Source organism: Merops nubicus, unplaced genomic scaffold (genome assembly GCF_000691845.1).
Source record: "Merops nubicus isolate BGI_N331 unplaced genomic scaffold, ASM69184v1 scaffold18271, whole genome shotgun sequence".
In the NCBI taxonomy this organism is placed as follows: Eukaryota; Metazoa; Chordata; class Aves; order Coraciiformes; family Meropidae; genus Merops; species Merops nubicus.
The window spans coordinates 1-63919 of NW_008590456.1; the positions used below are offsets into that span (position 1 = coordinate 1).

General features: G+C 38.9%; 1 protein-coding gene across 1 annotated transcript; it reads left to right on the forward strand.

The window, feature by feature from the left end:
- Positions 1-12233: 12233 nt before the first annotated feature.
- On the forward strand, positions 12234-48869 carry LOC103782203 (SH3 and multiple ankyrin repeat domains protein 3-like; the record flags this gene model as incomplete). Its single annotated transcript, XM_008949956.1, has 9 exons — positions 12234-12437; positions 18875-19078; positions 20782-20853; positions 21455-21563; positions 21832-21983; positions 22760-22927; positions 24463-24579; positions 28321-28398; positions 48803-48869. Coding segments are annotated over exons 1-9 (1171 nt in total), but the record flags the coding sequence as incomplete, so codon positions are not given.
- Positions 48870-63919: the final 15050 nt, after the last annotated feature.

The window sequence follows — 63919 nt, forward strand, 5'->3', positions numbered from 1 at the left end:
ATTCAGTCTGCATATCTTGATTAGACTGTGATCATTTCCATGGCTGGAATCTCCAAAGTATACTGTCATAAAATTATAAATGGTAATGAACTCACTTAATCAGGTCTTCCAGGAGTACAATCAACATGAAATCCAGTCAATTAGAAAGAAATCCGTTTAAAGTATTTCTGGCTCTCCAACAGCCTTATTTTAGGACTTACATTACCTGTGACTGAATCAGAGACCTACAAAACCAAGTAGAACTTGTACTTTGCAAAAAAATTACTGAGAGGGACCATGGTTATAGGTTAATCTTTTTGGTTTTATCTTAACCTTTATAGCTCTTTTTTAAGATGAAATACAGATCCAAGTGCTACGTTTTGCTGTTGGCCTCAGTAGGACCAAGCTGTCCACACATCAGTGCTGTTTCTGAACTTGGTCCTCACCTTGTCCTTCTTTGTAGGGTTAACTTTTGCAAATGGTTTGGTCGTGGCTTTGTTACCTGCACCAGTGTGAGGGCAAAATGACCTTAGTTCTTATCTGTGACCCAGAGGAGGTGATGGAGCGTGCTTTTGTCAGCTTTCCAGATGGCACCCAACTGGGGGCATAGGGCTGCTGTCCCTAGGGAACCAGGCAGGGTGCAGAACTGGGCTGGCAGGAGCTGTGTGAAGTTCAGTGAGGACACATGCACAGTCCTGCACGTGTGGAGGCAGAGCCCTGCAGCAGTGCAGGTGGGACTGGCTGGCAGGGGAGCTGCTCTGGGGTGGCCAGGTGGGCAGTGGGCTGGGCATGGGCCGGCGTTGTGTTTGGCAGCAACAGCAGCTAACCAACTTGCACAGCCACCAGATCTAGAAGAGAGGTTTTAACACTTGGCTTGGCACTTGGTGGACTGCACCTTGAGTACTGTGCTCAGGTTTGGACCTCATGCCAATAGAGGAAAGTCATGGATGAGCTGGAGGGTGGAGGCTGGAGTCCTCGTCCCTGCTGAGGGACAGGGGCTTGCTCAGCCTGGAGAAGAGATGGCTTCAGGGAGCATCAGCTGGCCCCAACCTCTGGCAGGACACTGAGGTGATGAGCCAGCCTCTGTGTGGCAGAAGAAAGAGAGACAACAGTCATAGACTGAAACAAGAGAAGTTCAGACTGGGTATGAGGAAAATCTTTTTCCCTGTGAGGACAGTCAGGTAGAGGTTGCTTACAGAGGTTGTGTGCTCGCTGCCCTTAGAACTTTCTCAAGGCAGACCCAGAAAAAGGCAGGAGCAGGCCAAGCAGATGTGATTGCTGGACCTGCTTTGAGCAGAAGGCTGAACTAAAGACCTCCAGAGACCCTTCTGACCCAGAGGACTGGAGAGTTCTCTGACTCTAAGGGACATCAAAGAATCTGTGTTATTGTATTTGTGGAAGCTGATATTTGTCTTGGTTCTGCACTGAGAGAGGGATGCTTCAGAAGAACAGTGCTGTTGGTACTCTAAACTCTGTCTCTAAATTAAAAGTACTATAAGCAGTTATCCCAGGGTGATTTACCATGCTATTTATTTTTAATATTACATTCCAAGCTACACCTGGCATTTAAGTGATGAAAGCTCACAGAATTTGTTATTAATCTTCCTGTGTTTTCAAACACCAGTGTTCTTCATATTTTTTGTTTCTCTGCATCTGCATAATAGTCATAAATATGTGTCTCATTCCATTTTCTTCTTGCCTAAGAAGTGATCTTTTGTTTCTTGAGCTGTTTACTGAAGGTAATAATTAAATATTGGCATTCAGTGAGGGCATTGGTTCTTTTCATCAGTCTTATTGTGTCCTGATTGCCCAAATTTTGGCTAGATACAATTTCATAAGAAGCTCATTTTTATCTACACAATGAGTTGAATCAGAACCTCGAAAGGCAAGAGAATTATTTATTTCTCAGTTCTTCTCCAGAATCACTGTGCTGCCTGGGTCATCACTTAACCTTTCTGAGCCTGCAGATATCTTCCTCCAGCCTGCCATGCCATCATCATTCACAGACACAGACCTAAAGAAGGTCTTTGACTGTGCCATGAGCACAGGCTTGCTTGCACAGGCTGCAGCATAAGTTCAAGCCCAAGGTATGCTTCTCCTGGGTGGGAAAACAAGCAGGCAAGATCAGCAGAGTTCCTTTTTCAAAATTTCCTCTGAAAAATATTGGGTAAGTTTTTTCTGCAGTTAGGATAAGAGAAGCCCAGAGACCATCTGTCACTGGGAAACAGGGATATTTGCTGCAGACACACACAGATGGGCACAGAGGCAGTGAGGACACAGCACGTGGCTTTGCTTACACTAGAGGTTGGCTGAACCAAGAGCTGGTCATCTGCCCCAGTTCTTCTGCAGTGTGCTCATCCTTTCTGGGTCACCATTGGTTTGTTGCTTCCCTCTTAATTAAGAAAAGAAAAGAAGTATATGAACGTCAGGTAGTTCCTTCTGCCTTTCTTCCCCCCTCTTTACCTCAGCTGGTTTAGTGGTCCTAACTGAGGCCAGGGCTTGTTCCTGCTCAGCTACTCAGAAATTAAGGCAGCAACCAAACTATACATTTATTCACCTTCTATATTGCCTCATGTATTGCCAAGACACTTAGCAATGTGAAAAATAATGGGCACAACTTGACCTGTGCTTGTACAACAAACCTCCTGATCTGAGGTTTCTGGACGCTCATATTAGTAATTCAAACAAAACCTAACTACAAATGAAACTAGTCTCTGTATTTGACAGCTTGCAAACTGCTGGAGTTAAGCAGATCTATAAAGAGAAAAAAAAAAATCTATTTTGTGGAGGATTCCTGTATTTCAAAAGTTGATTTCTTTCTGCTTTGCAACAAAACTCTCATATTTTGGTGTTTTCCCTAGAGCACTGGAGTGATGTAATTTGGCAATCTCCAACTACAGGGTACTTTGGCAAGGTACTGCCCCAGATTTGCAGACCTGGACAGTCTGAGATTTGTGCCCCCAAATCCCTGGAGAGTCTGAGTTCTGTGCCTCCAATTCCCACCCTTCAGGCTGCTGAAAGTATTGGGCACCTGCTGTCCTCTACCAAATTTAAGGGGTATTTCTCACTGAGTTGGAATAACAGTGAATTTGTTGAAACTAACCAAGAAGAAAACCTCAAGGTATACAACAAGAAGGGGTAACTGGATTTTTTTTCAGATAGCTCCTGGACAAAGATAACTCATGGTTTTATAAGAAAAACAGAGCATCTATTTGAAGCTTTGCTTGTTTAACTGGTGTGCTGTTTCTTTGATTAAAATGATGAAGACAAAGAGATTGGTTTTGGCAACCCAGCAATCAAATAAAAGCAACATAGTAGCCCACATCAGGAAGAAAATTCAGCTTAAACTTTGTAGCCACCTCTAAATGCTAACCCATATGTAAGGAGAAGGGGGAATCTGCTTTATCTACTCTCAGGACCTGACCTGATCTAATCTACATAACAAGACAGCAACAATGCTTCTCTGTTAACATTTAATTATGTTTGTATTTGAATTATCACAAAAATGTTTTCTTTATGGATAAAGAGGTTGATAAGCATAAAATGCAAATTAACAAGCAACTAAGCTGCCTTGCCTGCCAGGGAGAAGAACCTGAAGTAAATATGCTCAACAAGCTTTGATTTATTTTTTTTTTTCCAATTCCCGTTTTAAATCTTTTTAAAATCTCTTATGTCCTTTCCTTACCAACATTTTATAATCTTTTTGATATTTACATAGTCAAGTGCAAGCAGAGGGTGGAAACAGGCTAGAAAATAAAATTACTGGCCCCATATGCTTCAGTTCTGTAAGGAAAATTCCTGGGGGAAACCAAAATGACCCTTATATCCATCTTTTACAAATAGATAATGACTTTTTAAAACTGAAGTGGTGTATAACTTCCACCTTATATAGTAAACAATTCATATTTTCCTGATTTGATAGTTGAAAAGATGTCATATTGTGAAGAAACACCTTATTGGATCCAGAACTTGATAAACTTTTCGGTGTTTCTTGTTGGCTTCTCACAGTTTACCCTGGCTGTTGTTCTGCTCATGAATACAACATGCAGGGGTCAAGTTGTGTTCAAGCTCTTCCTAAAGTAATTCTGTTGACTGCAGTGGGATTACACACTTGATTGATTCCCTATGCAAGATATGAAGTTGCTTAAAAAGGGTCTCAGAAGGTTGCTCTGTGTATTCTTGCTCTTAGCAAGATCAACAATACAAAGATGATATGACAGATCCAACACTACTTGCTTAGAAAGGGGTTTTTAATTTGAATTTGACTCCAAGAAAACACATCTTGGATTTGGGATGCTGGTGAACTTTGGTATCTGGGACAATAGATTCAGTGCATTTTCTTTAAAAGCTTTGTTGTTTTCCTCATATTTGAATTAGCTGTTTATTTGCTACTTATTTAGCAAGTTTTGCATAACACCTGTTTAAGTGTCTTAGACCTCAGGATTAATACATCCTGAACAGATGAATTTCCAAGCTGAAAGTGGTTTTTACAGGCATGTGCTGTGGGATCCAGCCTCTTATTTAATACTTCAAAGTGCATTGTGATTTTTGTCCTAGTAAACTACAGTATCTACTGCAAGCAGTATATAAAGAAAGACTTTTGAGTACTGTTTGTTAGTCTGTCTATTGGAAAATGGAGGTTCTACTAAATATACCAAACCAGAAGCCATATCAAAACCAGCTGTAGAAATGAACAGAGCCTAGAATCTACCTGCCTTGGGGCTCAGGGGGTTGGCCATAATTCCTTGTCTGGAAGAATGACCTTTAAATAAAGGCCAGGCAGAATTGCCGTGGAAAACCTTGCAGGTGCTTAAGAGAAGGGACTTCAAATATTCTATTACCAGTGGGAATTGGCCTGTACTGTAAACTTCACTGTGGTTAACATTTATAAATACTTGCTGCTTCCCAGAGTAATATGTTTACATATTTTTTTTTTTCCCCCAAGATTTTAAAACATTTTAACCCATCTAATCTTTATACCTGATTCTTCCTCCTTCTATCAAATTCTGTTTTTTTTATGTCAAATTCCTACTTCAAACATTTTTAAACTTTTTCTGCATCTACTTCTCTGCCTGTTTTCAAGCATTGCTCATTTAGTCCACTAAGTTTCCTGTCTCCTGTGTTCTTTGTATCTATCCTGCCCCAAAATCTCTCTTTGCATCTACCTGATTGAACTTCAGCCTTTCTGTGAAGATACCATGACTGGCTGAACAGTTTAGAAGGAAAATAAATACTGAGTAGAAGAGACAGAGGACAAAAGAGAATTTTAGCATCCAAAGCTAAAGCTGAAGAAACTTTTAGGAAACTGCCCTGTATTTTCAGAAACAGACTTCATGCATAGATCTTGTAAATTCACAGGAGTGCTAATGAAGTACATCTGCCTAAAAAAATAAGTAATTAAAAAAAATTACATTCTTGCAGTCTGATCTTAAGACCCACTTTAATCACATGATGTTGGTATTTAAGATTCTAAATACCAGAAGTTAATGGGGCTTAACCTCTTCTTGGCAGGTCTGTGCTGTGCAAATATACATGAACAAGGGATAACAAGCTGCCTTAGAAACAAGGAGCAGGTTCAACAATTACTTCACTCACTTGTCTTTTTTTTTTTCTTAAAAAAATAAAAATAAAATAAAAAAAAAGTGAAGTGGTGTCACTCTTGAGCCCTTTAGCAAAATAATTTGTCACTTGTGCAGATCACCTAGGAAAGAAATCAAGGAATGCATAAATCTGTCCCTAAACAGGGCAATAAGAAGAATCTTCTGGTGGTGCTGGTGAGAACAAAGAGACATGACCTTTGATTGTCAATAGTGATTTCAAATTGATGGGTAAATTTGGAATTAAGAGATGCCACATGGAGAAAAACCAACTTCAGAGCAAAGTAAAGGAGGAATTTTGCTTGGCATTCTGGTATGTTATTACTTATGCCTCAGCACACATCTGAAATATTTATTTGGGTGTTTCAGTTATTTAACAGAGAGATCAAAAATGCATTATCAGACAGGGTACCCAAAGTGAATTTAAGTGAAGGACTGGTGTATAGGGAATAAAACCATAATTATGGGGGCTGTGAACAGCAAAAGAGTGTTTGATTAAATTTGTGTAGTTAATTACCATGGAGAGGGATTTTTTCAAATAACATGCAAGTGATTTGGTTTTCTAGAATTTTCTTCTACAGATGGAAGTACTTTAGAGAAGACTCAAGACTCAGTTGCCCCATTTTACAGAGGGAGATAAAGAGAACTGCAGAATAACAGATTAACTTTCTTAGAACCTTTATACATGTCATACTTCATACATTTTTTTAATTTTCAGTCTCCAAAACTTCACCTATGCATCTCAATACAATCAGCCCAGGAGGTTTTTCCTGGCTCTGAGGCCACTTGCCATGATGTGAAACTTCCTGAACTTTGGATATCTTCTGAGATCCTGAGCCCCAAGAAAGTATTTTTTGTGATTTAGCCTTTTTAAGTCCATGCCTACAATAGCACACGGGCTGCACTGCAGCAGGGAGATGTTTTATGAACACCTGCAGAGATTGGAAAGTGCTGCTGAACCTGGTAGCACCTCAGCTAAGTGTCCTGTGTGCCAGGGGCATTGACTAAGAGAATAGACTTGAGGCATATGTGTTTTTTTAGATTTTGCACTTGTCTTGGTGAACTTTGTATCAGTATGCTGTCCTGTTTGGAGTTAGGCTATCTCAGTCCTAGGCATCCACAGGTTTCCATTGGGGTTAATTGGATGGTTGTATTGATGTGGGTTTCTTTCCTGTCACTTGGGTGGTGGTACCTCAGCTTCACTTTACCCTGGCAAGCATTAATACTGCTTTTGGAATAGGTGGATCTGCCCTTTTCGTGCCCTGGCTGGTTTCTTCTGGCCCTCTGCCATCTTCCTCCTGCTGCTTATGCAAATGTTTGCCTAGAGATCCAGTTCAGAGACGTGGGGAATGCTGCAACTCACCTCCCCAAACAAAAAAACTGGCTTTTAACCTGGGCTGATGCTTCCTTCTGCTTCACTGTGCGTGTCAGTGCAGAGATTGAAGCAGTCTGGGGCCAAGAGTGGGGTGCTCTGGGGTGCAAGGGGGAGTGGGGCCGCTTCTTTGGGAGGCAATCCCAGTTATTGCCAGTTTTTAAAGTTCAAAGTGGGGACTGAATGAATCAAATTGCCCATTTCATCAGCCTTCAATTCAGATTTTCTTCTATGCTACCTTTTCTGCAGACCTGTGGGAAGGGGTGGAATGCATGGCCTGTTGGGACTCTACCCCCCATCTTCAGTTCTGTTTGAAATGCATTTTGGGTTTAATATTAACATAATCAGAAAAGGCAGTGCTTAATCTTCTCCAGCATTTTCATTTAGTAATTTGGTGAGCTGGTTCTTGATTTGATACCTATAATCCCCAATAAAGCCAAGGAATCCAAGTGTTAGGAGCTCTGGCAGGTTTTACAGATGGAAATCCTTTCCTGAATAGTTTTTTTCTTCAGAGTTAATTATTAAATGCCTCTTTCTAGCAGTTGCTGTTATTCTAACAGGAAACTTTTCTCACAGTCTGGTTAATGGCATTACTCAAGCCATAACAATGCTGACTCTGTATCTGAAAGATTCCCACAGGTACATTTTTAACTCATCTGACAATGGCACTCTAGAGGACTTCTCCCTGCAGGCAACAGGACTATTATTGTGCAAATGAATGTTTATATAAAAATAGATTGTTCTTATCATGACTAGGAGCCAGTGACCCTTGGATTTGAAACTCTTGCTCTGAGATCTAACCTGGTTGGCCTCAGACAAGACATTTGATGCATGTGACTCAGCTGTATTTTAGAGAGAGGGCAACTAATACCTAGTGTGATTAGTCCAAAGAGGCCACTGGTGGGAGACCCTAGCCTGCTTTCACATGGTAACAAACCCAAAATCTCACAGGTGGGAGAAGGAAGAGTTGCATCCTTTAATATCCTTGGTTGTGATTTCCTTCCCAAAAGTTAGGCTTGGTGTTAGGGATGTGTTTCCTTCTGTCTCTCCATATATAAATCTTGCCCACTGTAGGAACCCCAGGGGAGTTTTACAGCTGCAGCACTTCTGCTCCCACCACTGGAGTGGTGACAGTGCTGTAGAGGAGAGGGGTCTCTGTGCATGTAGCTGGTTTTGGTGGTTGCCAGGTATGTGCTGACTGTTGGCTTTGCTCCAGGCAAACTGGACAAACACACCTGTACTCACCGTGTTTGCTGGTGTAGGGTACAGTAAGGAGGGGACTTGCTATGGGACAGGTCTTTTAAAATAGGGTTGTGAGTATATATGTATAAAAAAATGTTCATACAAAACTATTCAGATATTTATATTCTATATTTACCAGTAGGAAACTAAATAGCATTTGTTACTTTGCAGGATAAACAAAACTGCATCTAGCCATAAATAAGCTGAAGATTTTAAAACATGATTTTTTTGTACTGAACAAGTGTATTGTGTGCTTCTAATAGATCTATGTTTAATGAAGATACCCTGTCCATTGCCTGCCTGTATCAATGACAATTTAATCCCTTTAGTAAATGCCACATATCTAATATTTAAGATAAATAAAACAAACGCAAGCATATATATATATTTAATAAATGATTTTTGTATGCTTATCAGCCACAGGGCTCTCAAGAATGGCTCAGTCTGTTGTTGCTGTTGCTTTTTTTCCCATGCTGTGTCAGTTTGCACTCACTGCAGCACACTGTTCAGATGGGGAGTGAGCGAGCCCTGGGAGTTGAATTTCGTGTCTTTTGATAATCTGTGCACTGGTTTTAATTCCAGTCTTTTATGATGTGGTCTCAGTTTTTTCTTTCTTTCTTTTTCATTTTTTTTTAACAGAAAAAGGCAGTTGGGTGGTCACACCACTTGCCCATGTCTTTTGTTAATTTATTCATGGGCTGGTTTCAGCTCCCCTTAATGGTGGGGTGGTAACAAATAGCAGGATAAGAGATTCCTGCAGATTTAGTGAAAATTGCTGGCTGGATAGAGGAAAAAAATAATCTAAAACTACAATCTGTGAGGGGAAAGCAGTAACCTGAGCTCAGTTTATTTCATCTGACCTGTTGGCCTGAGACACACAACCTGGCAATAGCCATAGAGGCAGAGTAAACGTCCCAGTGCTCCTGCAGAGCACATGACCAGCCCTGGATCCTTTCATCTTCCAGCCGTTTTACAGCTTTCCTGTGTCCTAGGTGGTGTTCAACCAGCCACAGCACTTGCTTTGTTCAGCTTTGTTCAGGGCCAGGGCTGGCTCATGTGGGGAACTCAAGGTACAGGAGCTGAAAATGCAGTCAGAGGATGTGAGGTGGAGCAAAGACTTTGGTGGTGATAGTTTCCATTGTGAGTTTGCCTCCAAGGTCTTTGGAAACCTGTTTATTCAGAGAAACTACATTACAGAGAAGTTTTTCTCCACTCAGCACTTCTCTGTACTGAAAGCAGCCACTGGTGTATCATATTGCTATAAAATATGAGCAGTTTAGCTAGAGGAAGCAAAGATCTGCTGTGTTTTTAAGAAAATGAAAGAAGACATCCCAGACAACCATATCAGCATAATCTTGTCTATACTTCATCTGTAGAACATTCTTTTGAACCAATGAATTACCAGTGAATTAGGAACCTGGGATGCTTTCTTCTGCTGTAGAAGCCTAGATAAGCAGACAACCTGCCTTACTTTCCCTCAGGTAATAGTTTGGGTGTGGAAAATTCTTTGGAATATCACTGGGACAAAAATGAAACAGTTCCTAAAAGATAACTTCTTTCTGTTTCCTCACAGCTAAGAGCCAAACAATGAAATGGTCCCAGGGCCAGGAGACTTGGGGAGGTGTCTGTAGATTTAGGGTGATGCCCTTGACTTCTGCTCCCTGGCAGGATTTGCCCTACACTGGGATCTCTACTGATGCCATTTCTCCAGTGGTTAGATTGTCTTGTTTAAGAAAAGGTGTTTAAATGATCTGCTTCTCCATAGCACTAGTGGGGCATAGGTTCTCTTGGTTTTGCCACTGGAGAGACAGTATTTTATTCTCCTTTCCATGCTTACTGGTGCATTTCTTTTTTTTTAACCTGTATTCCAGAAAATTACTTGACTTGTTCCTTGTCAATGAGTATCCAAGGAGTTTTTTCATCCCACTATTTAAGTGTTTTGTACCTGGGAATTGATTCTTCAGCTGGTGATTTCCCTTTGCTTTTCTATAACTAGATATTTCTGGGTAGTTTTTGCATGAAAATCCACTCACCGTAACCCTAGGAAGATTTTTTTTCCTAATTCAACTCTTTTTTTGGTGTGCTGTATAATTGCAGTTTACTGCTCTCTGTCAGAGGAGTTGAATCCATTGCCCTGGAATATATTGTGCTCTCAAATGGCTTTAGGGAGAGACAAACCCTGTGATGGTCTTAATGACTTTTTCCTTGCACTCGCTGGCCTATGCTTCTTATGGTCTTAAATACCGTGTATCAACTTACTATATTTTGGCTTCATGTGATTTAGCATTAGTAAATAAATAAGGAAGCCATTGAAATGTTCATGTTTTTTATTGACTTAAGGTACTTTGGAGAGCAACATTCATTTACAGTTCAGTGAAGCAGTAAGAAAATGAAATACTCCCTCAAGAGTTTTCTTTTGTAAATAGAGCCTTGCATTAAGCTGCTGTGAACTGGCATGATTTCAGATTTTTGAATGCACTGGTTTTGCCTTCATTAGTAATTATAGCTGAGGGTAATAACACTGGAATTGTCCTTCATCAGAAACAACAATAAGACTTGATGATGTGGGTATGTGATGTGCTTTGGAAACGCCCTTGACCTCAAGCTTTAGACTTGAACACTGGCTCAAACGTATGTTCACCCAAAATGCTAAAGGACAGCAGTAGCCCTTTATGTCTGCTTTGTAGCCATTGCAGTATGAATGACCAGACAATGAAGAGGGATGTGCAATCTGCTCAGGATATTTAGTTGACTCAAATTAGATTGTGAAAAACGGTGGTAAAAAATGTTTTCTTAGGCCCTGCTGTTGTTTGACTCTACTTTGTGGGGATCTGACTGTGAGACCACTGTAGAAAACATGAATTTGGTTATCTCAGTGCAGTCCCATGGTGCATGAGTGACTCTGGTGAAGTCAATTCACCCTTCTGTGCTTTAGTCTTGCTGTCTTGCTTTAAGGTCTCTTTTTAACATGGGCTGACAGTGGAATTGGTTGGGATTTTTTTTTTTTTTTTTTTAGCTAAGGATATTTTAATTAAAAAGTTGAGAAGCTCTCCTTGGAGGTTTCTCATGTAAAATATATAAAAAAAATGTGATTTTTCTGGCCTCTTAAAACTGAAAAAGTACATGGTTACCAAGTACTGCAAAGTTTATGATGGTCTTTTCAATTTTTTTTCCAGTATAAATGTTTTTCCCATTTTTCCATTGAATAATAATCTTAATTTTCTGGAGAAGCTTTTGCTTTGTAGGACAAAAAACAGTCTTGTGTTTTTCTGCTGCTGTAAAAGGAAAACGTTCTGCTGTTCTTACTGTGAGACCTCTGAATACAAATGTCCTTATCTTGGAATAAACATTAGTTTCATTTTAGCCTAGTCTATACCAGAGATCAAAAATGTTTCTAGAATCTGTGTTTGAGTATGTGTAAGAGACAGAGTTTGGTAGTGTTGATATTAAAGGATGTTGTATGAGCCACAAAGCTCAAAGCAGCACCTGCATCTCTCTGGCTCCTTGCAGGGTTTCAGTGTTTGGTTGATTCTGCCATTTGAAATGATTGTGCTTTATTGAAGCCTTACCTGCAGAGTTTCTTGATGTACATGATAATGTTAGTTTAGCACCTGTATGAATTCCCTGAAATGTCTTTTTGAGCTAGGAGAAGTAGGCTTCAAAGCCAGATCTAGTTCTAAGCACAGTTTACAACAGTGCTATTTAGCAGAGAGCCTGGTAATTATGCTGGATTTTTCCAAATCCTTTGGGAGGTTGAGTGTACCTGAAAAGAAGGGTCATCTTCCCTTTTATTACACTTTTATTCCTTCTCCTGTCCTCCTTCCTCTTCTGTAGTAAGTTGGTAGCCAGATTTATTTCCATTACACTCTGCCTACCCACATAAATTACAGAAGGAAATGAAAGGAGGATAAAACATAAAACTTTCTTGTTAAATGCATGTTACTTCCAAGGAAATAGAACTTGTAGATGATTCATCTTTAAGACTTTAACTTCTCTTTTTTTCTTTCTCCTTTGTATTGGCAGGATAAAAAAAAAACTTGAACATGCCTCGTAGCCCAACATCAAGTGAAGATGAAATGGCACAAAGCTTTTCCGACTATTCTGTTGAATCTGAATCAGACAGCTCCAAAGAAGAAACTATTTATGACACAATTAGAGCAACTGCAGAGAAGCCAAGCAGCAGAATGGAAGACAGTCAGAGCAACACATTAGTGATCCGGATTATAATCCCTGATCTGCAGCAAACGGTGAGGCATATCGCATCACAAAACTATCCCACAAAAAAAAGGGTAAAATTAAATTATTAGCTTCGCTGGCTTCAATCTGTGGTAGATCTGTTCTGTTTTCTTACCATTTTTTTTTTTTAAATGTATTACAGGCAAAATTTATGGCATTTTTTTCTTCTAATGCCTATATTTTATATCTCAGTAGTGTACTGACTGGGTGCCTGAAGGCACCATCCTATCCAAGAGAATGTATTTAGTATGTTAACTTGATGAAAGCTGTAATCATAAAGCAAAATACCTGTCTGATCTGCATTCAGAGGCATTTGGGTAGAAGAAGGAGAATTAGGAATCTCAAATCTCATCAGAAGATGAAGATTGAACCCCAAGATCATGTTACTTGTGTGAAATCTCATACGTATATAACCCCACTGTCATCTCTAGTTGCTCTTTTCATGAGATAAAGACAGTAGGCTGGGATCTAGCAGGAGGTCATCAAATTCTCTCTCTTCCCCATATTTGTTGCCTTTCTTTACTATCCTCTCACAAAAAGATACCTTTGTTAGATAGCTGGTGGCATTTAGAGCATAAAGATGAGGAAACAGAAGCATAAATAGATATTTCCTTCCTCTTTTGCTGCTATGCCTTTACTACACAGTGTTGTTTCTCAGCCTTCCACCCAGAAAATCAAGACGCTCGGTTTGGAGGAGGAATAAAGTGTGGCATCAAAGTGTTCCACCCTTTTTACAATGACATGAAATCACTATTTTTATTCCCTCTCACCTCCTCACCATTCATACTGGAAACATATCGGAGAGGATAAAATGAACCTTTTCTGATTTTCCTGGAGGAGTCGTTTGCAAGCTAACTTGTGGATCTATAGCTATAGCTCACATCCCTGGGACTGTTGGATAGTAATAGGGACTTTTCAACCAAAGATTGAATCTCTCACATCTTACAGAAAGAAATGAACAGGCATTTTGATTGTTAAAACATGCCTGATTAATTGACCAAATGAGAATAACAGTGATTTTCTTATTTAAAAATAAAAATCTTGGTTGTCCCTTAGATATCAGAAATCCACAGTCCCGATTCCTCACTCCTTCTCAGAAGCAACTATAAAGTTGTGTTTCTTTTATGGCTGAATGTGTCAAATTCAAGGTCTGGAACGTTAAAGTTGGAAAAGTTTGCTGTTGTAACTTTGTGAGTAAATGAATCATTGTCCTCCACAAATGCAATGATAGGAATAACAATCTCACCCCGGAGAGGGTCTTGGGAGTTCCTTACCGATGCTATCTAGAACCACAACTTGTCCAAGTTTGTCCTCAATTATCTAAATTACTCTGGGCCTCTGTGAATGCTTTTGTCAGGCCTTTCAATTGGTGGAAGGCATCTGACTTTCTTCATTTCAAAGATGATTATAAAAAACACATTCTTTTTATGGATGTGTGCTCCATACATCGCTCGGTGCTGACATTTAAGATCTACATCATACTGTGCTGCCGTGGAAGATCAATCTCAGATGAAATGATTCCTTTCTTCTTAATTAAGTTCATTTTTAGAATGATAGAGATGGCCTGTCTGCAGTCTACAAGTTGACAAGGAAGAACTGTTTTGACAGCATGGCCTCAGGTGGGGTTGTGGAGCTCTTTTTTAAAGCCCCATCTCCACAGTGCTGCAGAAACTCAGTGGTGTCTGTGTCAGAGTTGGGAGCATTACCTCTTAAATTCCTGTGCTTAAAAAACTTCTTTTAGAAGAGGATTGCTGCTGGAATTACAGTACCACTCCACTAGTTTATCTGGTGTGAGATGAAGCTCTGTGAAGAGGCAGTGGTGTGGGACCTGAGCTTCAGAGGGCAGAGCAGGACTGAGCCTGCTGGGAGCCACACGTGGGGTTTTTGTTAAATCTGGGCTGAAGCAGTGAGCACCTTGGGTCTTTCCTTTTGGTATTGATTGAAGTACTGAAACTCACTGTTGTGTGTCTTAAATTTAAAAGGATTTTGCCTGCAGTGAAGTCCTCTCTCAGGCTCTGACTGGACATGGTTAGGATTTCATTGATGAGCCTGCCAGCTTGCTGGATCTTTGACTATGTTCAGGGCTCAAGGACTAGACCCAGAAAAAAGGAGAGATGAGCTTCGCTTGCTGGGTTTACTCTGCTGTTAAAACCAAAGAGATGTGAGCTTCCTGAAGCCCTCTTATTTCATGACTCTAATATTTACACCAATAATAAGTTGTTATTATTGACACTACTGAAACAATTATTTTTTAAAAATTCATTTTGTGCAGGAAATGAAATAAACCACTAACTGTTTCGGGGTTTGTGTTTCATTGGTTCATTTTTATTGCTTTATTTTTGGCTTTTTTTTTTTTAACTTTTCAATAAACACTTAATGAAAAGTAACTCAATTGTTTTAAACACTTCCATAGCAGATGATCCATTTCTGATTTCATTTATCAGCCCACAAGCTCTTCTAGAAAAAAATGAAACCTTTGCAAAGAGGAAGGCTGATATCTTGATTGTTGTGTAGCCAAGTTTGGAGAAGATCACAGTTCATGAGCTGTGTTACAGCTACAAGTCAAATCCAACATACACTCTGTTTGCTGTGTAATTAAAAATAATTTAACATAGGAGGTGTTTAAAATCAGTCTGTTTAAGCAAAGGATAATGAAGTGACATAATTTAGTTTTATGTTCTTATTCTTTATTGGTTTTTAGAAAGCATGATTAAGAATATATTTGTTTAAAAGAGGATGAGTTTAGATAAAACTCAAGCTACTGGGAAGCTTTAAACCTCTGGCTAAACTCACTGCTCATCTGCAGTGGTTTTGGTGCAAATTGCCTTTATATCATTGCCCACATGAGATAAACATCAAGCATCATAAGTAGGACATGCTGCTATAGAAAACTTTATGAATTATCACCCATTGTAGGAAAACTGCCTTGTTGACCTTTTCTCATCTGAAACTTTTAAGGTAATGTAAACCTTGACAAATTCATACAAAGCTCTTATGAAGAGTTACTTTTCTGTTCTTATATCAGTTCTTTTTTTGTCTGCTTCTCAGTTCAGATGATAATCCGTGGTATTGAAACAATACTTGGTAGAAAGAGTAATTTCTTATTGCCTTTGTGCATCACTGGTGTTCAAGGATGTGTCATGCCTAGCACAGGAAGGTGGAGAACATTTAAATGAGTGCCAAAGATTTCCTGAACTCAGTAAAATTGCTGAGGGAACGGAGAGCATAAAACCCCCTCCATATTCACAGACATGTGGATAGGAGAGTGGGTAAAAAAGCTGTATTATCTGGCATTTAATTTCCTGACTTAATAAGCCAGGAGAATGAGCTTTAATAGATCCTTTCTGGAGGCAGGACACCGGTGTCATCTCTTTTGACCAGAAGCTTATTTGCAGTTCATCCAGCCCAGAGGGCTCCAGCTTGACCATGACTCCTACTACTTGTTCTTGAGGTGGAAATGACAGTAAGTGGCTGGCTCCTCCTCTCCTTGCAATAGTGGTGCAGGGTTTCTTGGCAGCTTAGGCATTATTCAATTGTTTGTCCTTCACTTGAGGATGCTCCATCTCCAGGGCAGTGTCAGCAGCACTGATTTGGGACAGATCTGCATCTTTCCTCCTTGGTAAGCAAAGTTGTCAGTCAACAGCCCCCAGCAGTTTGGTGCCTGAGGCAACTGCCTACCTTGTGCCTACAGGCAACCATGTCTGTGAGTGGCATTGGCTGCCTTTGGAACATGGAAAACTGGGTGAGCTAACAGGTCTGTGCTTTCTTCTGCAATGCCTGGCTTATCTGACCTCTCTTTTGGTCTGAATTCAGGGTAAGTCTTGGATCCATTATCAACCCATGTAGGAACATATCACAAGTGATTCTGTGTATAACTGGTTTTTCTCCAGTAGCTGTTGTCAAGAAAATGTCCTTTGTGTGGTATTCTGACAGTGATGTCCAATGTTTTGTGCTTAGAATTGCTCTTTCCCCCTCAGACTTCAAGGAAGAGCTGTCAGCCAATTGTTTCAGGGAATTTTTTCATTATTGTATCATCAACACATGATGGTTGTTCTCTTTTGTTTTATCCTGTCCCCCTGGAATATATCTAAAATCAAAATGCTCAGATTTATATCTTTTATTAAGTTCTGATGCTGGGATGGGATTGGGTCTGCTGAAGGCTTCTTTGAAATGCTTTATGCCCATCTGTTTTGCTGCTCCACTTCAGCAAGGAACATTTACTGACTCCCCTCTCCCCTCTTTTTATTGGACTTTCCATGCAAAATGCTGTTTGGTAAGTGGCAGCTGGGTAAAGCAACATCTTGAGTTGTAGCTGCTTTTAGGTTTTCTGCTTCTGCATTGCTTTTTATACTTTTGTATCCTTCCTTTACGTTTTCCAGTATTCATTGGCCCTTGCTGTTAAGACTCTTTTCCTTTAGTGCTTTTCTTTCTTAGATAAAACACTTGTTTAGTTTCTGCAGTTTTTACCTTATGAAGGTGGGAATCCAGTTGTCACAACTGCAGCTTGATTCACGTTTTTACTCAAGCTGTCCCCATTTTAATTTTGCTGCCATCCACTACCTCAGATCTACTCCATGTTTTCCTTTGCAGCTTTTCACAACCATTCTGTATCCCATTTTGTGACTGATTGTTCATTGCTGCTTTCTATTTATACTTGATCTGCCTTCTTTTTATCTTCAGTTTGACAATGGGAACATTGTGGGTGCTGCTGATCTCTGTTGTTATGCCCTTGATCTGGACAGGTGATCTGACTTGTCAGCTGCTGTTGATGTGGCCAAACAGGTTTTTTTTTGACCTTTCATCTAATGAATTCTGTTTTCTGAATGCAATTAGGTGAAGGAAAGCAATGCCTCCAAGAATTAAGCTGAACACCGAGCACAAATCACAATGAGTGACTTGCACTGTTTTTTCTCATCATACCCAACTCTCATTTGCATTTACCACTTTTTGGTTGTCACATCTATAATATCAACGTCTCCTCATGAAAGGAATCACTTGTATTTTGATATTCTGGCAATCACATTTGGAGGCAGCCGTACAAGCCGTTTGTCATGGTTCCTCTGTCACAGCGTGGCTCTGTCTGATTGACAGCTTCCTGAGTCTGATCAAAAACATGTATACATTCAAAATCCATCACCCAACACATGTTATTCCTCAGAGATTCTGCATCGTGAACATTATTCCCATTGAATTAATATCTTCCCTTTAGCTGGAGCAGGTGAGCTGTATTATTTTCTCTTGCTTCCAGTCCTGTTGTTCTTGTTGATTTACTCTCACCAAGATTATAATTGACCATGTTTCTTTTGATCCAAAGAGCTTTAAAATCAAAATCGCAGGAGTCACATTCCAGCAGCTGATGTTGATGTCATTTTGAGTGACCTAATGTGATTATGACAGTATTTTTGAGCCACTTGGGGCTTCTTTTTTAGTTCTTGTTTGAAAGAACTGTTGCCGTTTTCATGTTGTATGTAGTGAGCCTTCAAGATAAACCATCACATTTTGTCTTGAGATGTAGCAAAAAGGGTGGAAAGAGTAGATCTGTCAATGCAAAATATCTTCATGTTTCATATATGTTTCTGTAGTCCACTAAACTATCCCTGTTTTTTGATTGTTTTTTTATAAGTCATTGAAGATTAGAAAAAGTTGCCCAGCTGATTTGACTCAGCTACTGTCCCATTCCTTGTGATCATCACATCATGTGCACCTAACAAAGAGATGTAGTAAAAAGGGTGGAAAGAGTAGATATCACATCTGTCAATGCAAAATATCTTCATGTTTCATATATGTTTCTGTAGTCCACTAAACTATCCCTGTTTTTTGATTGTTTTTTTATAATAAGTCATTGAAGATTAGAAAAAGTTGCCCAGCTGATTTGACTCAGCTACTGTCCCATTCCTTGTGATCATCACATCATGTGCACCTAACAAATTCTTATTTCATAACTAAAGCAATCTGTGGATAGATTTAGCTGTGATTCAGCTGATGTTTCCTCAGGGTAGAAAGTGTGGCAGGAGGTAAGGACTCATCTACATGACAGAGATGATGATTGTGGTAGTCTCTATCCCAAGAGAGGTGCCAGATGGGCAGAGAGGCAGCACACAGGAGGTGTTCCAGGGGCAGACTGATCTAAAATAGACCTTATGCAGCCTTTGAGTGGTCCTTCTTATCCTCTTGTTCAGCAGCTGCCTCTGAGAGAGTGTTAACAGCCTCCATCTCCTGCCTGGCTTCATGGGAAGTGTAGATAATCACTTTTCTCACTCATTTCACTTCTCTGGATCTGAGAAATTGTAGTAGTGAACAGTTTGGTTATTGATCTGCTTTATATATAATTGATAGGTAATTAACTTATATAATTAATTCATTAAAAATTACTAATGGGATCAACACTTATTAAAATAAGTGCATTTTAATTTCATTAGTTCCATTTAAAAATATCTCCTCTTTGCAGAAATGCATTAGATTTAATCCAGAAGCTTCAGTGTGGGTTGCAAAGCAACGGATTTTGTGCACTTTGAATCAGAGTTTGAAAGATGTCCTGAATTATGGCCTGTTCCAGCCTGCCAGCAACGGCAGAGATGGGAAGTTTTTGGATGAGGAACGACTTCTCAGGGAATACCCACAACCAGTGAATAAAGGAGTCCCTTCACTTGAGGTATTTTTGGATCTAACACCTGAAACATTTTTATTGTGATGTAAGCTATACACTAAGCTGTATTTGAGGTTTCTACGTGCACCTGAATTGCATTTGGAAACTAGTGACCAGCAAGTGGGAACTTGGATAGAAATTCACTCACAGAAATGCTGCTGTTCACTGTTCTCTCTGTTATCCCCAAAAGGCTGCAAAAAATCAGCCCCTCGGGGAGATTTGATTTTGGAGTTTTCCTCTGCTGAGGACACAGGGGGTGTATCTTACTCTGTGGTTTAATGAAGAAGTGTAAGGCTCTAGATGAAGCTTGTGGGTCCCTGGTTAGGTTTGCAGTAGTAAGGCAGCAGTTGTGGAATCACCAGCCTTTGCTTTCTCCCAAAGAAAGGCTCTTTCTGTCTCAGTGAAGCCTTTTCATTTTTGGTTTTCTCCCTCTGTGCTCTCCTTCAGAGCACACAGATTTCCTCTGTCTGCCTCCAGGGAAAGTGGGAGGGGAGGAAGGGTGTGCATGTGAGATGCTGGAATTCCCCCCTCCCTGTTGCTCATGCAGAGGCTGTGCAGCTGGGGGGGTAAACTGGGCAGAACTGGGCCAGTACTATGACATTGGGTGAACATGGAGCAGAGCCAGATCACCCTGAAACACAGTATAGCAGGAAACTGGGGCATGAAACTTGCATTTAATTAATTTTGCTATTGCTTGTATGGTGGTACATCAACCACTAATAATCTGCAGTTAATAGACTTACTCCTCTCTAACACAAATCCAAGAAAAAAAGAACCAGGGTCCAGAGAAGGTTTCAAGTCTAGATTTTCTAGGTGTTTATCTCTGAGATTCAATCCTTATAACCATAAGCAAATTAAATAACCACTTTATTTTTTTCCTGTCCCGTTGTTCCATGAGCGTTCACTGTTAAAGGGTTGGAGTTCAGGGGTTAAAAGCAGTCTTGTGAAAAGCTGGTATTAAAGCTTCATCCAATACAGTCAACTTGGCCAGCAGACATGCTGCATTCTTTGAATTCTGCATAGTACAGTTAGATAACAGTATCTTATAGCTGTGTAAATCCCATGATTTTTGCCATAGATCTTGCTACTCTCGCCGTAGGGTAGCAAACTATTCAGGGTAAAATGGGAGTGAGTTTCAGCCAAAAATAGAGACCATCCTCTGAACCTCATTCACAGGACCAGTCTTGTTAACATCAGAACAACTGTTCTCATGTGTCAGTTCTGATGATGTTCATCAAGGGTTTTTTTCAGGAATCCCTTTTTTTTTAAGTTTTAACTTTCAGAAATGCTAAGCTGATAGGTTGCAATATGTATTTTTTTATTTAACATGCCTTCCCAGTTCTGCTTTCTGCCTGAGACTATCCATGAAAGTGTGCAGATACCCTTAGGGAAAAGCTCTTTTCACTGTAATTTTTACTTCTTTATGTAGATTCTAGAGGCTGATCTCATTTCCCAGACACCTCCACTGATTTCAGTTTGTTTAGACAAGATATGAATTTTGCTTACATGAACTGTAAAACTGTGATGCCACTACATGAAGCAGAGTGCTCATTATTGGTCAATATGCAAAATTAACGAAATAGCCTTTTTTAAAAGCCTGCCTAAATCTACATCATTGTGGATGATACTATTTGGTAAGCTCATAAAATTACATTGAGTTTTCAAGCAAAATGAGACATTTTATATGTATTCTTTTTTTCCTTCCTCAGTTTCGATACAAGAAAAGAGTGTACAGACAGTTAAATCTTGATGAAAAGCAGTTGGCCAAGCTTCATACCAAGGTATGTCCAATTTCCTGGAGAAGTTAGTGATTGTCTACTCAGCAGAAGACGTGTTTGAGACACTGGAAATAAGTAGGAGTTCATTAGCACCTGGACCAGTTGCTGAATAACAAACAGTACGTGCTGCCAGCACCAACAGGGATGTGTGAATTATGATCTGGGAATTTCTCTCATAGAAGAATTCCCATGTTTGCCTCTTCCATATGTCTACTAGTAATTTTAAATTAAACTTACTTCATAAATACAACGTGCTTCCAGCATGCTGCAGAAATGCAGGTCTATGCCTTCAACTTGTTTGCAGGTCATAATAATGATAATGATCACCATTCATTATCCAAATTTCTTACTGAATGAATATTTCACTCATTTTTTTCTTAAAACTATAAAGAGCAAACTCTTTACAATTTGATTTGTGACTATTATAAACCATAGGTTTTAGGTTTTATACTCTCAGTATATAGTCAGGTTTTCCAGGAATGTGAATTAGCTACTATTCAATGGTATCAATGGATATTGACATCAATGGACAGAATATTCCACTTTTAGTCACAATTTTATTTTTAAAATTGAGGGATGATTCATTTGTCACTCTTTGTTTCAGGCTAATTTGAGAAAATTCATGGATCATGTCCACCATCTCTCAGTGGAGAAAATCACAAAGATGTTGGACCGAGGACTGGACCCAAACTACCATGACCTAGAAAGTGGAGGTCAGAGCAGTAAAACGAGCAGCACAAAGTAGTACCTTGGGTTTGTTCAACCTAAACTGATTAACAGGCTGAATCTCACTCATTCCTTCTGTTGCCATCCTAAATCTAGGCTAATGGAATCTCTGTGATTTTGCTGTCCAGAGGAAAAAAATGATAATTTATGATTTTCTTTAAGCAGCATTTTTAACTTCACATTTTTAAAGGAGATGCTCTTTATTTTATTAATTAGCTCATCTTTTTTCAGCTACATTATACTTTTTTTCTTTAGAAACACCCCTGACTTTGGCAGTTCAGCTCGACAATACAGTAGAAGTGATAAAAGCTCTAAAAAATGGAGGAGCACATTTAGACTTCAGAGCCAAAGATGGAATGACAGCTCTGCACAAAGCAGCCAGAGCCAAGAACCAAGTAACCCTCAAGGTAAATGCTTTCAGTAGAAAATTATACATTATTTTATAGAAAAAAAATATAAAGAAAAATGTTTTCATTAAATTACTGTATTGTCCTCAGTGAATCCTTTAATATGTGCTTGTTCTAGTGCTTGTGGCTGTCAAACCTTAGGATTTACTTTCAATAAAGGGATTTTTTTTTTTTTTGGAAGGAAAAGTGGTGAAATTTAACCTTATTCATTGATACATTGGGAAAGATCTGTCTGAGGAAACAGGAATAGCATTATTGTTGCGTATCTCTTTGAAAGCAAATGCCAGTGGCATGGCATATACATTATATCTTAACACAGTCTTTTCTGTTTTCTTTTGTATTTTAACAGGTATTCTAAAATCACCTTGCTATTTTAGACTAAGTCTTTTGGCTTTTCCTTATTTCCTCTTGACAGACAGTCAAATTGCATGACATTTTTGATAAAGCATTTCATAACTGAGGAGGTGACTGTGTTGCAGAGTCTGTGTGACATTTCCAGAACTGAGATTTCTGAATTCACTGAGAGGATGGAAATTGGTCATTGCCACTCATCCTTTCCTCACTATCCCTGTAGATTTCTTTAGGTCCTCATTCTTCTGAGGTCATTCATGCTTGGCTTTGTACCACAGCCCATCCTGTCAGCTTATAAAGAAATGAGCAAAAAATATACATTATGGCAAATATCAACCTTGTAAATACATTTCCAGGGATAAATGTCCCTTTATAGTTTAAAGACCCTTCAAAATATATTTTTCACAGTTTGTGGTTGCTTTCAGACACTTTTAGAGCTTGGAGCATCTCCGAACTACAAAGACAGCTGTGGCCTGACCCCACTGTACCACACAGCAGTTGTGGGAGGGGATCCCTACTGCTGTGAGCTGTTGCTTCATGAACATGCTACTGTTGGTTGCAAAGATGAGAATGGATGGCAAGAAATTCATCAGGTAGGAAAGACTTCAGCAAGGCTTTGGACACTGTCTTCTATATCCTGGAAGCTGGGCAGAGGGGAACCTAGTGAAGTTCAAGAAGGGCAAGTGTGGGATCCTACACCTGGGGAGGAATAACCCCCTGCAGCAGTACAGGTTGGGGGTTGACCTGCTGGAAAGCAGCTCTGTGGAGAAGGGCCTGGGAATGCTGGTGGACAATGGGGTAACCATGAGCCAGCAATGTAGCCAAGAAGGCCAGTGGTATCCTGGGATGTATTAAGAAGGTTGTTACCAGCAGGTTGAGGGAGGTTCTCCTGCCCCTCTACTCTGCCCTGGTGAGGCCACCTCTGGAGTACTGTGTCCAGTTCTGGGTTCCCCAGTTCAAGAGAGACAGGGAACTACTGGAGAGAGTCCAATGGAGGGCTGTGAAGATGAGGAAGGGACTGGAACATCTTTCTGATGAGGAAGGGCCTGACAAAGCCTGGAGAAGGCTGAGCGGGGATCTTATCAGTGTTCATCAATACCTAAAGGGCAGGGGGTGAGAGGATGGGGACAGTCTCTTGTCATTGGTACCCAGCAACAGGACAAGGGGCAAAAGGCACAAACTGGAACCCAGGAGGTTCTGCCTAAATGTCAGGAAAAACTTCATTGCCTTGAAAATGCCTGAGCCTGGAGCAGCTGCCCAGAGAGGCTGTGGAGTCTCCTGCTCTGGAGAGATCCCAAACATGTCTGGACACCATCCTGGGCACCCTGCTGTGGGTGACCTGGTGGAGCCAGGGGAGCTGGACAAAATGATCTCCAGAGGTCCCTTCCAACCCCCACTGTGCTGGGATTCTCTAAAAACTTTACAAATTAGGAGGTGATCAGTTGGTGCACTATGGAGAAGGTAGTCAGGTAAAGGAGGCTGATGAATGGAAATACTGTGATTTTTCTAAGCTTACTTGCTAATCAGGAAAGTGTCTAATTTCACTTGGGTCTCATTCATAGAGGTTTATTTCTGATTATTCAGGGTCTAACACTTTGTGTGACTGATAAAGTAACTCTTGAACATTTTCCCTCTTTCTGGATCAGTGCCCTTTGTGTAGTGTGTATCTACTTGACGTCACAGAATCAAGAAAATTATTACTTGAATTTTGGCTGGATTTTCCCCAATACTTTTCATTCCATAAAAGCAAGTTTTGGAAATCTGATCATCTTCAGTGCCATCTAGTGGGCAACACTCCGAAGAGTAGGAGCAGGAAAAACCCTTGTGTCCTGTCAGTCTACTTGTCATGTTTGACAGTTATGAATATTAGTGGAAAAAAAAAAGGTCAGGCTTTGTGTTTTCTTGGTACCTTAAACTGCTGTCCCTCAAATAAGCTTAGCTGCTTAAACTTCTGCAAGGACTTGGTGTCCCTGAAGGGCACAGCTGGGTGTTGGTCCTCTTGTGCACACCAGGGGTGATTCTAAGCGTTAGACGGTGAGTGAAATAGCATCTTCTCTGCTACAGAGCTTCACCTGGCACCCTTGCCTAGGTTGTGTAGTGACCAAACTGAGAGTGGCTCTCTTGGCAGGCTTGCCGTTACGGCCACGTCCAGCACCTGGAGCACCTCCTCTTCTACGGGGCCGACATGTGCGCCCAGAACGCCTCGGGGAACACCGCGCTCCACATCTGTGCCCTCTACAACCAGGTGAGCAGACCCAGTGCCACACGGTCACCCTGTCCTCCCTCGGTGATGGCAGGTCCCTGGCAGGAGCTGAGGGGTCCTCACTGGGTGGCTAAGCGGGTAGGGATGCCTTAGAATCATTAAGGTTGGAAAAGACTCTAAGATGATCAAATCCAGCCATCACCCAACACTACCGTGACCATTAAACCAAGTCCCCAAGTGGCACATCTACATGTTTTTTGAATGCCTCTAGGGATGGTGACTCCACCACCTCCCTGGGCAGCTTGGTCCAATGCCTCACTACTCTCTCAGTAAAGAAACTCTTCCTAACATCCAACCTCAACCTCCTCTGGTGTAACTTGAGCTCATTGAGTCTTGCTTCCAGGAAAGTGGGTCCAGGGAGTCCAGTCCTGTGGAGACTGGAAACCAGTGCTGTAAGACTGACAAGTAGCCAGGAAAAAAAAAGGCACAATTGAGGTACAAATGCTAAATCTTTCTTGTTGAGATTTCTGTTGAAGAAGTTTACTGGTTTGGTGTGAGGTTTTCCTGAGATGCAGTTTCCTTCCTTTCAGTAAATGCCTTTCAAACTTCCCATTATTATTGATCTATAGAGGCAAGTTACACTGAAGATGAACATAGCTCATTATTTTTTCATTTGATTTATTTTCTGTGCAATGAAGTGTTACAGATTTTAAACAGTGGTCTTAGAAACTAGAAAGAACATAATTAAAACCAATTTTATTAGTGCTTTATTCACTGATTACAAATAACTGCTCATTGTAGATAGCAAGAGTATATGTATTAATTAGAAAATAAGCCAAAATCCTGTTCTATCAGCTTTTTTTAAATTATTATTATTCATAAATACTTGTTTCCTATTCAGGATTTATTGCTGTTTTGCTAGAATTTAATTTTGAATAAGAAATACTTGGAAAATACTGTGGAAATGACTCTGCAGAGATTATAAGCAGTGGAGAATCTGGGATCTGCTGTATAACTTGAGTAGTAATTTACAAATAATTAAAGCATTGCATTTGATAGCACTTTATACTTTCTTTGCATGGATGGGCTGGGGAGGGAAGGGGTTTTACAACTATGTTAAAACACAGCACATATAATGTTACATTGCATTGGGAAAACACAAGTCATCAGATGTGACTGTAACTAGTGAAACATCTGTTAAAGCATCTGCTTCTTAATTAATTACATCTTTTCATAAGTCTTGTCAAGACAGATTCCTTAATTAGGCCTAAAATACCCTTAACTTTTAAAAGGAATAGAATTTTGGGGATAATTTGACATTTTTCAAGACTGGTGACTTGATGTGTGTGCCGTGATTGGCATCATTTCATAAAGAGTCCAGCCATACAAATCTTCCCCCTGGATTCTGGTTACCTGAAGTGTGCAGCACACCAGTGGGAGCAGTACCTCTATGGGCTGCTGCTTGCTCACTGGCTACCAGCCACCTTCAAGAGGCTGTTAAGTACCCAGAGCAACTCATTTAAGGTTAGCAATGGTTTCTTTGCTCAGCTTGGAGGTTCCTGTGACTGTAGGCATACAAGCACGTGTGAAAATGCCTAGAAAATTTTGCAGAGAAATTAAATTCACCTTTATCTCAACAAAACTTTTGAATTTAGGCTTCACATCAAGGGCTTAAAGTGAAACTATAAGCACTTGAAAAAAAGATATTCACTTTAATCTCATTTACTTCCCTTTTCCTGAGTAAGAATTTTGAAGCCTGGACCATAATACACATATAAACTTAAAAATCTCAGGTTTTCTTTGAAACCATTTTATTGCAGAGCTTTCATGGCTGTAGCTGTTTAGAGGATCATCCACTTTTAGCAAAGGTTATGCAGTATGATGTTGAAATTGGAGTAACTCTTCAGAATGACAGTATTTTTCATGTAGAGATGTGTTTTCCTCCTGACCTCAGTGGAAAAAATTATTCTGTAGAAGGCTTAGAGGCTCTAATTGAAATTACATCTACAAATTGGCCAATATTTTCACAGTCATTATGCCAGGCTTTGTGAAGGGAAGTTTAACATCTTGTGGCTACTCTGCCATGCTCCTGTTTGCCTTAACCAAATGTATGTGAAAATGAAAAGTTCTGCCCAGGGTGCTGTGAAGTGCCACCTCTGCTGAGCTTTTTTTAGTGTTGAAAAGTTATTAGCTAACGTGGAAGAAGCAATGTTGGACTTCTCTGGATAGAGAGGAGGGGAAGGAGAGTGGCTCTCTTCTTTACCTCTTGATTCCTGTAGATGGAGGCATTACCCATTTGATTTTCCCTTCCAGTCTTCCCTGGAGAATTTTCCTGAGCTGCTTTCTGAAGTTGGTAGTGCTGTTTTCCTGAGTGCCAGCTAAGTGCTGATCTGTACAAATGATGTTTTTAAGAGTTGTTTCATGGCCTTCCAGCACGTCAAGGCAATCTAGACAGATGTTATGCCTCTGTAGTTTGCAAATAACAAAGCTGGGGTGAAACGTTTCTTCTTTCAGGCAGTGGGTTGGATTCTGTGTGAAAACAGTTGTAGTATTAAATTGGGTAATTAGCTCTCAGACAACAAATTGAATCTAATCTGCTGACAAGCCCACGCTTCTCTGTGAAATTCTTTTTAATCTTGTGTACTCTAAAAAGCGACTGCATATTCAGTTTATGTGTGATGTAATGAATGAACAATACTAAGCTCTCAATATCTGAAGTTATTAGGTTGTTAGAGTGAAAATATGTGCACACAGGGATTATGCCATTTGTAGGCAGCACCTTAAAAACAGAGGGCTCTAAAATGTGGAATTTCCATTGAATTAGAAAAGAGAAAGTAATCCAAATAATTTCTCGTGGTGGCTTTTTTGCTTATTCTCCCTGTTTATTCACCTTAATACTAGAAGGATGGGGAGAAGACAAAAGGGAGAGAGGCTGAAGATAAGAATGCTTCAGTTTGTTTTAAAAGGATGAACAAATGAATAAAAAGATGCAGTACTTCATCCACAGAAGTTTTCTTGAAAGTTCTTATGTTGAACAACTCTGACTGCTTTTGTCAGAACTTCTTGTATCAAAACCATTTAAGAAATAAGTCATCCTGTATGTTTTTTTCTTACATTGCAGACAGTTCAATTTGCAGAGAGTTTTAAAATGTGTTATTTTTCTGGGTTTGTAGTGTTGATTTATTTGTTCTGATAACAAAATGAATATATAACAAATAAATACAGTGCCTTTCTTAATCTCATTATTTAAATCCTCAAGTTCTTGATCCAAATTGGGCATTTTAATGCTGAAGGGCTCTACTAGCATTTCCAGTGTGTTTACTAAGCAGTACCTGCTAGAGTAGTGGAATAGTTGTTACTGTGGGAATATAAAATGCTGTGCAAACCTGGAATCATTTGGGAGTCAGTCAAAAGGGAATGCTTGGAAAAGTCACCCTGAAACCCATCAAATTTCACTTTGAACTGGCATCTTTTCTGCACAATCTGCTCTGTCAGGTGTGTAATTTCCACAGTACAGTTTCTTAAAAATCCAGTAAGATATTTACTCCTCATTCTTCAACTTTTGTTTTTTTACATTTGCAGATTGTTTCTACTCTAACACACTTCAAAGCACCTAAATCCTTGTCATATTTAAAGTGCTCTTTTAATGACTTAATTTCTCAGATATTTTGTTTTCTCCTCATTGAAGAAAATATATATCAAACAGCGAGACATCTCATAGCCACAATATCTATTTAGTAACTAAAGACCTTTATTACAACCTTACTCTTGTGCCATTTCCAGGAGAGCTGTGCAAGAGTGCTGCTCTTCCGGGGAGCCAACAAGGAGATGAAGAATTACAACAGCCAGTCTCCATTTCAGGTAAGGACAGAAATACCCATTCCTCCTGCCCCCCAGAAATATTTGCAAGAAAATCTCAGTGAACTTGGTTTTGTGGAGAAGTTCTGAGGAGAAGTTACACTGCTCAAGGTTGAAACCAGCTGTTGAGTAAGATAACTATCATTTTGGAAACTGTGGCTTTTGTGTAATGTAATAAATGAAGAATAATCAGGAAAGAGAGAAAACCAGGCTCCCTTTTAGCTGTTCTGGTGACACTGGCAATCAGTTTGGGAATTATAAGAGCAGTTGATTGTAAAACATGAAATCCTTGATGTCCTGTGGTTGAATGTGCCTTGCTTTGTGATCTCTCTAGTCCCATGTAAGAGACATCCAAGGAGTGAATGGGCAGCCAAGCTTTGCTCTTCCATCCTTGCATGTCAAGCCAAGAGCTGGGCTAAGTTTCAGAGATGGGATTGATTTTAATGCACTCTCAGAGGTAAAAGTTGAAGGTGTCATCTGTGTAGTCAAAAAAAAAATAAATTGAAGTCTTTCTCTGGATTAGTCAAAACTGACTAAATGTTTTCCTCTGTTTTCTTATATTGAAGTAGTTTCAGAAAGCTTAATTAAGAAATCCAAATAGCATGAGGTTGTTTGTCCAAAGAGTTGTCAGGTGTGGTTGACAACCTTAAGTCCTTATTTCTGAAGCAGTCTTAATTAGCCTGGGTTTCAGAGAAACACTCATAATGCAAACTGACATGTGAGAAATAGGGATGAATGCTGTCATCTTTTAAGAAAAAGGAGCAGAATGAATTTTTGGGAAGTTACAGAAACTAGTGCTTCTGGAGGAATGATGGCACAGTACCACTGAAAGGAACTGGCCTGTTGTGAGATGTGAGGTAGCTGTTTCCCCAAACCAAGTAGTATTTCAACCAAAAAAGATCCCAATTTACCCTTGCTTGTTGTGTCTTTCCCATTACAGCTTCACCCCACTTTGGGTAATGCTGGCATAGAATTCAAGGATATCTGCCTTTCCTCATTAGCTTTGCAATAGTTGGAATATCAGCTATGCCCACATGGGTCTCTGTGTTGGCTTCTCAAAGTTTCATGCAGATAACACCTGGGTTTCAGGCTTCTTAAAAAAACTCAACTTTCATATCAGTTTAATTATCTCCATATTTTGAGGGTTTTCTGGACATAAGTTGAGTATCTCGAGAATGTAAGAGTTCTGCTTGCAAATCTCAGGCAGATCACTGCTTACTTTTGGGATAATTTTCCCAAAATTGGGGAAACACTGCATTAATAATTTAATTTTAGGGACCATTTTCAAATTGCTGATAGTTTGCTCTCTAAATAGTGAATTTGTGCTTAGCATATAAATACTAGATAATACTTTTCACTGCACTATAAAATTATATAGTGATTAAAAAAAATAAGAGGAAACTCTAATTATTGGAGAGATGAGTTCCAGTGTCATCTTTTTGAAAGATTAGATTATTACTTTATGTGTTTGAGATTAACTTTTTGTTTTAGGATTTTATGTGGGGAGGGTACATGGCAAGTAGAACAGATTCCGTTTGTCTTCCCTTCTCTGCTGACTGCTGCAATGTTCTTGTTTTTCCTCTTAGAACAGAAAAATACAGAGAAAAAAGGCAGAAAAGAAAATATTTGTAGAAGCTAGTGCTGGTGTTTGTAGGGCTTCAAGAAGTGAAGGGTGTCACTAGACAAAACTAAATAAAATCAAGTGAGCACAGGAGACAGAAGAAATAATGTTAAGGGAAGGGTATGGCTGTAGAAGTGCTCTTACTGTCCAGTGAACTGTCTCCTGTCCCTGTGGAATAAAATCCTATTTCTTAGCATTTACTATGTGTTACCCTTCTTCTGCTTAGGCTTTTGACTGCTCTCTCTTCCCCTAGCATGGACAGACAGGCTGACAGTTAGCTTGGCTTTGTTTTAACCTTTCTTGATCCACATACTTAAAAAAAAAGAAATCACTTTCCATCTTTTTACTCTCTGGTGTCTTTGAGGTGTAGGGCACGTAGGAAAAGTTCTACCCTTTCCAAATGGAGGGAGCAGAGAAAAACCTGACGCCAGCACTGCAATAAAGCAGCATTAGAATTAATTCTTTGCCATCTGTCTGTTGCTGACCCAGTCGATCAAACACCACAAGTGGAGCTGTTATAAAATTATGCAGAATCCCCTGGAGTTAATAGCATTTTGCATACTAAAAATGTTTACTCATGTAATCAGCAGCAAGGAACATCCAAGCATCTCATATGTACATAATGAGGGTGGCTTTAGCTGCAGCATCTATTCCTTTGAGTAACCTCCATTATGTTCTTTTCTCAGGAATCTAAAAGGATGTTTCTTTTGAATTGCTGCTTAGAAAACTGATGGTATGAAAACTGTGCTATTCTGTAAAACAAAAGTACTCAGACACGGAGAAATTTGTGTGTTGCTTTCAAGCCCTGCCAAAGCTTTATTTATTTGGATGAAAATGAGCAGCAGAGTTTGCATCTAGCAGTAGCATTCAATGAATGTGGTGTAATTTTACCAATAAAAACCAGAAAAGATGTGCATGTGTTCCCTTCTTGCCAAATCACAGTGCTTGAGACAAGGATGGGGGTATGGGACTAGAAATCTAACCTGGGCTGAACTCTGTGCTGTGCTCCGTTCGGGTATCCCACACTGCACACATCTTGCCTGGGGTCTGGCAGAGATCTGTCCCTTCTGCCTTCTTGGTGCCTAGCAGTGTTAGTGCTGGAAGGACACTGCTGGGTCTTGAGGCCATGAAAAATCTGGTCTGTATTTCCCAGGCAAGCACCTAAGCTTTTATTAGCTACCTTTGAAGGCATGTGCTACATCCTGAGTGATTACTGGGGTCTGTTAAGTTAGTGTTGAGTGGAGTTGGTGTCACCCACAGCTGAAAGTCTGTCTGTGGCTGTCAACTGCAATGGAATGTGCTGATGCTCTGCAAGAACAGGTTATGGGGTAATATGGTTTTATTTTTGTGGATTCCTCCCCACTAATAAGTGTTAACACTTATATAGATGTGGAGTGAGTCGTGGAAAGGTTTGGGGTTGGAAGGGGCCTTAAAGATGACCTAGTTCCAACCCCCCTGCCATGGGCAGGGACACCTCCCACTAGACCAGGTTGTGCAAAGTCCCCTTCAACCTCATCTTGAACAGTTCCAGTGATGGAGCATCCACAGCTTCTCCAGGCAACCTGTGCCAGTGTCTCACCACTGTCAGAGTGAAGAACTTCTTCCAAATTCCTAATCTAAATCTGCCCTCTTCCAGCCTGAAGCCGTTACCCCTCATCCTCCCTCTGTCTCCCCTGTGTATGTTCCAGGTAGATGAGGGCAATTCCTGCATCACTGACCTCTCAGCCTCAGTGTGAGGCTTTTGTGTCCTGTGCATTTCAGATAAAGGCTGATCAGCAGTTAGAGGGAAGGTGAAACCTGTGCCACAGCATTACACTGTATTTGCCAGCTCTGTTTATTAATCACTGACTTATCCATCCTGTCTTGGCTGTGTGATGTGAGTACCTTATACACTAATTATTCTGTGCTAAAGGATGAAATAAAAATATTGGCATTGCAGAGCTGGAAGTGCCAGCTATAGGTTGGTTTTAAGTTTCCACTGATTTTAGGTTTTCTTTTGCCATTAGAGTTTCTATTTTATTAGTAAACCCTCCCCAATCAATGTCCATACCTGCCTTAGTTTTCCATACCTCGTATGTGGTTCTAGATTAATGTAAAATAATTTATTACCCACCTGGCAAATATTATTCCAGTAACTCAGAAATCTCACAGTCTTGCAGTGTTTACAAGCTGTTGAAATTCTGTCGTGTGAGTTAAAATGAACATGCACCTTGTTGATCATGTTTTTCCTTTTTATTTTAAAGAGCAGAATCTCTACATGAATAATTAATGTTTGCATATGGGCTATGAAGCACTCCCAATCTTACAGCCAATAGTACTAATAATAACTAGGTGTTTTTAAAATGTGTTCAAATACACAGAAGAACTATTCTGAGATGACATTTAGCGACACCTTTTAATGGCAGAGTTGTACCTGAGAATGATTTCTCCCTCAGATGTACCTTTTATTGACCCATCAGGATGGGTTATTAATGTGCTTAAGCTACACAGATGGCAGGAGGAGCAGCAATCCTCCACGTCCACTGCAGGTAGAATTGTTCCTTTCAGTCTGTTGGCTGTACATCTATTTTTAATTGCTCATATTTTTTTTTTTGCCAGATTTGAATTATTGGAAGTGAAATTTCCACGCCTGCTATCTCAGGCAGCATTGTTTGGAAAAACAAAATGATTCAGCTCTTTTGGGGTATGGGTGAGGGAAAACATGTGTTGTTGTGCTCCTACTGAAAAGCCCTCTTGACCCACCTCTCCTTGTCCCATCTCCCCTGTTGTGTTGAGATGTTTTGTTTGGTTTTGTTGCCTTTGCTTTATTTGCCCTGCATGCTGTCGATGATCTCCACGTTAATCACGTGGCAGTGTAAAACTGGTTTGCAGCCTGACTCACATACAGGAGCTCCAAAACTAGACTGCATATTTGGAAGCTAAGCTGGCTGGGGGGAGTAGAGACAGACACAACAGGGCAGGGGTAAGTAATCCTTGAGCTTGGAGATGGGGGAGAAGGTACAAGAGGGGCTGGGAGCCTGAGCCCAAAAGAGTAGAGTGAATGGAGCAAGACCAAGGTTGATGAGGGTCTTGTGGAGATTTTTAGTTATCAAGGCTAGAAGAGAAGAAGAATCAGATTAGAGGGGAAACTGAGAGTGGTTGTAGACAAAGGGAGTCTTGCTTGGGTGGTGATGCTGGGGAGGAAGCCTTGGACTTTGGGGACTGAGCTGGGGGGCCGGGGAGGATGGGGCTGTCACAAGATGCATGTAATGCTCCACCCCTGCTAGTAGCTTATAAAAAATCAGTCTTGTTCATTTTCCAGCATATCACTGACATGGCTTCCCAAAACCTATTTTGATTTAGGTTATTATTGGTTTTAATTTCCATTTTTTGATGAAATTTTCAGGGAAAGGACATAAAGTTATTCTCAGGTATTTTTTGTCTCTGACTTATTTTTGAAAGGGCAGAAGTCTGAGAAAGCTAATTTTAAAATGGAAAATCTCTGTCTGGTGCCTCAAGAAGGCATCTTTACACTTATGCAGTAAAGTTTTCTCTCCTGATGTTAAAATAAGTAACTTTTATGTTAATGGAGCATATGAATTACACAAGGACTTTGTTTTTGCCAAGTATTTTCATCCTAATTCATTTCCTGAAGCACCGGTGTGAAGAATGCATCATTGGGTATTGGCAAAAAATATAGTTCTCTTCTCATGATGCATTCTACCATTAGTCAGACTTCCAGCTTTTGTCCTGATTGGTGTCAAATAATTGAATTTATTCATCCTTGCTTTGGTTGTTTTATTATTTTGAATGTTAGGTCACTGCTTGTGTGGATCAGTTACATTGTGTTTTGCAGTACCGAAATAACAGGTAAAGAACAATCTGTCATGGAAGAGTGTACAGTCCAACTTGCACTTAGTCATTATTTGTCATATTTGGGTACTGATAGGAAAAGATTTAAGGTTTTAATCATGTAAAAAACTCCAAAGTACTTGAATAAATGTAATAAAAGAATTCTGCAGAATGATGTTTAAAGATTTGGACACAGAGGTAAGTCTTTAGCATCTTTAAATCTACACAAGTGGCCATACCAGAATAAACTATGACTTTTTCCTTTAAAAATGAAAAAGTGTGTGACTATGAATATATATATATAGGCATATTCAACAGAATTTCTTAAAAAGACATGCTCAAAATTAAAAAAAATAAAGAGGAGTGAGTCTCATGGTGATATATCCAGATACAAACAATGATTAGTTATGATATGTTTTCTCATCACTTACCTTGAAATGCTATTTATACAGAGGAACACATGTTCTCATTTGAGGAATAGGCATTTTGGGAGTTTTACACATTGCCTTGGGCATATTTCTGCCTCTGTGGTGCTACTCTGGTATCTGTTAGGGGAAATGCTGGCAAATGAAAATATTTCTGTTCCAAGTAACATTTCCATAGGAAAATGCTTGATGGCAAGTTGGAGGTGACCTCAAGTGTCAGCAGATCTGCTATTGTCAGTTTTGGAATCTTGACAGACAGTTAGGCAGATATTTTTCCTTACTGCCACATGAAGTATAATGACCAAAGGTCAATATTTGGTTCCTTATACAGCTGGTGACCACGAGGTAACAAAGTCAAGGGTAATACTCATGCTGAAAACATGAGACAGCAAAGTTGCTTCTCCCTCAGCTACTTCTGAAGATAATTGCAGCTACTTTTGAAAAGTCAGAGCTCACCCTGAGAGGCTTTCATTAATACTCTCACTTGGCTTGATAAGGGCTGGAGGAGAAGAAAGAGACATTGGAGTGGAAGAATATGTATGGCTACAGAATGGGTTAAACTCCATCTACCCACCCAGTGATGTTTGGCATAGTGCTGGCTGATCCCTCCTGACCTTTGTCCTTTTTCAAAAAAGGAGACAAATGGAATTATTACAGTAAACCACAAAGAAAAGATAATCAGATGATCTAATTTATTGAGAAAGGAAAAATATTGCCACAGTGAGAGATGCTAAAAATACTGCACAATGTCTTTTTTTTTTTTAAGAAAAAAATGTTGCTGCTGCACAGTTTTGTGGCTGTAAACTTCTAGAGGAGTGTCCAGGAGACCATCTTTTGTATTGTGCTTTGTGTAAATGATCTGAGACCCTTTTTTCTTCCCCTCCCTGCTCAGACAGGGGTGTCCAGCTGAGGTGCCTCAGGTGTTCTCACATTGCTGCAGGATCTCCCTGGGAAATTCGTGTCCCTGACGTAGCTAGGAGCCAATCTGCTTATTTTTCCACCAAATGGGTAAACTTCCAAAATCTCAGAAGCAACCAAAACTAGGTTATAAAAGGAAACAAATGAAGCAGAGTAAATTGTAAGGTTCATTACCAGTTCTTGCCTCAAAGTGAAAGGCTTGTGTGTGATTCAGACACAATTAGCTGTCATGGGTGAATGAAAGAGGCAATGGAGATTTGTATAATCATTACTTAATTATAGGGATTCGATAAGAAGGTTGAAGGTTTACTCCTGTGATTTTATTTGTGCTATATCCTGGAAAAGAAGGCAGCAAGGGTAAGTAAGTTCTCAAATAGCCTGATCATAGCTGAGCAGTCATACGTAGCATGTCTTAGCCTTGCAAAAAGGTCAGCTCTGACAACTGTGTGTGGTTTTTTCTGCAACCATCAACAGCACAGTAAATCTTGTAATGAGAAATACTTCATTGTGTTTGTCAGAAGAAATGTGTTTTTATTGGTTTAGAGCAAATTTGCGATGGGTAAGTGTTGTGTCTAAGACGTCAAAGAAAGTCATTAGTCCTAAGATGGGAGGTGTATGAACAAGATTAGTATAAAATGTCTGTTGATTTGTATTGCATTGTTCCCAGGGTTTTGCAGGTATTGAAATGGAAATGATAGGTGTCAGATAAACATCCAGAAAGTGATAGATACCCTGTATTTATTTTCTGCAAGTGTTCTTGCAGAGAAGTTTATTATATCAGTCTCTGCTCCAGATTTAACTGCGGGAGAGCTGAGAGATGTTATTCTTTTATGAATTCTTGTTTCCTGTACCTGTATGGGTGTATAAGAAGGTTAAACCTTATGGGGAATTTGCTTCACAAACCATAGATAAGCATGCTTGCAGTAATCTGCTCCATTTAATTTTTTCTTACTGTTACACCACATTATTTTGAGATATCAAGACTATTCAGCTTCTCTATAAAATGCATGTAATACCCTATTACATTTTGTACACTCCTGTGTATATAATAGCTTTAGTGGCACTGGTTGAATTACTCAGGATTAATGAATCAGAAATACTGCAGAAACTGAAATCCACCTTTTGTGCCGAGGCTGCTTCTGCCATGATGACCAGAATGCCCAACAGTGTCCTGCTGGTCCCAGTATTCCTCTGTCTGCTTGTATCCAAAAGGATTGTCCCAACTTCAGATTAGATGTAAGGAAGACATTTATTTTTTTCTGGGGATGGCTGAACACTGGCCCAGGTTGCCCAGAGAGGTGGTCGCTGCCCCATCCCTGGCACTATTCCAGGGGAGGTTGGGTGGATGGGGCTCTGAGCACCCTGCTCTAGCTGGGGATGTCCCTGCCCCCTGCAGGGGGGTTGGACAGGATGACCTTGAAAGGTCTATCCCAAGCCAAAGCATTTTATGAACTTACACTTGCATTTCTGGGCAACCAGGGAATTTTTACCTTGTGTCCACACAGTGCTGAGAACAACCTGTGAATGTGACTCGTGGGCACTTCAGGCCACCAAGTGTGGAGTAATGATCATAGTTACGATGGTCGGGTGACGTGGTGGCATCACCTCTTGCTTTTGCATGACCACACAGGCTATTCAGTGTTAATTTTCTGGCAATAGCTAGAGTGAGTTCTTATTACTTATAAAACTGGAGGATCTATGCCTGCAGGACAAACTTAGCATCTTCTTGAGTTGCCATTTGGAGAAAGCTTTCGTGACAAAAGGTTGGCATATGCTGCCATCCCATGTCCCTCTTCATTAGAGTGTGTTGTTGGCATTGACTTTCTCTAGACTCCTGTTTCCAAAGGTTTTGTTCTAGTTAACCCACAGTGTTTGGAATGAATCCACTACATCTAGCAGATAAAATAATCATGGTAATTTATTTTATTATTTTATCCTAAGGGCTTTCACAAAGCTTTCTCAGCCACTCAAGTCAGCAGTTTAAGCGACACCGTATTAAGTGTCTGCAGAACTGAACACCACAAACAGTTTTGCCTGTGAAACAGTGGGCAGCATCTACTGCCTGCAGTGAGTAGGAAGACATTTTACTGAAAGTGTTTGGGGAAGAAGCTGCCAATGTAACAGAGTTTGGCTTTTCCACAAGGTAGGACTGCCCTCAGAGGTGAAAGTTTCTACCCTAGAGGACCACAGACTTGTGCACACTTGAGCTGGATTTTCTCTATAACTAGACATTTACTGTAATTTCAAAGAAAGCAGAGTCTAGCAACTAGGACACTTTGTCAGTGTTGTTCTAAAAAAGTTGAGCTGAAGAAGATTGCATTTCATGGCTTTTTGATTTAGCATATTATTGGGAGGGAGGAAGAAAATTAAGTCAATTTTATTACTGACTGTGTCTTATCTGATTCATCTGATGCTGCAACCTGGCTTTATCTGCTTTTAGTAAATACTCCTTTGAAATTGCTGCTCACCCATGTGGCAGTAATAGGGATTATGTAATAACTGGCTTTTGATGGCTCTTTCCAGCTTGAACTCAATTTTCCCGTGGAATGAGTCTGTAATTGTAAATGTGTGTATCACACTGTTAGCTTTTTCTTTTCCATATTAATTATTAAAATGCAAGTGTAGAAAAATGCATCTTAATTGAGAATGATTTGCTAGGTGGCATTTTAGCAGGGAAGCAGGAAGAAGATATGTTTTTTTTTTTCTCTACTTTAAAAATAAATAATAAACGTCAAATTTCCAAATACATGCAGTGTCAACAGAGAAGGCTTAATACAATCTGTACAAAGTAGGGTAACCTAAAAATCTTAGTTATTTCTCATCTAAAGAGGCAAAAGGAAATAAAAGAATGCTGTGGAGCAGTGAGGTTGTGCCTGGGATGAGTTTGCCAGCTTGGTCCTTTTCTGCTTTCTGACATGTTCCGTGGCAACTTTAATCAACTTGCCGGAGTATTCAGCTCAACACCTTCTGGCCAGCTGGTTCTTGCATAACAACATATCCTTTTGTCACAGGAGTTAAGTTTGCATTTCAAAGCCAAGAGAGTGAGATGACTTAGAAGTGATTTGCTCACATGTTGTGAGGAAAGGGCTTAGACCTTTTATCTCAGTGTCCATGCAGACTGAGGTTAATCTGGAGGTATTCAGTCATGGCTTATTCATGAATAAGAGGAGTTAAGTTTTAAGAACAGGGTTGTCTGTGTGCATCAAATGTATAAAATAAAATACAGGTTCTACTTTTTAAATCATAATAAGGTTACTGGAAAAGGAACGAGGTTGCCTATAGGCATTTTGAGTGTCGGTCCAGTCTAGAGTCCTGCTAAGACTGCACTGCAGGACATAGAGACTAAAAGGAGGTCATGCAGTGTGACAGCCTTCTCTTCCTTTTGACTTGAATTCACCAAGCTAGTCAGCTCTGGCACTGTTTCATGGCTACTGAGTGTATTTCAGGAGACCCATAGGGGCTGTAAAATCTCTTGCAAGCAAAACCAGCATTTTAGTGATGAAAATGTGCCAGCACTGTTATACTTCCAGGCTATTTTTTTAATAATACTCAGCTAAACACATATTGTGCATTTGGATGCACATTGTTGTGTGTTTGTTTATTTTTTAAATATTAATTGCTAAACAATATTTAGGGTAAAATCCTGTTGGCAAAATTGGGTTTGATTTCACTGGGGTGGAAGTGTGTTCCTCGTGCTTAAGACTGTTTCAAAGCCATGCTGCTGAATCTTTCTATATAATGTACTCTACTGACCATGATTGTTTTTAATGAACACTTCCTGATTTTAGAACTGTGCTATTCTTTTAAGTTGTACCAAATTACACACTGCATTGCAACAAACAACTTGCCTTATGCAAAACGTATAACTGCTAATAGATAATTTACTGTAGCTGAAAACGAGGTGCTTTCTCCTCTGGATGAAGACTTCTTAAGAGTTAGGAGAGGCAAAAACAGTGCTTGGGAGGCTACAGTTGTCATTTTTTTTTTTTCATTACCCCAGAGTATGGGGCCTTGTTGCATTCCCTACAGCAGCTGCTGTTGAAGAAGTCTTTTAATCATTGCCCAGATGAAGTGTTGACTTTGTCCTGCCCGTTGTAGGGTACTTTCCATGAGGCTTAGGCTCCAGGGGTGTGAGAAATGCTTAGATCTTAGTGCTACATGTAGCTGAACTTGAAGTGTAAAAATCTAATCTTTGATTACTATTTAAAAAGAGCCTGGGTACCAGCAGGAGGTGGTCCTCACCAGGAAAGCCACCGAGATTGCTTGCAGGGCTTACATAAGGGACTGACCCAGCACGGTGAAGCTGCCTCCTGCTGTGCTCTGGAAAGCATCAGTGCTGTGACCTTAACACTAAGGTGAAGTGGTGGTGGCAAGGCATTGCTTAAACAGTGCTAAAATGATCAAGGGAATGCTGAAGAGCCTCAAAGAAATATTGGCCCTTTCCCATAATTTATATTTTCAGATGCTAAAACTAGTTGTTGAGCAAATGTAAGGTGTCTATTTTAAGATACTGCATGTCAATATCTGACTACAGATGGCTCCATGAATCATAGTTGGAAGAAGGGAAATGTTAGACACTAAGATATTGTTGCTAAGAGATTTTTGTACACAGTATGCTAACATGTGCTGGCAAATTTGGGAACAGTAGCAGCAGCATGCTTGTGGAGAAAAAAATTTCAGTGGTGAAGAAACTGTCTTTGAAGGACTATTTAAAGGATAGTAACATTATTGTGCTTTGTTGTATCAAGAACTGATGAAGATGAAATTGTCTTTCAAGCAGATAACATAAAGAAAACATCCAAAAGGTAAAGCTAAGCCTGCTATCAAATGAAATAGAAAGTGAAGACTAGGAAGGAAAAGAAAAAAAATACTTTGGTATTTAAATTAAGCAATTTCAAGAAGATTAAAGGTGATGGCTGCTGATATTTTGCCATCTACTGGACATCAGATAGTGATATACAAAGCAGTTTCCTTTCAAAATGCATAATATTAAGCTTGTATTCCATGATAGAATGAAAATTCTTAAGAATTATTTTCTGACCAGGAAAGAAGCGTGTATGAAAATGCTGAGTATGACTTTTTACTTATGTTCTTCCATAACATTATTCTGAAGTAATTTAGGAAAATTACCAGTATTTTATTGTCCTGGTAGAGAATGTGGATTATTTCTGCACTTAATATAAATCTTTACTGATCAGTATTTAAAGAAAAGAAGCTAATTTTTTGCTGCATTTCTTTATTCTATGTATATCTTATTGATCTTATTTCAGTGAGTTTTCCTGAAACTTAAAAACCTTATGCCTGAAATGAATCTTCAAATTGATAAAATTAATGATAAAATTAATTTTATCAGTTTTGTCAAATAAAACCTTTCAGTTCTGCTATAATTTCAACAAAAGCATTATTAGCCTATTATATTACCAAATATTAAACGTCGATAAACTTCTCAAAATAGAGATTTGCTTCTGACATATTGGCAATTAGATATATTACATCTGAGGTTCAAAACTGATTACATTTTAAGAAAGTTTTAGAGTGTGAGTGTAAATATGTCTCTCCATAAAGCAAACATATGTATCTTCTGAGGTCGTGTTTCATGTCATCCATTTTATATGTATTCAGCAGCGCTGTTAGAAAATGAGAGTGAATTAGTGATATTAATGAATATTATTAATATAGTTATATATCAATATATGAAATCTATAGAAATTCTATAATAAAGAAAATTATTTTTATAATTTTATATTAATAAATTATTATTTAACATATTTCTATATATTGATATGGAATTATGGATATATTAATCAAACGTTTGGCTTTATTTTATAATGAGATAAACTAAGAAGCATCCTCTAGATTTATTTTATCGTAGTGTAGCCTCAAAGTTGAAAGCCAAATCAGCACAACTACAAAATGTGGGATGATATTTTGCCTTTGGCAAAAGTAAAACACAGAATTTATGGTTATTCAGCATTTCTCTTTTAGTTTATATAGCCAAATCGTCCCATTTTGCTAAGGTATTGCAAAATAATTGATTTCCACAGGGAACTGAGTTCTAGATATGTTCTTGCATTTATTGAATAAATAAACATACCTTCATGTACAAGGTTTCCTAAATTGCCTAAGAAACTGGTTGTGTTTGATCAGTACATTTTTCTCCCACACCTATCAAAAAGAAATTCGGGACGCAGATTGCTTCTCGCTCTTCCAATCCAAACTCCATCTGTACCACTGAAAAGAGTCTCAAAATCTACATGCTGCTTATATAGGAGAGCCACTAATGCACAGCAATTTAAGAATGTTTTTTAAGAGTCTGCAGAACGTGCTATGTGATTTTTTGTGTCGCTATTTAGCAGGCGTGGAACCTCATGGTGCACGGGAGAGCACGGTCTTTGCACTTAACAACCTCAATTTAACTTTCCAATGTCCTTGTGGGTGCCTACTGCATATTGATGGTGAACTGTGACCAACTTCAAAGTGGCTTTAGACTCCAAAAAGCCTTTACCTCTTTGTTTTGTTAGGGAGAGCTTCTCTTTTGAGAGGACACAGCAAAAATATGTTGAACTATGTTGCCTTTTCATTGCCCCTCAGTAAGCACCGTTAGATTTTCATATCCAGTTGAAGAGGTGCCAGTCTCCAAAAGTTGTGATTGTAATGGAATGGTTTGGAGATTGCCTTGCTGTTGGATTATCACTTCTTGCTACTGCAGCTGTTGGATGAATTGTTGATATGATTTTTGTCTGGAAACATTTATTAAATATGATAGCATTTCATATATTTTAATATCAAGAAAATATATCCTAATTATGACACATGGAAGAGCTTTTCCAACAGACTTTAAATTAATGAATTGATCCCAACTATTCCTTCTAAATCTGATTGTGTTAGTTTTTCACGAGCCTTTGCTAGTTGTGAATCCTCTTGTGTAACAGCTGTGGGGTTTCTTCACTGTTAAATATTTTGCACCGAGGACTATATTATTTTATAATTTTAAAAGTCTGTGATTTAAGTGGAAGGCAATTGCTGAAAGTCTTGTGGTTAAGTCTCATCTGCAGGGTTGTATCTCCTCTGCTTTCCAGTTCTGTGTGGAGATGGGGATGCATAGGGTAGATGTACCTCAGAATAACCTGTGTGTCCATCTGCTTGGCTGAGACTGAGCAAAACCAAGACTGAAGCTGCATTTTGTCCTGGGCTAGAGCTCTCTTGGATGCATAGTGCCATGCCTGAACTCTTTACATTATCCAGCTTCCTTAAAACACCACCATTTAGTGAGCAGTTCTGGGTAGCAGAGACGATGGAAGGGTGGAACATCAGCCCTGAAGGCAAGAATAATGAAATGTGCTTCCATCAGGAAAGTGAAGTTGTCTGGAAGAGAAGAAAAGGGGGAGAAAAAGCAGGTGGGGAGCGGTGACTGTTTTATCATGAGCTGCTTATAGTGAATTGTAGCTGCAACTGTGCAGCCCAAACATCTTTCTCTGCTCTTCTTTTAGACAGAGTGTTTTAGAGCTTTATATCTTGCCTGGTCTAAAACTTCAGCAGGTGCAGAAGGAAGTGCAGCAGCCTTGATTGAGAGTTCAGCATAAATGAACTGAGAGATGCTCTCCTCACTCCCATGTAGAAAGTTTGTCAAAGTTCATTGGCTGGATTTAAGAGGGGACAACTTCAATATCTGTCCTTTTTTGTGTTGTTTCTAATTGCGTGGGGCAGTTTGTTCCAAGGAGTGATAATGTGATTTAGTTTTGTGGCTTGCCTTTCAGGGACTAACCTATAAAGCTCTAAAATTGTATTTGTGAACAGGCTACAAAGATCTTGCTCTAATTTAATATAACCTCTACCTGTGAAACACTTCAAGAGCAGAAAAAATCAATTGTGAAAGGTTAGTGACAGGTGAAGTGTATGCACAATTTCCAATTTCCCGAAAGGAACAAAACACTGCATTAATCACAATCAAAAAAATCTAAATACTTGAGTGCAAGTAATTGATCTACTGAGAACTGCATTTATGAGCCTGAACAGAGAGGTATTGGTGAGTCAGTGCTGCTGCTTATATCTGGTCCAGAGTCTGAAAACATCATGAAAATCTGTCAGAATGAAACCTGTAACTGGACATCTGTCAGGTTTGGCTGTTTACACAAAGCACTCTTATTTGCTATTATTTAAATTCAATTTCTTTGGGGAACAAGATTGAGGAAAGCAGAACTAACCGGATGCATCAAATGTTGAATTTCTGAATTGACTACTGAAAGCCAACTTCAACACGGCCTGGATCCAGAGGGAACATTTCTGACTGTAAATATCAGAAAACCAGAAAGATAAGAATAAATTCTGTGCCAGGAGAAGAAATACCCTTCTAAAGATACCTCACCGGTTCTGAGGGCTTCATTCCTTGCTGGACTAGCACTCATGGGGTGCCAACATCTCCTGCCTGCTCCCCCCACCCAGTCTCTTCGTCACAGCTACTTCATTCATTCAGGTTTCTACTTCACCGAGCTGTCACTTGGTTACCATCCATAGCAACTAGCCAAGTGTCAATTAAAATCCTTCCCTTCTTCACTAAACTGGTGGCAGAGCAGCTGGCACTGCTTGGCATGGCAAATGGTAAGGCACTGGAACCAGTTGCATCATTTGAAAGGAACAACTCTCTGTGAGACAGCAAGGGAGAGATGATGGGTACCACGACAGAGCAGCTCTCTGTATAAACACAGATTCTGGTCACACTCTGCCTTGTGTACCCAGGTAGTGACAACCAGCTCTTGTCTCCTTGCCCCAGGAGTGCTTAACCCCATGGCTTGGTGTTCACAGCCCTTTGAGTGTGTCTCAGCTGTGACCTGTTTCAACAACTCCGTTAACTTCTTGTTACAATGACATGATGAAGATGGAGTGTCATGGAAATAGGAGGTGATATCACCGGGCTACCTTCTTTTATTTTGCATGAGTTACCTCCTACTAAGAGATGTCTTCCTGCTTAGCTTTGCTTCCTGCTCCCTTCCCTGTTTTAAGCATTCAGGCCAGTTCTGTGTGTTATCAAATGTAATTTGAAAATTAGGTGCCTGTGTCAACACCCTTAGTGGGCTCAGTTAAACTTGAAGGGGAGGGAGCTGAGAAATGGTTACTATAATTCATATAAAATTGCCTCTAATGATGATTAAGAAAAAAACTGCAAGAGAATTTCTGAAAATTGCAAGAGAATTTCTGTTCTGTGTCGTAAAGTGGAATATGTGGCAGAGATCCAACCAAATGTCAGTGCAGAAGCTAAAGAGCCTGGGCTGGGTCTGGAAGCACTGTACTTGAACTTCAGTGATGCTTTTTATCCAGGCTTGGGTTGTCACCATGCTGTGACACCCCAGGTGCAGTCTTTCTGATTCTGGAGCTAAGGAAAAGTAGACATGCCCTTTAAAAAGAGGGCAAAAAATTTGCATTTTTTAATGGGAATTGTAGATGAGTGAATTTTTTTTTTTAAGATGCATAAATAGGTTTTTATCTGGTTTATGTAATAATATGACTAAAGACATGCAGATTTCTGGTGTAAAGTAAGTGTACTGTCTGTGGAAAAAATGGTGAAAGGAAAGGAAGGACATTTGCTGCAGGAATGACAGCACCTGAATTATGGTAAAACTGCTGTATATGCACTTTTTAAAAAGCTGCGATTTTTGAAGCTTCAGCATAACAGAGTCTGTAAAGAGCTACCTCCAGCCTTTCATGGTCATATTTCATGCCTGTAAACACATGTGATACATTTTGATGACTGGAATCCAGTTCCTCCTGGCTCTGGATTAAAACAAGTTCCATTGTAGTTTTGCTGGCTGTGCTCATTTTTCACTACCAAGAAGAGATGTCTTGTGATCACAAAAAAAAAAACAAAAAAGGAAAACTTCTTTCCTCCCATAACCTCTCAGTTAGAAATCTAGGACTTGACTACAGAATATTCTGAAAAGCAAAATATGACTATTTAAAACCATGTAAATTATGAAGCATATAAAGAATCAAACTTGAGTATTTTCTGTGAAGATACTAGATTAGTATTTTTATTTTCATAAAGTATAAAGAAATTTAGTGTAAATATAGAACCTCAGTTAACTTCTGATTTAGTTTACATCTTAATTGATGGGAGACTTTACACCAGCTTAATTTTGTTCAGGCCCTGGATCCTGTGAAGACCATTTGCTTGTCCTGTGGAATTCACACGTCATTTTATTTGAACACTCTATAAATTTGGTTCAAGACACATTTTGATGGAACAGAGGCTGTGGTTGCTGTGCTTTGTAGTTTCCAACTGTAAAAATTGAATGAGTATAATTTTGCATCTTTCCAGTTTTCCTCTGACTTCACTTTCTCCCACACTCTTTGCCCATCAAATTCAAGTGGAGTACAGTGATGTTATGCCAAGAAATATTTGTACTTTCTAACTTTTTCTTGCTTTCTTTAGACCTTAACATATTTTTCCTTCATTTTTTTTTTTTTCTGCTAGAATTTGAAATACTTTTTTTAGCAAATAGAAGTAAATGGAATCAAGAGAATTGGTACCTAGAGCTTACTGAATCTGGTGCTGGGTTCAGAATCAAATACAGGGACAATTCTCTGTCAAGGTGTCTCTTAGCTATTTGGGAATATCTGTATTCAAGTAAGAAAATGTGTTTATACTTGAGTTTTAAAATCTACTGTATCCAGAATTCTTTGCTTTGAGTAACATGGCTGCTATCTAACAAACTGCCTGTCACTGGTGAATTCTGTTTGAATTTTACATGCCAATTAGAGGTGACGCTGAAAAGAGATACTATTGCTGGCTTATAATGTAGGGGAAATCCCTGATCTACACACAAATGTGGCTTTTATGAGCTTGAACCAAGACAGGCTGAAGAACGTGAAGTTGTAGAGGGAGGATCATGAGTTACACCTTAGAGGCTGCACAGAGGAGACTGGGGGCCAGATGTTGATCTGTTTTCCATGCTGAGAAGCAGTTTCTTTCTGGAGTAGTTCCTGGAATAAAGGTTGTCTTACTGGTGGTTCAAGTAGCAATCTTCCAATGGAGAATTGCCTCTTGGTGGAGAGGTGGCTGTGCACCAATCTACCTCTGTCTCTGACCTCCCTGATCTTTGCAGATACTGTGGCATGTAGAAATCTCATGATGTGTCTGAGAAGAAATACTCTTTATTTTTTAATATAAAATCAGAAGTGGGATTTAGCTGAACCACTGTTATTGCTTCATAGTGATTTATTTTGCTCCCAAGAACCCATCAACATTTCACATAACTCAACTGAGAAGTGACCAAAGCAAAGGTTTTTCTTACTGGTAATATTGTAATGAGAAAATAATTACATGATTTTCACTAGCAAGTAGAGTGATATTATGTGTGGGTTAATTATTGAAAGGAAAAAGTGATCATACTGCCCATGTCATGCTGATGGCTGCCTACTGAGGTTTATTTTAAAACCCAAGTGTACACATATTGAATATCACTGCTAGGTGTTATAAAATGTGGAACAGAATTTCTACCATGAAATAGAGACACCTGAAATGGAAATAAAATATAATTACTGTCTTTAGCCTTCAGATTGGGTAGAAATTTTTAATGAAACGAGCAATTTTCCAAGAACAAGATGGAATCTGAAAAGCAGTAGAAAAAGAAAAAAATTAGGGAAAATCTGGATTTAGGGAATGAACATGGTAACTGCTATGCTCAGTTGTTTGTTTTATACTTTGCTTGGTAATCTGAAAAAGTTATTCTGATACTGTACTCAAAATATAGTAATTTCTTTAAAGTCTTGCATGTACTGTACTAACCAGTAGACTTTACAACCTACACTGATCCAGTCTTTCTCTCTTTAGACCAGCTCTTGCTTGCCTAGGACTTAAAGATCAATCAGAGATAACTTCACTGTGTTTGAGACCTTTTGTTTAAATCTTGGTCCTTCCACAAGCATTTCCAGGGCTGTATGCAGAAAGATACGATGGGAATCTTGGGTCTAAACAAAGGCTTTAAGTGAAGTCACCAGGACTGTACAAGGGAGAAAAGTGTGAGATCTTCTGAATTTAAACAATTTAGGAGTGTTGCAGAGAGTTCTTTTTCCTAAGACAGTGGTAGGATAAGTCCACTCCAAGCCCTACCTAAGATGTGCTAATGGCAGGAGGAGGCACAGAGTAAATAATCCATTCTGAATGAATAGAGCAGAAAATACGTGTGATTATTTTATTTCTTCATGGTCATGACTTGTGATTGGAGCCTGCTCTGAGTCTACCATTTAAAGCAGATTTGGAAACTCTTAAATGCATAATAGTCAAGATTTTTTGTCTGTAGCTTGTTGCTTGTGTGTAGAGTTGATTTTGGTTAATAGTAAATAATATTGTCCTTTCAATTTTTTCAGTGGTAAGTGCAGAAATAAGGTCTTGTGCTTGTTACATTAAAAGATATTACTCATATTAACTCTTCTTCATACACATCCTGAGACCATTTCAGTATTTTAGGCTTCCTTTGTGTTTTTTTTTTTTTTTGCCCATGGGGCTTGTGTAGTGATACAAACCAGTAGATAATTTTTTTTTGTCATCAGCACAGAAATTCCCCTGAGTTTTCAATTGTTTCTCATGACTAACAGTAGCCCTATACCCAGGGGAGTCCTTAAGATTTTAGCATTATTTTAATTATTGTAAGCCTGCACTCTGTATATGCAGAGTCTTCTATGAGAAAGGTGAGCCCAGCTTATCCCTTTTCTCTACACCAGGAAAGCCACAGTGCCATTAGGGCACTACCTGTTATAATGCAAAGCTGCAAACTGGAGCCAGAAAAGACAGTTACTCAGTATTCAGAGTAAAAATAGGGAAGAACTAAAAAAACAGGATGCAGCAATGGAATAACCAAATCACTTTCCTCGTATCCAGGGGAGGTGTTTCCTTTTTTGTGTGTATTTAGATGAGAATTTGGAATAGATAGTTACACATCTGTGTCTGACAACCAGGAAATAAATGGGGAGAAAAAAAAATATTATTTTAGAATTATATTTATTAAAACACTTTAAATTCTATACCTATGATAAACTTTACCAGTTTCTCTTTTTAAGACTTTTTTTGGTGTCTTTTTGGTAGCTGAATACTGAATACTTTTAGGTCTTGGTACTTCCCTGGTTATCCAACATGCTTTGCTTTGCAGCTCCTGTTTTCATTGTTCAGGTAAGTAGCAGGGCAGGAGCAATTAAAATGAAATAACATTTTCACTTTGTCTCTCCAAGCCTGTTCCAGCAGCATTCTCCACACATCCATATAGCTCCCAGGGCTTTTGGGGGTGGTGTGTTTAATGTTCACTGCTGGCTTTGACTGCCACAACATGAAAAGCTGCAGCTCTTCTAGCAGGCTCTTGAGACATCCACGATCACAGTGTTCTTAGGAAATGGGGAACTGGGGGACTGGCAGTGCTGCCGACAAATAGATTGAGATCTCACTTCTCAGCGTTGTCTCAGAGATGTGTTGCATGTGGTAGCTGCAAAAACAGAAATAACAAACAGCCACACTGCTTTGTGAAATGAAAACATATTTATATGATTGTCAGTAATGTATCATGCATGTTTTCTTACTTAATAAGTGAGACAATATATTAATTATAACTATTTTACCGTCTTTTAGGTGGCTATAATAGCGGGAAATTTTGAGCTTGCTGAATATATCAAGAATCACAGGGAAGCTGATATTGGTAAGCAAAATATTGACAGACACTGAAAATAAGTTATCTATGTTTAAACCATGATTTTGCTAAGATGTTACATCTGCTTCTATGTGAGATATGACTACAGGGCTGGTGACAGTTATCTTTTCAGGGAGACTTTCAAAGTAACTTTTCTAGGAAAAAATGAATATGGGGAAAAGCTGAAATGTTTTCTGAAAATCTGATAAGTAATGCAAAAGAGTGTAAGTATATACATAAGTATAAGTAAATCTATAAATCAGACAGTTTGTAACAGATTAAATACACACCCACATACCTGGAAGAGCCAAACTGGCTCTTTCAGGTTTTCTTGGCATCAACCTAAAGCAGCTCTTGAATAGGAATAATTGGTTAGAAGAAGAAGATAAAGAAAGATGCTTCACTGAAGTTTAATATATGGCAGAAATTGTCCATAAAACCATTTCCTTTCACCAAGTTTGGTGTGTGGCAATGGATGAGGGCCAGTGACAGTTAGGGGCCTTTGAAAAAAAACCTTAAGGCTTTTTAAAGATGTTTCTCTATAGGAAGTTGTACCAGTAAAATAAAACCCAGTTTGATAAAAGTGATTTCTAATACAGTTTAATTAAAATGCTTTAATCTAAGTTAATTAAAGTTCCACAGACACATCCTAAAGTTGAATGGAAAAAGGCATTCCTTTGGAAGCAGGAGGATCTGTATAGTAGTCTGCACTGATTTAACTCTCTGGTGATTAGATAGTATTTAATTTTTGTGGGAAACTAGACCAGTTCACATGAACCTTAGGACTGAGGAAGAATTGCTCTGGTTTAAGGCCACCTTTCCATTGCCCTTACAAGTTGCATATGATCTGCAGGGATATAGTTAAAAATTCTGCACAGTAATGTGAACTCTTGTAGCATGGTGGTACTTTCAGTTCTTTGCAGTATGCAATGAGAAAACTGAGGCCACATTGCATAAAAGTTTTGCATCAAAGTAGTAGCTTCCACATAAAAGTTTGCAGTGAGTTTGGAAGATTTTTGCCTGAGATAGTGGGATAGTTCCTCTCCGTGTAAGACAGCTGCACCCTTCTGTGTTTATAAACAATCTGGTGTAAATATTAACTAAAAATGAGCAAGTTATTCCTAATAGGGTGAACATTTGATTCTTGTTTATGACTTAGCAGCAGACTTGGTAGAGTTAGATTAATGGTTGGACTTGATCTTAAAGGTCTTTCCCAAATGAAATGATTCTATGAGTCTATATTAACTACATATGACTAATGATTTTATAACTTCATGAAGATGTTGAAGTGGAAGGGAATGCTCAGATTCAAATGGTCCCTTTATTTCTGACATGTTAGCTCTTGATATGTAGGTTTGTGTATAGTCAGTGTGGAACAAGGACAGGACAATACACAGGATTATGTTTTATTTTTCTCTAAGTACATAAGGTTCTTTTAAAAATAGTTGTGTGCAATAAAAGAAAAAATAAAGGAATGACTTGCTGGTGTTAGTTATGAGTACACTTACACTATGAGTAACTGCAAAGTACAAGTAACACAGTAGACTCACAAACAGTAGCCTCCAAACTGGTTTGCAGTAAACCACATTTTTGTAAATGTCATCGTTTTGTGGACTGCCCAGTTCTGCACAACTTTCCCCTTCCCTGGAGCAGTGCAGGTGCCAAGGTATGTCAATGTGCAGGAGAAACTGGAATGGAGTTCTGAAGTAGATGGGTGAGACTCAGTCCAGTAAACAAGTGATATCCACATGGCTGGGGCTTTAGGCAGAACTTACTAGTGCTGACTGTAAAAACTTCTAGAAAAATGCTTAAAAAAGATCTTCTGTGTGAAGATTCTCCAAATTTTCCTGATGCTTTCACATTTCTGCTGAAAAATAGAAATATTGGTGCTTCCATGACCAAGCAGCAATTTTTGCAAGATGGTGGATTGTGCATAAATTTAAATCAGTAGATTTGTCTTAAAGTATAAGCATTACAGTTATGTTGTTTCCTCTTAGCTAATTTAATTTAGCTGGACATTTGTCCCTTAAGATTTATTACTTAAAAAGAAAAAAAAAAACAACAAAAAGTCATTGAAGTGTCTGTTTCTGGAATGTCTCCCAGTTTAAAGAAAATAAATCAAAGAACTATTATCCTGAGCAGAAAACCTGACTGGTAGTATGATGATGAATGTGCAGAATAATGTCAGCATTTAAGGTTCAACAAGTTGCCTTTTTATCTTACTTGTCTGGTTATCTGCTATATTCATGTAGTTTTGGATGTATTCCAACATATATCATTTGAGTAATGTACCTTCTTAGAGCCTGGAGGCAACAGAGTGGGAAGGAATAGCAAAGAGCTTGAGGAGTATCCTCACAGAAATGAGGAGCACAGCTCATACTGTGAAGGCTCTTGAGAAACGTTTCATCTTTCATCTCTCAGAAATTTCTTTTTGGTTAAATACTGAATTTTGATATTGAACCAGTTCATTAAATGTTGTTGTTATTATTTTAGACTCGTGTAATAATTGTAATAAATTTATATTTTGTAAATATTTTGGATTCATTTAATAATTAGTAATTTACAATTGTGGGAAATTCTTTGGAATATGTGCATCTTCAGTGGGTCTCTTTTCTGTGAAGGTTTAAGCTGGTAGGTGATGGTTCAGTCATTTAACAGTGAGTTTGTCAGTGATATTAGTGATTATTTGTGATACCTTTTATGGGAAAGAGGGGTTGGTGATGCATTGGGGAAAACTCCATATTACTCTTGGAAGATTTCTGGCCTAATCCTTTAACTTTTAGTAGCCCTCATACCACAGTTTCTTTAGCTATACATACTTTTAAAATTCAGGCCTAATATACAGCTTACTAATATAAAATGCAATAATATTTTTTTCCAAAAAGAATCCACCTGCTTCCCAGGGTACATCATCTTGAGGATGGGAAAACTTTAACTGAGGGTAGAGATTGGAGGCTGGACTTAGTAGTTTCAAGAGCAGGTTTTGTCTGGGGACAGAAACAAGCTCAAACTGAAGTATCAGAAATATGAAAACTAATATTTGTTTGAATTCTGTAATCTTAGAGGGACTAGGCCATCCGTGTCCATCTGCTTTGACATGTGCTAATTAACATTATTCTTAGATAATTTTGTTGCCCTGGACTATTGCAGTAGGAAGTCACTTGTACTTTGAATGCAGAAGATACTATGTGGGTGTCTTCCAGTTTGTCAGGAGTCACAAAGCTGTTTCAGGGAGCCTTGCCAAAACTGCAATTATAAGGCTCTCACAGCGGCAGCGTACAGCTTGTGATTCATGGTCCTGTGCCACGAGCTGTGGTGAATGAGCTGCTTTGTTCAGGAGTAGAGACCATAGCTGGACCATTCTGCAGGAGGAGGATATCACTGCCTGTGGAGTAAAGGGTTGTCTGCAACGTGGGGACAACAGGAACACTGTGCTGCAATGCCCTGCTCCACAAGAGCTCCATGTGAATAAATATATATGCTTAAGAGCTGGGTATATCACTTATTATCTATTCCACCTTTGCCTGCCAGTTATATTTCATTGGCATTTATACTGTTTTAATCCATATGCAAAGTCTGGGGTTGTTCAGTGTAGGAGAGGAATTACCTGTCTTAAAGGAAGATGTGGGTTTTTTCTTCTCTCTTTCTCATGGCCTGGCTCTCTGCCAGTCTGTAGTGCTGGGTCAATCCCTTGTTGTTGAAGCTGATGGAGAAGCAGCTTAGGTGCAAAAATGACCAGGGTGTCCTCTAAAAGTAGAATATTTTAATAATTTCAATAATAAATAAATAAATGTTAATAAATCTTTCTTCTACAAATCAAATCCCACAGAGCTTATTCCTCCTTTTATTTAAAAAAATAATTATAAAGCACTTATATTAGACAAATGTGTTGAAATGCTGAAAAACTAGGCATATATAAATTAAGCTTCTTTGTAATAATCGTACGACTTCACACTTGTGTAAAAAGAAGAAAAACATAAAAATATCTATTTTAGAGCCAAAAAAGGCAAAAGCAATGACATATGTGACATCTGTCTGGAGGAGAGGGATGTTATGCCAAGGTGTGTGGTGTCTGATTATCTCCCTCAGATCTTGCCAACTAAAAAGCATCTACTTAGGGCCAATATGAGCACACATTTGGTCAAAGATGAAGTCTGTCTGCTTCCCTTTTATAGATTCAGAATGGATTAAAGCGTGTATCCAAAACAGGATAGGTAGGTGCCATTGTCAACCTGATCAAGGAGTCCCTACTTGGTCATCTGGAAAAAAGAAAGAGAAGATTTTTACCAGTAAAATTTCTCAGTGATGTAAAATTGTGCTACAGCAGCCACTCCCTTGGCTAAAATGTGTGTTTTAAAACAGGCCAGGTCATTTAGGGTTTAAAAACTAGGGAGGGTCAGAGCTGGTAGATGGACTCTGAGCAGCAGAAGAGCTTGTACCACAGTGGTCTTTAGTTGAAGAGCACATACCATGGTGGTCCTCCCTCCCTCCCTCCACGTTGTTCCTGCAGTCTGGAGAAAGCCTGATGTTTCTCACAGGCTTCTTCTGGATGCTTGCAGCTCTTTGTCTCTTGGATAATTTCACAGAGAAAGCTCGTGATGAAACGAGGGACAATCCGTGGAAAGGGGAAACCTGGAATCCAACCCCACTGACTGTTCTCATGCAATTATGTTCCTTTTTGTCTGTGAGCCCTTGTGTCTCCAAGCAAAGTGGAGTTTCTTAGAACCTGCTTCCACTTAGCCATGATAGCAGCATAAAATCTGCTAATTTTTCCATCCTATTAAAAAATTTGACCTTTTTTCCTGAAAGTTCAAAAGTGTGTGGGTTCTCTCACACATACTCTCCCTTCTTCTCCCAGCAATTCTCTGCTTTGTTACCATGCTCCTTTTCCCACCATCGATTGCCAATTGATTTTGGCACCTTGGGTAGGACGTTAGGTGTCTGGGTGACCAGTTTGTTGAAACTGTGGCATGAAAATATTTAGCACAGATAACTATTATTATTTATTTTTAACTTGGTGCTGCCATTTTCAGACACAAAAAGCCAAAAAAAAAGCCTTGCAAACGATTCCTGTAACAGACACCTTGGTACCATTAACAGAGAAAGTTCACAGGGGTCTTATTTCAGACAGAGATGGTTTTGTAAGGCCAGATCAAACATAAAAGATAAAGGATTCAAAGGAGAGGAAAAAAGGACATTGGTAAAGGATTAAAAACAAGATCCAAATTTCGTTGTATTTATTTCTTTTATGAGTTTCTAAACATGAGGGAAGCTCTTTTGTTTTCTTGACAGATGTTGCAAAGGTGAATGAAAATTGCCATATCATTTAAAAAGTAATCCTGCTTGAAACAAATTAAAATAATATTTTTTATAAAGCAAGAAAACCTATTATCACAAGGTACTTAGCAACTTGTTTGCAAGCAGTATGAAATACTTAGTGTAGCTCCTCAGATTATTTCAGTTCATCATGCCCCCAATGAGTTTTTTTTTTTTGAGGAATAATAACAACATCAAAGCAGTTTATTTTAATAATTGCTTATTTTGAAAGTCTTTGGAACCCAGGAGTATATCACAGCTCAGTAATTATTGTTCCATGCTCTTTTCTGCTTTGAGGAAGACATTACACATACTCCTGATGTCCAGTATAGCAGTTCCACATCACTAAAAAATAAAATAAAATAACAATACTGTCCTTTTTTAAACTTTTCTTTTCTTAAACTAGCTATAGCACATTTATAATTTATTCAACTTTATGCATTTATTTGTTGCAAACTACAAGAAAGTAATGGATTAAAAGATGTGATGAATAGAAAAGTTAATCCCTGGTTGTTTTCATCCAGCCTGCAGCTGTCTGTGAGTAAATGAGCACGGCAGATCTGGGAAGCATTTGCTATACAGAATTTACTATGGCTTCTATAGGATGGAGGTACAAAAATCAATCATTTTTGTGAGAATATGGAAGCTTTCATTAGGTACAGATATGCAGATATTAAATATGTTGCAGGCTGATAATCCTTTGACTTGGATAACCTATTTTTAAATCTCTCTTTTGCCTTGGTTCTTTGTGCTGAGATGCATTTTCAGATGGATTAAATGACATGGGTTGTTCTTCTTCAAGTGAACAAGGTTTGTTTTATATTGTACCTCTTGTCCTTCAGCAGCTGTGAGGCTAGAAGCAGTAGGATTCTTTTATTTTATTTTTTTTTTGTTTGCTTTTTGCTTTAGAAGGAAACACATTGAGCTGATGTGTGAGTTTTTGGTAGTTGATTAGCAGACTAACTAATACTTGGATACTGTTGCTAGGCTTCAAGTCAGAGTTCCTGTATTCCTCTATAATTATGCAGGGATGTGTTTGTGATGGTTTGTCTGTGCTTTCACATGAATTTTATTTTTTTTGTCTATATTGAAAATCTACTAATATTGCAGGTTTAGCCTTTAAAATGCCACACAGGGCAATTGCTTGTAAATAAAACATTGCCCAAGTATGAGTTAAAGTGTTTATTTTGATTGGAATTGCGACTGTAAACATCTCAAGAAACATGCCTTTTATTGTAGAATAAGCAGAACAGGTCCTTCAAAACACAAGGATAGTAGTTGGTTTGTGGTAAAATTGCTTTTGTAACCCATTTTCTTTAATTAGAACGGAGTGATTGAGGTCAGCAATCTTGGTTTTTCAGCTGCAAGTGTTTCTATCAAACGGTAGCCAGCCCAATGAATATTCTGTTTGTTTACTTATTTATTTGGGTTTGGGGAACCATTTAATAGTTTTGATTTTCCTCCATCAAGTGCCTGCAGAATACTCTTCAAGTTAGGGGGAATCGTATTTAGGAGGATAAAAGCAGAATAAAGAAAAGGCAGGAAATCAAAAGACTTAAAAATCTACAAAACTGTCAGCAGCATGCAATGACTTGTTCTATTTTTATCACGTTACTTAATAGAAGCTAAAAGGACACAAGCATGTGTTGTAGCCCTGTGTCTTTATCATTTGAATGTGAGTGACATGAACCTGTTTCCTGTGCTGGTGGGCATTTTAACGTGGGAAAAGGATGATATTGGTGTAAGCAGGATGGCAAAGGCATCGAGTGTTGTCCATGTAGATTTTTAGATTCCTCTGTTCCCTTTTGCAGTTCCTTTCAAATACCACTGCTAAATTAGTAATTATTTCTCATGCCCACAGATGAAAACCCTTTACATTAATGACTTCTAAGCTGTGTTACAACTAAATGACTATTGATTGGTATGAAATAAATTTGTTGCTGTTATATACCTGTTTTTCCTCCAAAGAGTTGCAAGGAGTAGAATGTCACAGGCTTGCTCTTGCTGTGTGCTAGCAAGCAAATTGGAAAACTGGGAATTGTGAGCTTTTAATGTAATTACATACCAAAATGTAGGACAGAACTTGAAAAACTTCCAGGAGTTTTCTTTTTCCCTTTGATCACAAGTAATTTTTTTTTCTGTGTGTGCGCATTAGTCCAAACTTGGGCAGTAACTGCTTTTGTTTCTAAGTTTAAACTTGATTTTCAGAAGTTGGTTATTCTTGTTGGCCTTTGAAGTTGGGTGTGTTCTGTGCATAGAAGGTGGCCCTGCACGTGGTGCTTCGGCAGTGCCTGTGCTTTCTTAGGCTTGCTCTAGATGTTGAGCAGGAAAGTAAATAGACAACAGATGACATTTAACTACTGATCTAAGTACAGTAGACTTCAGCATGATTTGGGTTTGTAAACTGGTGTGTAGTGTAACCTTGTCACCTGCCAGGTAGGCAACTATTGCCACAGCTACCCTGGTAGAGTTTATTTTCCAGACTGAGCAAGAACCTTGTAATTGAGCCCAAAATAAACTCCTGGAGGAATCCCAGGCCATCTTCAGTGCTCTTGAGTTAGTTTGGGTTTCAGACAAGTACTCTGTGGTCTGAGCAGTGGGTGCAGGTCGTGCAGGGCTCACTGGCTTAATCCCTAGAGATGTTTGAGGTGTCACCTTTCCCAAGTCCTTAAAGGATGTGCATGCTGTAAAGTATGGTCCTGTTGTCACCAGTAGTGGCTTTTTATTATTTTCTTTTTTGTTTTTAATAGTTTTCACTTGTTTGACACCACTGAGGTAGCGTACAGGGGAGTAAAATCAGAGCCCACTTACAGAACGAGTGCAAGATGCTAAATTAAAAAAAAAAAAAGAAGAAATAGAGCCATAAAGCATAATCAGTGGGAAAAAATATTTGAGTATACTAGGAATAGTTGCTCTGACTGGGGACAAAAATGGAATTTATTTTTGTGTATCAGACAGTTTATCAGATTAATAAGATTAATTTCTTGCTTTATAAAAAATAAGGTAAATGAGTGGGCTGTACTAGCCTCAAAAATTCTGGTGAAATACCTAAGAGGATAATGCTGTTGAGCTAAATGGCAGATCAGGGGTTGTGTTATGAGCAGGCAAAAATGCAAGTGCCCAAGAACTCTCAAATACTGAAAGTTTGAACAAGTATTTTGGCTAAACTCTAATTTAGGATAATGATTTTTGGTTACACCTAGTGGTGTTCAGCCTGGTGGCTGGATCCTTTGAACTTGTGTGGGTGCCCTTAGAGTCACTGGAAATGGTCAGCAGATGATCTGTCCCTCAGGAGTGTGATTTCTGATTCAGCTTTCCGGACAAGGTGCCTGATCCTGCAGCAAAATGTGTTTGGGAGGGCAAGGAGAGGTACTAGAATAAATTAGGGATTTGAATTAGTCTGAGGGGATGTACAAAACAAAGCAGTACTTTTGAGTTGATGTGGAACTTTAAATGTGTTTGGTCATCTCTGATTCCATTTTATAGGTCATAGATCATAAAACTGGAAGAGGTTTATGTGATCACACTGTCTGAACTCCTCCATAGTGCAGATTACAGAATTTATCTTAACTAATTCCTGCTTGAACTGGATTATAACTAGGAAAAACATTTTGTCTTGTTAAAGACCTGTGATAAATAGGATTTGGAAAATTGTATCCTAGTCTTGCAATCTGATGATTTTGGATCCATTTGTTAATTGTTCTGTTGGTTAACACTTCATTAAACAGATGTATCTTGTTTCTGACATCAGCTTGTCTGGTTGTGGCAATGGGATGCTGAGTAGAGCTGAGTCTTCTCTACTGTGTCTGTGCCCACAGTTCTCTTCTAAAGACACTCCTTCCATAGTGACAAGGAGCTGATCTCAACTATTAGAGAGGAAAAACTCTGAGGAGGAGGTGTAACACTGGAATGGAGGAAAAAAAATATAAATATAAACAAATAGAATATAATAAACTACCATGGACTTTGTGGAGTTTATTTCTATTACCATTTGCTCAGTATTATCTTAATCGCCTTTCTGCTAACTTTTCTCTGGATCCACTAAAATCTGGATCCCTAGATTTTGTATAATTCTGCTTTCTTTAAGAGGCCATGCCCTTTGGAAGTAGGTGATCAATGCTTTTCAATCATAATATTGTGTAGGAAATGGAAATGCTTCAATGCAGCTGGAAGGTATGAGGCAGCCCAACAAGGGGTACTACAAAAGAAAAGCTGTTTGAAGTGTCTCACAGAGAATTCTAGTATTCCTGAAAAGTTATTGTGTTTTCTTTAAATCATTTCTCAACATGAGTCTCAAGAGCTCTCTAAGATTGTGTCAAAGGCTCTGTGGGATTTGGAGCAGTGAAGCAGCGAGGCCAGGCCATAAATAGAGGTAGGACAATGGGGGAAATGGATGTGTGCAGAATCCCCTGGCTTTCTGATCCTCCTGTTTACAGTGGTGAGAACACAGGAAAGAGAGATGAAAGAACGTGAAATAAAACAAGAGTTAAAAAAAAAAAAAGACAAAATAGAGATTGGTAAGAATGGTGAGGAATGATTCCTGAAGAAAATTCCTGAGTTCCCCAGTGTAATGTAGGTCCTTGGGCTGAGCACTTCACCACAAGGCTTTTTATGCACCCAGTAATTTCCTTTATATAATAAGGTGACTGGTAGACTACAAAGTTAAGAGAAATGGCACAAAGGTGGATTTGTAACTTCTGAATATATGGGCTTCTCTATCTTCTGTGTTGCATTAGTGAAAATAACCAGGTTCAATATAACTCCCATTTGGGGAAAGGACCTTCTTCCATGGGCTGGTTGGATTTGGGTGAGGATAGCCTTCCAAATACAGAAGCAACTTGGTTAAACTGCCATATAAGACAAGTATTTTTTATGAATAAACAACTTTGATATAAAATGAAGTATTTGTATGAGCTTAGTGATTGCAGGGATAATATTTTTCTTTTAGATTGATTCAATTGACCTTTCTAAGTTGGGCTTTTCAGTAATTGCTCATATCCTTCGTTTTGAACAGACATTACACTTCAGTGACTCCCTTACTTGAAACTCCTCTTTCTATTATGCCAAATTTATATTTATATGATTTTTAACAGCTAAATGTTCTGATTTTCTTCCAGACTAGATTCTATACCCATCTTAAGTTGACATTCTGTTTTCCATTCAAGAGAAAATAGTTTGGCAATTTCCTTTAAGAACTGAGACTTCACTGGGGAAATTTGTTTTGAATATCGTATGAATAATCTGATTTTCATAACAAGGTATTAATGTCAGAATTTTAGTGAAAACAGATCTCATAATATACACTCTTTTTAAAAGGAAATGGTATCCTCATGTAAGACCATTTGTTGTCAAATTATAGATGAGGCTTGATAAAGGGGTAGGCTTTGAAGCGTGTTGCTTTATAATGAGTGTAATATTTCACACTGTATTTCACACTGGTGACAATATTTCACGCTGTTGCTGTTACTCCATTTATATCTCAATCTCCTGGGCTATGTCTGAGCTGACAGTCTTTCCCTTGGAGCTCAGGATAAGCTGCATCTTTTTGCAGTCAAGTTTTTGTCACACTGTGGAAGATATCTTCAGGGTAAACACTTGGTGAGTATTTATATCAGATCTCCTTAGGATCTTGGGCAGGATTCCCAAGGAGCCCAAGGCCATTGAAACTACTTCAACCTTTTCAGTTATTCCTTCTCTATTCTAATGAGGTGGTCTTTGGAGATATTTTTTTTCCTCTTTTGTTTCACTGCCAGAGGTCTGCTTCATTGACTAAAAAAAAAAAAATATATATATATATTTTAGATGATTTTTCTGTATTTTCCTCTCCTGAGGGCAGCTGAATTGGAAGGAAGTCTGGTTTACTGGTTTCCATGGTTCTCTGCAGTTGCAAGTGGTGGTGCTAACAGATGTACATATGCTACAGTAATTGTTTCTTAAGGATATCAGAGCAATAATTGCTTCAGAGTTATCTGGCTTTGTGTATTTTCAGGAACAGCTGAAATTGTAATTTCTAGACATAGTCATGTAAAACAGGATCTAGGGATGGTTCATGTTGCTCAGGGGTGACAATTTTAGTTTCTTCCATTTCCAAGTTAACTAAATAGGCAAAGTTTTGTTTACTAGCCTATCTAAACTTCCTTTTGTATTTGGCTGTAACTTGAGGTATAAATACAAATCAATGAAATGGTTCTGGAACGACCTTCTTGTTTTGCACCTTTCTCTGGAGCATCTCTCTCAGCTCAGACCCTGACATCTGCAAGTACCAGACTGGGGCTGTGCACTCCAGTCTCCAGTTTACATGCTCTGCAGAACCTGGGAGTCTACTGGTGTGCAACAAGGTTCTTCTCTCAGAGAATCTCTAGTCTGGTTAGATTTTTTTCTTTTCCCCCTTTCTCCCTCCTATGTGTGTCTTGATAATTTCATACGCAGGCTTTGAAGTCAAAAGACTTTTTCCTGCTTCATTTTCTATGTATTGTTGCTGAAATAATTGCTCAGAATTGTTCATAAAAGACAGAATCATGATACCATCTCGATTCAGAAGAGGTTGCAGAGTAAATATTATCCAGCAGAGTGGCTATAATTGGGTGAAATCCATGCTGAACAAAAATGACAGAAGAGATATTGAACTGAAGGGGCAGGAAGATTTACAGCATTAAGACTGTGTTATTTGTATGTGTGTAGGAGTATCTCTGGTTTTCTCCTAATTATATATTGCTACTAACTCCAGCAGACTAGGACTTCAGTACCCTAGTAAAGATACCATCTTCAAAATATCATCCTACTCGTCTGGCTTTCAGAAATAAGGGAACTATGAAAATGAAATGCCCATTATTCCTCCTCCTAAAGCATTTTCCTATGAAAAAAAACCCTACTTAATAAATATATGTGTTCTCTCTATAATATTTTGTATTATAACATCTCCTACCTGCAGAACTGCCTTTCACATCTCTCTGGAACATCTGAGATAAGAAAAATGAGCATAAATTCTGTGGTGTATTTTCAGTTTTAAAAGTGTCTTATCAAATCTATAATTTAACAAAAATCATTTGTTTATCCTGAAGAAATTATTTGTTGCTCCTGAAAAAAACCCTTCCAAGTGCAGGCTGTCAACCTGCTGGTTTCTCCTTCGAGTCTCCCTTTCCTTTTTTTTTTAAATTTTATTTTGGATCTACCGCCCAGCCCTTTGTACTTCTAGGAGTTCTGGGGTTGCAGGCACCAAGATACATCTGTAGCTTGACTTCAATGATTCTGGCAGACAAAAATGAATATTTTCATGTGTGTTGCTTGTCCTTTTCCTGCATGTCTCACCTATGTGAGTGGTTATGTAGAGCTGAGAGCCCCCGTAGCCCCCATCCTGCAGAGACCCTTTGAACCTCATGCTAACAGCCTGATCCAAACTCACTCCTTTTGCCTTCAAAAGGAAATCAAATCCCTCCTGCTTGTCCACCTAGCCCTTGTACAGATGTTTGGGGGTCACACCTTGCAAGAAATCAAAAGAGGCCATGACTCGATGGGAAATTTTAGTGTTAGTTCAAATTTATCTTTACCCTTCTTTTGAGGGCTAAGCTTTTTATTTTGGGTCAAAGCATGGCTTATCTTGCCAGCTTCATTAACACTCTTGAGGATGCCAGGTGCTAAAGAGCTCTATTTTTGCTGCACAGATCAAGTGTGTCTAGATTCTTGTGGCCTATTTTTACATATTTCTTCATTCTATGACTAGGAAAATCTGTGAAGGGAACAAAGAGATGGTGAATAACCAGAGAAAACCGCTGTAATATTATTACAGGAAAGTAAAGGGGATGATATATCTGTGAGATTCTATTTCTGAGAGGGCAAGGAATTAAAATTAAAGGCAGGAAATGTTCTGTTATAAAAACAAATAAAATAAAAAGTGGAACAATACATTTTTTTTTAGCTGTATTTCATCAGTCAATTGATTATTTCAAGGAAATTCCATGAAAAATGCTTTTAGGTCTTTGAATAAAGGACTCTCAAGTGCCAGTGGCTCAGAAATTTTCTCCCTTGATGTGCAGTTGATATTCAGGGGATGGAAACTCAGAAAAAAATAGCAGTGGCTTGCAGTGTAGCAGTAAGGCAAAAAAAAGTTCCTAAGACTGAACCACCCGAACTGTTCCAGTCCTTCAGCTATGCCATTAAGCACCATTTTTGGCATGTTCAGAGATTTGGAGGGAGTAGTACTTCCTAAGAGCTCTTTGATCATATGGTGGACTTAATGATATGACATTCCCAAATGGAGTATGGGAATTCTTCATGGATTTACTTTCATTTTCTTATTTCTAAAAAGCCAATCATGGGTCCTACCCAAAACACATAATTATTTTGGATCATCTGGGGTACCTCCCTTTTTGAAGGATCTGCCTCTTTGCTGCAAATAATTGAAGTTAAAAGGATGGAGTGCCTGTTATTAAGTCTGGAGTGTTGCCAGTGGTTCAGAGAGCAGGGTCCCTGCCCGGGGTGATGCTCTGGTTGCCATGGTGATGGTGCTGTGCTGCCAACACTGTGACACAGCATCCCGTGGGCTGGAAGTGACCACCAGGCCTGCTGTAGGTTCCCAGGAATTCCTGTGCCCTGTGTCCTTTCCTCTTTGCCAGACAGTGTTTCTGTTTTCCACCCATGGCTATGTCTGAGTAATCAGTTGCAGTTTATTCTGTGCCAGCTGATAAGGGAAAGAAGGGAAGTTCTTCTGGTGTCTGAACTCTGTTATGCAAGTGACAAATCGTGTTCTGCATTAAAGAAGTGTAAATCTGGATGAAATCCACATAAATTATTACGGATTTAGGCTAGTGCCTTATCTTAGGGTGTGTTTGGGTTTCCTCGTGGAGAAGAAAAAAGACAAAACCTATTAAGTCTTTTTCTGGCAGCTGGTGGCCTGTGTCCTAAACAATCTGAAAAATATCTATGCAGATTAAAAATATCTGCTTCTCCTGTGGTTTGCATCCTCTGTCTAAATGAAAAAATGGGGTAAATTGGGAGTAAAGAGTTGTTTAAAACCAAAGATTCCCAATATAGTTATATTTAGTATCTGCTAATAGCATGTTCTTCACATACAAAGATAAAACTAGTGTACTTCTGATACCCAAATGTCTGTATGGACCCAGAGCTGCATGCAAATTAAAATCTAGAATTGTTTCATTGTCACTGGGTTCATCTACAATAGCAATTATGCTGGTGTCTGAAAAAGTAAGTTCCAATGACATAAGCTTCATATCTAGCTTTTATAGATTACACCAGCATATGGCTCAGACACTTTGCTACCATCCCTAACACAACAGGCTCTAATTTTAGAATATCCTTTACTGGTTACAGCTAAGTTGGTTTTGTCTTATGCTTTTTTTTTTAATTTTCTTTTTTTTACCTTTTTTTTTTTAAGAAAAGTAAAGGGTGTGGTTTTTTTTTTTGTTGTTTGCAGTGTTTTAATAATTATGGTCAAGTCCATTAAGTTTTGTGGAAACGAGAGAGAAACAGGAAAACAATGAGTCATTAAAATATAGGTTGTGGAGGATTAAATTCTCTATTCTGGATGAATTGCTTCCAGGCAATAAGGAAAAGTCAGCCAAGTATTATATCATGTTAAAGAAGTCTCAGAACTTTGGCAGGTTTTTCCCATTGTGCTATTTTTGGGTTTTGTTTGTTTTCCCTTTGTAAATACTACTAAAATTTGACTTTGGGAATAGCAAAGTCATCTCTGGTGTATGAGAGGTTCCTGTAAGAGATGGTTCAGC